At 40.8% G+C, this 72,089-nt stretch overlaps 1 protein-coding gene across 5 annotated transcripts; it reads left to right on the top strand.

Annotated features, from left to right (window-relative positions):
- The first annotated feature begins 31,891 nt into the window (after positions 1 to 31,891).
- Positions 31,892 to 61,329, top strand: pax2a (paired box 2a). 5 transcript variants are annotated; one of them, XM_063491147.1, is made up of 12 exons: positions 31,892 to 32,443; positions 33,916 to 34,081; positions 35,200 to 35,397; positions 38,857 to 38,942; positions 39,117 to 39,236; positions 40,209 to 40,253; positions 47,006 to 47,181; positions 49,098 to 49,218; positions 55,534 to 55,749; positions 56,901 to 57,002; positions 58,283 to 58,369; positions 58,571 to 61,329. In XM_063491147.1, exons 1-12 carry the CDS (start codon positions 32,401 to 32,403, stop codon positions 58,690 to 58,692), a joined length of 1,482 nt encoding a protein of 493 aa, XP_063347217.1. In that variant the 5' UTR covers positions 31,892 to 32,400; the 3' UTR covers positions 58,693 to 61,329. The 5 variants fall into 5 exon arrangements, with proteins under 5 accessions (XP_063347217.1, XP_063347218.1, XP_063347219.1 ...); XM_063491148.1 differs by lacking the exon at positions 55,534 to 55,749; XM_063491149.1 differs by lacking the exon at positions 55,534 to 55,749 and having other exon boundaries at positions 58,552 to 61,329.
- Positions 61,330 to 72,089: the final 10,760 nt, after the last annotated feature.

The raw sequence follows: 72,089 nt of genomic DNA, 5'->3' as shown, positions 1-72,089 counted from the left end.
GTGAAAGCTTCTTTTATTAATCACAAAGAGCTCAAGTCAAGGCTTTGCACTCCGTCGCTTGCATCCAATTTACAGCAGCGATAATTCATGCTATGCTAAACATTTCTTGTAAAATGTCACTTTGTGTTTGTAATTAATTTCTAAATTAATAAGCAAAATTCTGAGTTATGACATCAAACCCTTTAAAAACCTTGGTCACTAAATAATGCATCAAGGCGCCACCTGGATTGATCGAGACGATAATAAGAATGTGACTTTGGGAAGATGTGAACCCTTCAAAGACTTGGCAGGTTGTTTTGAGTAATGCAACAAAGCTGTGGGCGAATTAAAGATGATCTTTTATTCTTTGAAGAAATCTTTGACAGTAACAAATAAAAAAAAGTGTCTTCACTCCCCTCTCTTGATTATTAGTACTGTCATTCACTCCTTCTGTTCCTAATCTCATCCCTGACCAGGGTGGCCTGCACCATAGGACTGCAATCCATGCTTCCATGGAGGGAGCAATGTTTTAGGTTACCTCCTATATGGAGTATCAAGTGTCCCTCATCTAAAGCAAGTTATGGGCTCTTGATCAAAAGGAGACTAAAGAGTGGGGGGACACATGGAGTTTTCCTGCAGCACCGAGCTTCAGCCATGAGGGCAGATACACCTGTCACATACCAAACAAGTGCATGAATCTCAGCTGATAAATCACATCCGCTCCGTTACCTTAAAACTTTACTTTGAGCTTCAAAGAAAAGTTGTGCTAGTTCTGCTTTAGGTGGGGAGCATGAGGGATGATAATTAAAGTAACTATTACAATGTAATCTTTAAAAATGTTTCATTAGGAATTTTTCCTTCGGTGCAAGTGACCCATCTCCGTTTCTTTAGTGCCACTGATGGCAACATCCATAACCTGTCCTCTGATATTTTATTCCCATACGGGAGCCATGAACCTAAGATGTAATCGATACACAGACATACAGGCCTCCTGTGTTATTACAAGGGGGACAATGTCTGCTCAGCTTCCCGTGCCGTTACACAGTTCAGGCTTCCAATTAACCTGAGCGGATCCCCATGCCAATCATACAGGGCTTCTATCGACAAGCTGCATGAAAAGAATAATGTTGTTAGGATGATGTAGCTCACGGTAGGAGGGCTGCTTCTCCCCCCTCCCGCTACTGACAGGGATAAGTGTTGTAGTCATTTATCACCTCCTCTGTGGTCACTGAGGGGCCAAACAGGGCTGCAAGTCCCTTACACTCTTTTTTCGGTGGACCGCGGTCCAAATGTGCCTGATTACAATCGTAAAGCATGGAAATCGGTCTGAATTTCAGTGTCAGTAACATTCACATGAATCACTTCATACCGAATAACAGATGAAATAGTGTGATTAGCCTCTTTTTGGTCTGATTTTGTAAGCTGGTGAATTTGGCAGATTAAGTAGGATTTTACTGAATCAGTAGCAAAAACTGAGCAAATAAGAAGTAGATTTAAGGTATAATTTTTCAGCTTTTTTAGTCTCCATTTTCTCTTCATGTTTAAACCCTTCACCAGTCTTTTACCTGACGTGTTGATGTAATATATACATTTTTATAAAATGTGCATGTATTGTGTGAAAAAAATAATAATGTTCACATATTATCCAGAACATCTGGAGTTTGGCAGTTTGTTCCAAAGAGAGAACAGCATCCAAACTGTATTACACTATCAAAACAATATAGTCCATAAGTAGTGAACATACCTGCTTATTTGTCAGCAGGAACATTTTTTATAAATCTTGTCTGAAAACAGATGTGCCGTAACTGTTGAAGTGGGACGAGAGATCAATCCATTTATTTTTTCCCCCCGTCTACTGAGAGACAACATACAAATTGAGACTGTATCTAAGTTACAACAGCAGCCAAGTGTGGCCTACTAGGATTTCAGGAGTGATTGAGAGTGTGTTTCGATGCTCAGGGCCAAACTCTAAAAGCATTGTTACATTGACAAGGCCGACGCAAAGGAAGAATGTCTCTCTACATTTACTCCCCTTTTCTTGGACCACGCTGCCACTGGCGACTCTGATATTGATTATTGTGAAACAAAAATCAGCTCAAGGAGCACAATCATTAAGACAAATGCAGTTCCACTCAATGCCAAATGCACAAGGACCTGAAACTCTTACTACAGGACTTCAGAAGGTACACAAAAATCCTCTGTGCATACACGTACACACAGTGTATTGTGGTATCTTTATGGACCGGAAAACCCAATTTCCATGGATTTTTTTTTCTATTAGTTTAAGTTAAACACTAAAAATTAAAAACACACAAGCAAATGAACTGATGTAAGTACAAGTATCACAATGAAGTGAAAATATATAAGAATTTATTTTTATTGTCCTTGTTATAAAATGGATTCAATTTATTTTTCACCTCAAAATTCTACACACAATACCCCATAATGACAAAGTGAAATAAAGTGCGCTTGAAATCTTGAAAACATATTATGAAAGGCATCTGGTATGAAAATCTACCAAAACACCTTCACCACAATCAATAAGGGAGCAACTTTATTGGTGCCATAATATGCAAAGAACATCAAAAGTCAAAGTACTCTTATTTCATGCAAGTATGACTTGGATCGGAAATAAAGATAATGATATGATCTGCAGGAATTTATCAAGTGGTTCCAGTAATCAGCCACCTTTTCTTTCCTTCTTTTTTCTAAAATTGATGTAAAAAACAAAGGAGATATTTTTTCAAGAAGTCTAACACAGTTGACCTCAATCTGAAGATGACTAGAACACAGAAATCTGCATCATCCAGTGTGCTCCCATGTAGGTCCACATTATTGTGTGCCACGGTTTCATCACAGCTCCAGAAAATGTAAAAAGATGCACTATGTAGGATGTACAGTATATTATGCACATTAGTGTGAACAATGATATTCCAAAAGTTTCCTCATAACCACGATCAATTTTTCTTGCTTAGCGCAGACACAGCTCTGAGTTGAGGATGTCAGCGCAGACTTAATGTGGCCCCCGTACCTTTAAAACTTTCCATTTGTTATGTTTGGTCATCCCATTAGTTGCCATTTATTATCATTAGTGTGATAGAAGCCTCTTCCTCGCAGAAGCAGGAAAAAAACTACATTTTCACATTAGACAGAGCTCCACTGGTGCATCAGATTAATGTTCCTTTTCACAAAAACAGAAAAAGCAGGTGTAACATGAACTAGCCATATGACTATTTCATTATGCTGTCTGTTTATTTGCTTCTTCCCTTGATTGTCAGTTAGTTAGTTCCTCTTTGGTGGAAGTGCTTTTTAACAACATGTAACTGATGCTTTGATGTTCAAAAGTAGCCTCTATGTTGACTAGTGGGCCAACAACAGGTTAAATTACTTAATGCCTCATATTTGATCTAAATTTATCACTGTGCATGCAACAAAATGATTATTTAAAAGACACCTGACTGATTTGATCAGTACAGTAATATGCAATTTGCATAATAAAACAAAACATTGTTCTAAAACTTAGAGAAGTTAAAAAAGCTGAAACATCTGCGAAAGAGAAATAAATGAATGATTGTCCCCATAGATTTTAACTACATTTTAAAACAGAGAAGACTATACTGAATCCATCTTGCTGGAGTGGGCAGGTCTGGATGTGTCGGCCTTAGGTTCACGTCCCTGTCCTGCCCAGTGTGAGTGATCAGCAGCGTGGCCCCTAGCAAGCAGGACAGGTGTGTCGCTGATTCACTCTGTATTACATGGAACGTGATTAATGGTTTTCTTAATGTATTCATGGCAGTAATAGAAGTCCCTCACGACTAACCTTGCATAAAAATGCAAATGAATAGAGACAAACTGCCGAAAAAACACAACGGGCAGGGCTAAGCCCGGAAGCCTTGGGAAGTGGGTGTGCATATTTCTTTATTTCATGGAGAACAACTTAAAATTGTAGATTAACCCTTGTCATGTGGGCATAATCAAAGATCCCAAGGAGCCATAAGAAAAATCCAGGAACAGGCAATTGAAAATACTTTTTATTTTGTTTAACTAACTTAAGGACTCCTTTGTTTGTTTGGCTTTGTTACTGTGAGACGATATAGGATCCTTAATGTGCTTGTTATCTATATATTTGTAAAATGCTATGACTACTAATCATAAAAAGCATCTGTAACAAAAGAAATGTTTTAATCACTTCAGGTGTATAACATGAGTTATGTGCTCTGTTTGTATCTATAGTATGTTAAGTCTTTATGACAATAAGCCACCAAAAAAGGCCACAAAGCATGTCTGATAACTCAACTTAAGTTGATTTCTTGATAAAGATGAACTTCACAAACTTCAAAAAGTTTATAACCAAGTTCCTTCCTGTCTATAACCATATCAATATGTATTTAAATGTGATTGGAGAAACCTGTATTAATATTCATGATCTTTTAACGCCAACTGCAGGTGCTAACAAGTTAGAAGTGTATGAAAACACGTAGAAAATGTCCATACAGTTAACACAGACAAAAACAGGGATGTTGTTAAAGCATTACCCATTATGGAAGGCTTAAACGCTGAAAGTTTTGCACATTAAACATATTTTAGTCTCATGGGGAAAATAAACAAAATAAATAAATTAGTCATGTGATCATGAATCCACAGGAGTCCAGTGACAATAACAGTCTTAGTCTGATGGCAACAGCTACACTGGAACGCTAACATTGAATAATAAATATTTCTGAAGTTTTCTTGACAGAGTACATCATGATTGCTGAGGCAGTCTGTTCATCAGTAAGTCCCCCCCCCCCTCTTTTATCATCATAAATAATGTTGATTAATTAGCAAGTCAAAATCACTGAGGATAATCCATGTAGAATACATCACTGTCAGGAGAACTGTTGAATATTGCATTTAGACCAGGAGCATTTTAATTACAGAAGTCTTAACATATTAATTAGGACTCGGAAGGAGCATAACATTTAGAAAACCTGAAAAATTACTTTTGTACTGAGAGTTTGAAGTATGCCTGTTTTAGTTGTTTTTTTGTTTTTTTTTCCAATTGTCAGTTCCCTTCTTTGCTATCTCAGTAACGTCTCGAGGGACTTTCCTTAAAATTGGCACCAAGATTCACTTCTGCTTAAAGATAAACTGATTAGATAAGCGATCATGGTTACTGTAACTCCCAAAACTCTTTTTCCCTGTAACTGAAGAATTCAAATGAACAAAAATGATGTTAATAAAAAAATATAAAGTGTCTCAAGTATTTCCAAAAGCCACATTCACCGTGACATCTTAATGTTCTTGTGACAAAACAACACAGTTTACAACACTGTAAAACCTATTTTATAGTTACTGCAGTGGTTGTGTTGTGATTGTGATATTTGGGGAAATGCCTGACTTGTATTTCCTGAATGATAGATGTCGCCGGTCAGAAAAAAACATGAGTGTCAACACAGAAGTCGAAGAGTATAAATAGGAAGCAAAGAAGTTTTTTTCAGGTTTTCTCCAGAAAGTCTAATCTTTCCAGCTGTGTAGTCCGGGAATTTTTGAGCTCCTGTGCTGACAATATCATTGAAATGTGGCACCATTATAAAAAAAGGATAAAAAAAAAAAAGAAAAATGAAGAGGTACACAACAAACTGAAGCAAGCACAGCAGCATTTGTGACGTCGATTTTGGTGCACAATTTTGGATGACACTGGCAAACAAAAACTAGGTGGAGATTCTAATCATTTTTATCCTTTGTTTTTTTTTCCTGGCTGCCCACCTTAAAACTGATGTGATTGTCCCGATTTTCTGTGCAATATGTGTTTGAATCATCTGTAGCTTTACAGTTTATAGCTTCTTTAAAGAAGTCATCCATATGTGGAGAAGTTTCTACGTCCATGTATAAACTCTGCAGTAGTTTTGTTGTTTTTTTCATGCCCAGCTCATGAGCCATGACCAGCAATGGGAGAGATGCAGATTTAACCAGAACTTTCAAAAAACAAGCTATTCATGAATAGCTGGATGAGTGTTTGTATAGACAAAGTCAAGCAAACTGATAAAATGGTGATCGGTGGACAGACAGAGAGGAATGACTGAGGCAGCCATTTCTTAAATGCTCCAGGGAGACCAGGTGCTCTCAGTCATTAACTCCTCCTACTAGTAACCTGCAAGACAACACGGAGGGTCAAACACAGCAAACCCTAACAGCAGGTCCTGGGCAAGACAGAGAGCAGTCACAACACACTGATACAGTAGACATGTAACAGGACAAGAACAGCAAAGCTCAATAAAGGCACGTTCAATTAAAAAGAACATAAATGATGAGGTAATACAGTAAAGTATTGTCTTATGTTTCCATTTCTGCCAATTACTGCTTAAAAGAAAAAAATGTGCGTAAAAATTATATCTAATTTACGCTAAAATATTGACAGTGTTATTGTTTCAATTAAAAATTTGGTTTTGCAAAGTGCATTCATGCCCCATGCTTAGCAAAATATATTGTACTGTATTTGTTAAGCACTTTTAGCCCCTCGCTGCCTGAGTAATTTTCAATTATGCTCTGCATTTTCTGTCAGTATTTAAATATTTCATTTATCTGTATTCTGATGAAGCCCTGTTAACGGCACATTTTTTGGCCAGCTCCAACCTTCTGCTACTTCTACAAACAGTATATGTCTTACAGGCACTTATCTACAGCCAGTGAATTGAATAAATCATTTGAATTAGCCTTTATATGCAGCAGGCTTTCTGCTTGAATGAAAAAAATAGTTGCGCCCTTCCCAGTCTGTTTCACTCACAATGTTTGAAGGCTGACACATGTCTACACAGAAGGCCAACATGAGAAGTACTTTAACAAATCAACAGCAAAAGGTCATTTGCATTTATTTAAATACTCCAAGCTAAATTAACAATCACTGTAGCGTTGTGCAAAATGCTGGAAATTATAGGCTGGAAAAGGCTTTTCTTTGTGTTACAGCCACACGAGCCTGAGTGAGACATAAGATGATGCACTGCCTGTGGAGGCAGCTGGATTGATTTAGGTAGGAGCATATCTGCTTTGTCAGATTCACGCGAGGCAGATGACTTTAAACCACAGCTGAAACACCCTCTCTGTAGGCACAGCCTTAAAAAGTAGGGATCGCTTTGTAATAGGTCTGAATTTATTAATCTTTCCAAGCATGTCTCACTGTTTTACGACGCCATGACACATTCATATCAGCATTCATGAATCCAGGAGCCAGCATTTTAACAGTGGAGCCCATCAGAACCAATCTCATCAGATGATGTGGGGCTGAGATGAATATGGCATCATATGGTACTCTGTGTACCGTAACGTGTTAATGCAGAACAGCACCTCTCTCGTTGGCTGCTAATGTGGAATATACTGGAGGTCCAACAGAAGGGCTGTGACAGCAATAATTGTGATATACATTGAAGAGAAGAGAAGTTTCAGGTGTGATGCCATTGAGAAACATCCTGAAGTTGAAAATAAAGATTGATGTCTTCCACTGCTACCATTAATATATTGATGGTCCTGTCAAAACATTACAAATCAAATTTTTTCCTCCTTATTGATACATTAGCTCAGCTAATTGATGAAAATCCTGCAAAACCCCTTTATTTTCCCCCTACATGCTATTTGTCTACCATCTGCTCCACATCCCTTGGGGATGGTCATGATAGGTTAAAATCACTGCTGACGAGAATCTCGAATGCTCACAAGTTAAGTTTAGTACCACTAAACTTTTGTACCACTAATATTAGTATCTGGTGCAAAGCAATAACGCAACTTGAAAATAAAAGAAATGGAATAGAACTTTTTGCTGTAAGTATATTTCAAAACGTATAATAGACACTTTATTAGGTACATCTTGCTAGTACTGGATGGAGAACTATCTCAGTTCTTTCTGGCATAGAGTCAACTAGGTGCTCTAAACCCTGCTCAGAGAATTTCGTCCAAGCTGACACGATATCGTGTCAAATGTGACACGATAGTATCACATTTGTCAACTACACATTCGCCACATTCCAAAGGCGCTCCAGATTGAGATCTGAGATCATTTGAGTCCAGTGAACTAGTTTTCATGTTGAAGGAACCAGTTTGAAGTGATCTGAAATGATGATCTTCCTGACATTAAGCATCATCCTGCTGGAAGCGTCCATTAGATGATGGGTACAATGTGGTCAAAATGGTCTAGAACAACACTCAGGTAGGCTGTGGTATTTGAAAGATGCTCAGGTGGTACTAAGGGGATGTCAAAAAAAAAATACCAAGGATGGATCCATGTATTTATATTATGTACATCAAATGTTTACCCTACTGTCTGAATGTTGCAGCAGAAGTCACAGCAGAAAGGCAACATTTTTCCAACCTTCTTTTGTCCCATTTTGGTGAACCTGTGTGAATTTTAGCATCAGTTTCCTGTTCTTAGCCAGTAGAAGAGGGCCTCAGTGTGGTGGTCAGCTGCTGCAGCCCATCTGCTTCACAGTTTGATGTGTTCTGCATTTGACTTTGGATGTAATGAGTGGTGATTTGAGTTTCTGTTGCCTTCCTATCAGCTCAAAGCACTCTGACCTATTTTACCTTTTTCTGATCATTCTCTGTAAATCCTAGGGATGGTTGTATGGGAAAATCTCAGCAGATCAACAGTTTCAGAAATATTCAGCCCAGTCTGTCTGGCACCAACAACCATGACACATTCAAAGACACATAAATCACCTTCCTTCCTCATTCTGATGCCGGTTTGAACTTTAGCAGGTCGTCTTGATCATGTCTACACGCTTCATTGCACTGAATTTCAACCATGCGATTGGCTGATTAAATATTTCTGTTAACGAGAAGTTGAACAGGTATACCTATTAAAGTGGCCGTTAAGTGTATTTGTTGCCACATGCTGACATTCAAATTCTGCAATGGCTTTTAATTTTAGTAAATTAACATTGTCAAAAAAAGTCTTTACATAACTGATGGAACTATTTGTGTAACACTGGGTAAAAAGAGTTGACTTTCTGATAAAATTAATTTTAGGAAATTATGAATCGAAGGTCAACAAGAGACAATATCATATGACTGAAGATATATTTTTAAAGCCCACATTTAATCTCTCTGTAATCATGACAGGTGCTGATGTGAAATGAACTGTAGCCATTCTCCTTGACCAGTTCGTAGTGGTCAGCGGTCCACATCCAGGTGACTAGATTGGATTTATTGCTAGTGGGCCAAAGGTAACAAATACATGCAATATAAAGGTGTAGATGGATGCCATTATCACTGAATGGATTTTGTGCCCATCATGAGGTTCAATCACATGGAATAGATTGATACTGCAAGCAATACTTTCATATTAGGCTTATGTACTCTATTTTAACTGGACAGCTCAGTGACTAGAAGGCAAAACAGGAAGTGTTTGAGCCAGTCATCAAGTTAGCTAAAGGGAGATTTTAGGCAAAAAAAAAAAAACCCTCTTCAATGAATAATTTCTCTCAATGTTTACCTTAAAACACGATCAACAAAGAACGAAACAGGCCAAACTCAAAGTATTGTGATTACTCAAAAACCATTATAACCACCAGAGGTTTCACTTGGCTGGGGAGGAAATATCTTCATCTCATCAGCAGGGTCGGCTGGAGGTTCCTGGGAGTCCTCGGAGAGATGGGATGAGGTTATGAGAGGTCATGTAGAACAGCTCAGTGTGACAACAAATCAGAGGCCACCCCTCTGGTCTTGGTCACATGAAACAAAAATGAAAAAAGAAGATGAAACTCACACACAAACCTCAATGGGAAAACTCCATTACCTCGGATGTTTCTGCTGCATAAGTGACTTACGGCCTCATTCTGACATCATAAAAAGAGAAAGAATTTGACACAATTGCTCATTTTGTTTCAGCTCTATAATGTCTTACTTGCTCGATTGTTTTTAAAAATTCTCCTGCAGAAGCTCATTTTACTCTAATCTTTTATTGGGAAAGTAAAGAAAACCTACATATATATTTTAAAGTGTTTGGTAATAGATTTTTAATGTTCATTTGTCTACGCCCTGAAGGCCTGTATCTTTGACATTTGAAATAATTGTTGTTCGAAGGATCATCACCAGGGGAGGGTTGTGAATAGTGTAGGGACGATTTGAGTAAATGACTGTGTCAGACTGTTTATTTGTAACATGATTGCCTCGGGTGCTGCCGGAGGACAGCTATTAGAGGGTCTGGCCATAAAGAGATAGAAAGAAAAGCCCAGCGATCACCCAAAAGTTAGCACTTAATGTGACAACTTATCAGACAAAAGCTCCCCACAGAGAACGGGGAAATGAGAGAGAGAGAGGGAAGGCGGGAGGAAGACATCATTGCCCACGGACAGAACAATATAATATGATGATGAAGAGGAAACTGTATCATAATCATAATTATCTGAAGTGGCTGCAGTGTCAAATATCACATGAGACCCAAGCGTTCCCCATATGTTTTAACATATTGCACAAAGCTGCCCAATGCATGTTGGCCTGAGGGGAGGCAGAGAGCAGGGGACGTCCAGCCCTGTATTTAATTAAATGACTTCAATACCCCGTGCCTGCGGCAGGGCCTCAAGTGTAAGTATAAGGGTCTGTAAGAGCTGCTAAATAAACACTGCCTTTCCCAGTGGGCCTGAGATCATGAGAGGATGCATGTCATTCTCAAGATGTAAACACATCAGGAGGATACTAAATGCAATAGGAGCCAAAATAAGAGGGGGCAGACAAAGAAAGGGTGGCTGTGTGGGTGTGTGTTCCTATTGTTTTCAATATCAAGTTGCTATAATAATTAAAATACAATGATCAAACGAAGCAATATAGACAAAGAAAGCGATAAAATTGATGCCTCTCTTTTTTTTGCAGGGAATAAACAGCTAACCTTGGGTGACAAATATTAAAAAATACAAGACTTACTTCAATATTTTCTTTTTTTTTTTTCGTTCTATGGCAATCCACCAAAGTTTTTCAATCTCTTCTAGCCAAGTGCTTAGTGTTCATATATTATTGTAATGTGCTACAGCGAGATTTGACGGCATGACACATGATTTGCTACATGATCGAAACCAGAGGGAAATACTAAAAAGCACAAACATGTTGGAAAAGGCATCCTCGGGAATCTTCCGACATCTCAAGTCTCCTTGACAACTTTGGCTTGGCGGAAGAATGCTTGTAATCTCCTCTGGCGGGGACGGATCCTGGGGCTCAGGCCGGCTGTGGAGTGGACAGTCCTATTGTTGCTTAAAACCTCAAAGGGGAGAAGGAAGATAGGACAGCAAGCAGGAGGCCAAAAGAAAAGACTTGAAAGGAGAGGACCGTGGAAGCAGTTAAATATAGAGCAGGGATGGATGGATTAATGGTGGGGCACTGACGGTAAGGAGCATGTAGCAAATTCCTTTAATCCTCATCATAAAACCTGGTGTCTGTCAATTTGTACCTGCGGTAGCGTTTCTGTAATATTATAATAGTTTTATTTAACAATGAAATTAGCAGAGATTTTTGTAAAAAAAAAAACTCCTTCTTGCTGGATGTTAATGGGGTGTTTAGGCATGAAGTTTACTTTCTACTATTTCATAGGAGATGAAATGAAAGTACTGTGTGTAAGCACAGAGTTAACAAACAGAACTAAAAAGTAAAGAGTGAAAAAACATTTTAGTTATCTATAATTAAGAAATAAAAATGAAAAAGATATTGTATGCTTGCAAAACTAACAAAAATAAATAGAGTGGATGTGTTTGGTGGATATCCTTAAGGCAACAGCAGTGTCTACATTACTCTAAGTCTTTTTATTTTACTTATTCAGAAAGCCTTACATTTTACCACAAACAAACACGTCCATGCAATAATATAAAACCAAAAATTAAACTGAAAGGAGAAAGCATGAACTGGAAAATTAATTTATTAAGTAGATGTAATTAAAAACAACAATTGTAATCAAAAATATGAAAAATACATGCAATATAAAACAGTAAAAAACTGGTTTGAACAGAGCTGAGTGGGAGGGACCGAGTATTTTGGAGATTATGCTAAATCAAGGCCAGTTAGGAGAGGGGGTGGAGCCCAAGGCCAGACAAAGGCTGAAAAGGATGTGCCAGTGGCATTTAAATGGGCAACAGAGTGAGGAATAAAAAAAAAACATTAAAAAAAACAAAACAAAAAGGCAAGCGAGAGGAAAAAACAGAGTTTCTCCTCCATGGCTGACACTTTTTTTCTGGGTCCTCAAGCAGATGCTGAGGCAGATGGTGGTGAATTAACAGAAGATGGGAGAAGAAGAAATGGAAAAGCCTAAAATGGGCCCACGGAGGGCACACATTAAAATATTGTGTGAGTTTGTGCATTTGTGTGTACACGCATTAGTGTATGCATTCGTGTGTTTGTGTGCAGAGTACGCTGGTCCAGAGGAGAGGCTGTTAAACAGTATCTCAGCTGGGAGGACTAAAGAGGATGGGTGGAGGATTCCCAGTCAGAGATAGAGCTCGCGATAATAATCACAGGCGTGAAATTACAATGCTGATATTTGTTGCACCCCAGGGTGCGGTACGGTGAGGCTATCGGAGCTTGGAGAGCCCACATATCACCAGAGGCCTGGGCTGGCTGACGGTCATCAATGATCAGAAGAGCGGTCCCTCGCCCACACCTCTGCCCGCATGAAGAATAATTTCAGCAGAGTCACAATGCAAAACAGCCTCATCTGTGGTGTTTATGTGGTGCTTTCATTTTTTCTGAATTTGTGTTCACAGCAGTAGTCATGAAATCAGGCTTTCAGTGAAGAAATTAATAAAATAGGCTATACAAATTCAGATGCTGTGATTTTACTGGGCTGTAAAGCTGTGATTATCACGGCTAATCCGAGCACTTTCCAGCACTCTCTTTTAAAATTACTGCAGTAAAATTAAACTAATGCAGAAATAATACCGTGTTTAAAAGCCTAAATGGTTACTTTATCAGGTGCGCCGGAGTACATCTGTTACTGCCTTGCAGATGTTTACTGTTCTTTTGACTTGAATCAGCCCCCTGCATGGGATGAGACTGATTCTATGGCACACATTCGAGTCTGATAAGTACATCTGTGGCTGAAAAAGACAATTTGACAGTTTAACAGAATCACATTTTTAAATAAATCAGTGGGTTCTAAGTAGATCCAGACTAAGATGTTCATTTAAAAAACATGCACTTTTAACTATGATTGCTCTTAGATTAGACGCTGACCTTTTAGGAACCTAAAACAGAGAGCCTGTATGCAGAAATCTCCAGGATTTTCTTTCACTGATCCTTTTAGAAAACTATAATACAGCCACCCATGTTTGCGTCTTGGCTTATCAGGCTTATTGGCTTATTATTATATTATTTATATTATTTTTTTCTTCTTGGCTTTGTGCAGTAAATGTCACATTGCTATAGTTGCTTCTACTTTATTCTTCCCATCGTATCTCTGCCATATACCAACATTTCTGCTTTGCAACAACTCCTAAAGTAGATGCATGATGCACATGATGATTTCCCATCTACGGTGTAAAGGAATAGTATTTCAAAATATGTATGTTAAACTCTTTACCCTTATAGGAAAGTAGACATAGTGCTCTGCCTATTTGACAGATCTTTCAAATATGCATACATTTATTTCAGGGTAAAAATTAATATAAATAAAATATAAAATGTTTTTTCAGGGTTTGACGAATGAAAACTGAGTGTCATCGTTGCAGTTTTCAGCATATGTTACCATGGAGACATCTGCGTCTGTGTAAGTTTTTGCTGACTTCTGATAGTTGCTGCAAGTTTCGGCGTATTGCCTTGTAGAGTAGCGCTCCCCTGCCTGTTCAACTCGTTTAGCTCTCAAATCCGAAGCAGAAAAGTGGGTGGACGTATTTCAGCCAGAATATTCTCCTGGCCAAGAGCCAAGCTCTGACAAGATATGACACCACATTTTCTCCCATTCACTCAGTGAAGGGGGGAAAGAAGCTCATTTTCATGTCCATCATCTCCTGCTCTTGCCACTGCCTCTGTGAAAAGCCCAGCCTGCCTCCCCCATTTCTGGGGTGAAAGTGAAAAGTAGATGTGTTGTCAGGGCAAAACTGATAATGGTTGTGGGACACAGACTGATCCCAATTGCCCTGCTTTCAGCCCCTGCCACCCCCATGGTCCTTGCCACTAAAGGGTTCACTGACAGATGGGACGGGGCACTGTGGGACAGAGTGCTGATCTGGCATAAAAACACAGCAGAACAGGCTTTTTTCTTGGCACCACAGGCCTGCGCAAATAGTTTACCATTTAGACCATTACAGGCTGTGTTCGGCCTTGCGGTGTAGATACTTTGAACTTAATCAAAAGTTCACATTTTTAGAAAGACAAGATGTTTCATTTGCAACAATATATAATTGAACTTTAAAAGATCACTCCAAACTGATTACACAATTTGATAAAGGTGCTGGAAAACCACTCACTGTTGAATTAAGTTCAACGTTTGCCTATTCCCTAATTAATTTATGTTGAACTGGGGAGTCATGCCCTTTGAAGTGACTCCTTTAGTTTAAGGAGTCATTTAATGTGACATTCAATACTATATTCCAAACTTAAGGACCAAAGCCTGATGAGCACAGTACGTTTACCCCGCTGTGTTTAATTTCAGCCATTTGTAAAGTAGCCGAGTGGCTACAATGCATGGTGGTTATTACTTCGCAGGCACTATTCATTCAGATAAGTATCACCTCTCAGCAGAGGGAGAGATAACTCGAGGGGTCTCTCACCAGAAGGAGCAAAAAGTGAAGGTCATTATAATGTCATCACAAGTTATCCTGCTGACCCCGAAGTCACAGAGACTGAATAATGTCCTCTGGAGCACAAATATAGGACATGAAGGCAAGAGGAACAAAGAAAGGGACAGTTACAGAGAGGAAAAGAGACATGTTGACAGACAGGAATTGAGCAGAAGAAAAAAATGGAAATAATAACAAATTACAATAACATATTATTCTGTTTATAATGAACAATCCTGCTTTGGATCAGGTAATATATAAGCTGCCTGTTAGATTTATACCAGAGAGAATAGGTTGGTAAAGATGCACTTTATCTTCAGACATGAAAACAACCCTACCGCTCTGGCACAATCCCAGCAGGAGCTGGGGGGGAAATTGCCGTTTTTACATTTCTGTATCATTTTCCCATAAGGAATATGGATAACAAATGAAATATTCAACCCGATTGTCTGGTTTATTCCTTTTATTATCCACAAATATCTAGCTGGCAGTCAAAGAATGGCTCTCCTCGTCTAGGGGTCCCTTCCCACTTGGGGCCTGACAGCCTATCAAGTCTCCACGCATAAATAGGTCAGGATTGTGTGAGCACTTCAGTACGTTATATTTTAAGGTTTTCACCTTGCAGAATCACTAAACAGAAATTGAAAATTACAGAGAAGATGAATTGCTGTGAACAAGAAGCCAAATAAGCAAGATCAAATCCACATAAGAGCCTGTAGATCCATAAATAACAGGATGTTGCTCCTCATCGCTAACATGTCTCTCCAGCATGCGTTTTCTAAGCAGAAGTGTGCGATCCTGCTGCGGCAGAAGCCCGTGTGTCGTCTGGTCGCAAACCAGGAGAGACAGATGCCCACTTACAGCACCGTTGTAACACAATGAGTCTCATCAGATATTAGTAATTGACCATTAATGAACTCCCCGTGATAGCCCACTGAGGAATACACACAAAGGCCCTGGGGACCATGTGGCAGCGGGAGAAAGGGCTTCATGGTATTAACATACTCCCAAGGCTACAAGAGGCTTTTAAATGGCCAATCAATACAGAGCATTCGTTCATCATGCCCTCTGAGGGACCCTAGAGGTGTTTGCTGTGTGTTGAGAGAAGAAAAGGGAGAAGTGTGCTGTCAAAAGCCCTATTCTTTGTGAGTGATGAATGTGAGAAACCAAACATGAGCTTAATTTGTCGTTTGCGGGGGTAATTTCTTATAATCTATCAAAGAACAAACTCACACCGGTACTCAAGCTTTTCTCGGGTCTAAGAAGCCTTTGTCTTTTCAAAGGGAACATCAACATTTTAACCGATACTGTAAAACCAGGACAAGGACATCACAAATATCATGTGACATTTACTGTACATATCCCATTAGATAGCTATGAATAAAGCCAGACTTCCTCTGCGCCACATAGTTTTACTCTTAATTTTCTCATTTGTGTTATATGGCACAATGAAATGGATATCATTATATAGAATAGCACTATCATACAAATACCATGCTGTGTCCTTGAAGGCAGCATAATAAATGGTTCATCACTGGCAACCAAATGGCAAGACAAATTTATGGCTACTGATCTCTTCTCATCATCAGAGCAAAGTACTCAGTAAAATTTCATTGTAACTTCCAGGGAAATAAATAAATTTGGCCCTTGACCTTGAAGAAAAATCACCTCCCACACATCCAGCTTGACTTGATGGACCCCTCTGCCTCCATCACACCCCCCTTCTCTCTCTTTCAATCGCCTCCATACATCTTACCTTCTTTGTCACTGTGTCCATAGGCTAAAGATAGGTATCGCACCTTCACTAGCTGTATACCTCGACCCCCTGAGATTTGTGCAAGCGAGTGTTTCTGTCTCCTCTGTCTCTGCTGAGACTGACAGAAGAGAGAATATGTGGAGTGGGGTTGGAGGAAGAAGATGATGAGAAATGACAGGAGATTAATATGCAGAGGGTCTCAGTTTAAGTCAAGAAAAAAGGACAAAAGTAGAAAACAATAAAGGGAGCAAAGCCCTGGATGCCGGGCGTCTCTGAATTAAACACATTGCTGTGGGCTAAGGTGCTGTCAGCCTGGGTGCAGTGACATTCCTGCCTGATAATCTGCCCTGCCATAAAATTAGAATAGCAAATACCCCACTGACAGAGATGCATGTCCTCCCTCTCTTGCGCCACCATAAAAAACTCCTGCCAGTGTCTTGGAATGCCACAAACTTCAATTTAAATTTACTGCGCTGCAAAAGGAGAAGTGATATGCATTCGAAAATTTTAATAACCTATTAAGTTATGACTTCAATTTCATTTTATGAATATTTTCCTTGGGGAGCGCTGCCGTCGCAAGAGAAAGACAGAAATTTAAAAAAGATAAATAGTGCCATTAATCTATAACATTGCGCTCCCGTTATTCTTGAAAATGAGAAGTTATTTTTGCTCAGATCGTCACATAATTATCTCCTTATACTTGACTTACAAGCCAGAAAATGACCATGTTTGAAAAATTTGAGGACTGTCTTTTGTTTCAGGGGGAAAAAAATCATAATTTGTCTTAATATATTGTCTATCTGACAAGGAATATTTGAAGTTGATTAGGTTTCAATGGCTTTATTATTAACAACTACTGGTTCAGTAGGAGATAAGTACTCCACGTCTGACATGCTGTGAGATACAATTGCTCCAAAGGTCAGTAAGCCTGCTCTATTTTGAAAGATCACTAAACTATAAATTTTCCAACATCATTTATGGTCCAACATCGTGCTTTACCATTTAAACTGCTTTTAAGCTGCAAAACTATTAAACAACTCATCTCAACTCCACTTTGTGGAGGGTGAATGTGGGAGTGCAGCAGGGTATAATAGCTTTAATCTGTCTGTTGTTTGTCTCATGGGCATTAAACACCATCTTGATATGAGTGAGACTACAGTGCACACAGGAGGGGGTCCTCATAATATTTAATAGGTCATCAAAGGGAATGGGGGGTAGACTGCTGACATTTGCCTGGATAGTTAGGAGAAACCCCAGGAGTTGTCATATGACTCATTACCAGAGCACAGTCGACTTGGTTGCATCATCGTTCAAAGAGGCTGTCTGGCAGAAAAATCATAATCCAACACATATAACTATTCAAGTCACAATGGCTCCATTAAGTAGCATGAGATTTTGATTCTTGTTTCCACCCTGAAAATAGAGACTAATCAGTTAATAAAATTCTATTACTGCCACCATGAATGAGATAGTTGCTGTCATTAGTGTGGAAAAACCCTGTGAGTAAAGCGGCCTGAGCTGGTGCCATGCTGCAGCTTAAAGGAGGGCTTTCCACAGACAGATGCGGGCAGGCTGTCTCGCGGCTGTGTCTCTGTTGGCGCACCACCTCCCCTGCCAACTACCTCTGGTCAAAGTTTAAAAACTGAAGCCTACCAAGATGATGAAAGGACATCATTTGGAGCTTCAAGATTTTCCACAAGAGGGAAAAAATGTAATGTGGTGAGCGGGACAGCTGCTGACCTCCTCGGGCCTCCTGGACAGCAGGTGTCAGAGAAGCATGGTGAGAGTCAAACTTAATGAGAACCCCGCAGTCTATTTTATACTTAAATAGCCTTTGGATGTATTTAGATTGACACAAGAGAGGCCCATTTGTCAAATAATGAATCTAAACATTGCTGTTGCGAGATGAAGCTCATGATTTTAAAAATTGTGGGAAAAACTGCTTTTTTTTCTCTTTACATTCAAACACTGCATAAGCACAACAGGTCATACTTAAGGAAATTGTTGTTTCTCTTAGGCTGTCATTCAATTAAGCTTAAGCTTAACAACCTGTATTTTAAAAATAAAACTTTTTTTATGTTAGCTTCCAGCAAATTTAAAGTCGTATCAAGCTTATCCTACCTTTGGATTGAGCTAAAATATTTAGTTCTGGGACGGCAAAATGGGGAAATTTGCAAGTCCAGAAATACATATAGAGGGAAACATAAATCATGCAATTTTAATTCTCAGAGTTCTAAATACTTTCAACAGGGTGGAGTTTACTACTGATGAAAACAAGAGCCTGGCGTTGGAGGATGGTTCAGCATCCAGCAGCTTTTTAGACCCAAGTATAGATTGAGCTCTGACCCCAGTTCACAAAATCCTCGCCGTACAGAAGCAAACAGAACACGGACATTTCAAAAGAAAATTTAGCTGTCACTTCCAAGACCCCTCAAACTTTAGACAACCCCCACAACCCTGCAAAAAAACAGCAGCAGGGCACTTAAATGCCCCTCACACATTGATTCCTTTTCCCGAGGGCCCAAACCAATTTCTCTTGTTTTCAGACACTCTCCCTCCCTGAACCTGCAGTGGCCATCAAAGACATTCATCCATCCACCCAGGATGACTATGACTGATCTCGCCACCAAACGATCAATTTGTATTTGCTCTGTCTTTCTCCATTTTTTTTCTTTTCTACGTGTGCGTTGCGTTGTTCTTTCCCTCCTTCTCGTCTCTTTCCTTCTGTCTCCCTCACTTCATCCTCTTGCTATTTTGTTGATGTGAGAATATGATGAAAAAGTGAGAGTGCAGATGGCTCTGACACCGTGGCACGTGAGAGCAACAAACCAATCACTCTTTGACCTTGGAGAACAACTAATTCATATGTTCATCCATCCATTTGACACACCTAACTTTCCTTTTCATTTCCGCAAAATTCACGTGAACATTAATGCAAAATATCCAGTAATAGTTCTTAGTGCAGTTTGAATTTGCGAACTGCACACTAAGTTATTTCAAACAAGCTTCAGCATGCCTGATTTGTTCAGTAGTATATGTCTCTCCTTCATTCATTAAGTTGTAATTGGACATGATTCTCATCCAGGAATGCGGCATCCTCGGATTCCTCCAAGGCACGCAAGGTGATGATGACAGTGCTAGAAAGAGCTGTTAATCCATCTTGTAATTGCGCCGAGCAGATTGCAGGGTTGGACGTGTCTGTGAAAAGGCTGCAGAGAAGCATTTGTCACCAGACGTGAACAATAGGAGGCATTGTGTATTTGAGTGTATCTGCATGTGCAGTGAAAGCTTTTGTATGTATTTGGGAGGGTGTGGTGTGGTGTGTGTGTGTGTGTCTGGAGGTGGTAAATGAAGGTAAATGTGTTGTTTATACGTGTGATTCTGGTATATGTTATAGTAAATGGCCTTGTGTGTGTGTGTCCTGCATCTTGATGTGCATAGTGATGTGTGCGTGTGTGTGTGTCGGGGGTCCCTTTTCCTTACTATTCACAGACAATTTGTAAGGCCGGCTGTTGAAGTCAGGCTGAAGCTCGTGGAACAGCTGGAGCCCCTCAATGATTGATAAACGTGGCGGCAAGAACTTCATCTCCCCCTGAATGAAGACAAAGGCCCCACAATGCTCAGCCAGTGTGTTACGCCTGCCTATCGTTAAGTGCGGGCTGCGGACCTGCCCCGGTCCTCAGCTGGGGGAGTCGAGGTGCCAAGAGAGAGGTCAGGACCCAAACTAATTACCATTTTATGACAAAATGGTTCTTTCTTTGTGGTTATATAATTGATTTACCTTTCAGGGGGAGATCATTATTAAGTGGCCTTGGGACGGTGGGATTAAAAGGAGGCAAAAGGAGATTAGCTTCACTTTTACATGTCCTCAGTGTCATAAAAGTGCAAACCAAATATGTCTACAAATATGAATAAAGTAGTTACAGAGCCTGAAATAAAGCTATATCATATAATATTTACATGTGATTGAACATCCTGTTCAAAGAATTACCATGAAAGCAACAAATGGACTATTTAATATTGAACTGTAGAAATCACTGACCCCATGAGTGGGTATGTGTCATGAATTACGTACTTCCACCATGAAAACAGTAATCAAATAATACGTTATGAATGATTAAAAGTGTTTTTCAGGGCTGCATCGATTCTGGCAAATACCGCCACATTTTCCGGGGAGAGATTTTAACAGAGACGTGTTCAGAGGTCTGCTGCCTCGGTGTCGTAAACTTTTGCCTGTTTGTGACCCATGCAGGAGCAGGTCAGTGACTCAGAGCAGGGCCAGCTCTGTCAAAGTCACCATGGGGGCTGATAATTGTTACATTTGGCTGTGATGATTCCCACCCAAGAATCTGCTTCATGTCACTACACAGTGAACAGGCAATATGTGTGCCGGCATCTGGACTTTGCATTTTTGTCATCTTATGTCATCTTTCCAGTCAAAGATTTGAAAATAGCTATCTGCTGCTATTGCACAATGTTTGTTTTAGAAAGGCCTGACTTAGTTATGTCTTCAATACACCGTTTGCTTATGCGCATTACCTCCTATAGTTGCAAGCATTTCCTTCTGTGAAACAAATGATGTTTTGTACTCCCAACTTTCTCTCTTGGACTCAGAGAGCATTGTAGCCTGCATACATCCATCCTTGACCTATTTAATGGCTGGGTTCTGTCGAAGACCCGCTGCACAAATTGAAAAGTTTTCAGTCACTAAGTGAAATGTATGGCTCTGCCTCCGCTCCAGAAAAATTGGGGATTGTTCTATTTTAATTCCAGACTCAATTTCAGACGTCCTCCACGCTGCAACAAAGTGGATTTCAGACCCACGGTTGTTGACATTTCAGCTGCCAGGACGCACGATGAATGAGTGAATATTGATGAACACAAAAGATGTACCCAGGCCATTTTTCCCCCGCTCTCTGTTATTGTTGGTGTGGAGGTGGGGAGAAGAGGAGAGATGAAGCGCCCTTTGGCTCCCCTGGGAGCGAGGAACCCCTCTCCATATTCAGAATATTCCCTGTGAAGTTCAGAAAGAGATATCAATCTCACTTTGAGGCTCTGGGCCTTCATTTGTTTGTGAGAGATGCGGAGCGCTGCTCAGATGACTGTGCCAATTCTTCAAATCCCACTTACAGTAGGAGTTCGCACAAACACGCACACCGTACACTGCAGAGCATCTGCCACTTCCCTCAGCCTCTTAGTCTCAGGCATCAGTGTCTGTGGCAGTGGAGAGTGCACCGTGGCACTCTTAGGTCTTGATTGAGGAAGCAGTTGCAGCTTCGTCAGCATACTCTGGTTGTTTGGGCAGGAGCAACACAAGTTGTTGTTTTTTTGTTGTTGAAGAAAAATGTAAGAGAGAGAAAATGAGAGCGAACAAAAAAGACCTGACATATTGCAGGTGAATTTAGAGTTATTTTGTTGGTTTGCTGATTGATCAGTGAAGCCACTAAACTTTTAGCACTTTGATTTTTATTGCAGGCATCAGGGAAGTGGAGGTTGGGGTAAATATGGAGAAGACACTCGTCTATGTCACGTACTTCCTAATTAATGGACACCTGAGCTCCTAGCTTCACTATATTTGAATGCTGCAATTTATTTATTGATTACAAAATGTAACTTCTCCTATCACTGACTGGTTCGAGATCATTTTGCACATCGCCTCTCGTTCTGCCTTAATTTTCTGTCAGCTCCTTAATGCTTGCTCTCCAACTAAATAAATCTAAGAGAAACTGATTAAGAAGAAATATCCCGAGCTGAATATGATGGATAAATACAGAATGAAGCATGGTGTAAAATCATTAGGTGTAAATAAACACACCTAATATTTCACATGGAGAATTATTTTCTGTTCTCACAGCTTTTTGTTTGTGTGTTTGTTTTTGAGCACATGCTGTCTCGTGGCCTCTCTTTGTAAGATGAGGAGGGAACCTGCTCTTGTTTGTGCTGATAATCGTTGTCATAGGTAAGGAGGTAATTACTGCCTCCGTGGAACATTACACCCGTGGTCTTTTTCATGCAGCTGTGGGATTTTTAGCTGGAGTTTGGTACACATAAAGGAGCCAATGATTCTAAGAAGTAGAATAATTCTATACATTCCTACAAACACATTGATTGGCTCAGTGAACACCGCCCTCTCTGAGGCTCTCAGTGTCTTCGGTGTATCCTCGTGTAGCCCAGAGTAACTCTGGACCTTCACTGTCACCAGCAAATGGCATTTTAAAAAGCTGTGGTTGATTGTTTTGAGCCTATTGTGAATTTGCATCCGATTTTTCAAATCTCTTTAAAATATTATAGAAGACATTTACTCCTATTCTCTCTCTCCCTCTAGCTCTGTCTCTCTTCACACCACCTTTGCACATCTCTCCTAAAGACACCATTGTGTCAGGTGCACAGCCTGGCTATGGTTTGGTTTTAGGAAGGCAATGGGCCATGCAGGCCTTTTTTCCACAGTGGGATTCTGAGTGGAGTCTTTGCCCTCACATGCATTCAGTTGGGCCTGCTTTACCAACACTATTGATTGCAGGTGATGTTCTGGACTCAGTCCAGCTGACCTCGAGGGTGCATTAGATACATCATTGTCCGTAGAGGAGCCTCTAGAGACCAGAGAGAAGCAGCACATGTGTTAAGGATTCTGACTGACCAGAAACTGCATCTGTCGGTTTTTAGGACATAAAGCATCTGGGCTGAGTGGTGTATGTTTAAAGAGTGAAATTCGATGATCTCAGTAGTGAAGCAGGAAATAGATACTCCACAGACAAAAACGTTTTCAGCTGACCATTCATGCACCACATACAGTATTCCTCAACTTCTTCACCTTTTCCTTTTGCCCGCTAATTAGAAATCTTAATATGCAATCATGTTAACATTGGGTCTAATTTGTGCACCGTGCCTCTTTGTTTCTTACACACCTTACAGCAATTGATGGATATCCAATGAGACGCAGAGTCCCTGCCAAAGGGAGTAGCTCTGCAGCATGTGACACATCGCTGAGGCTGTGGGGAAGTACGCCTTAAATTAATTAACATCGGACCTCTTGTAGCTGTTCACTTCTGTAAACAAACATTTTAATATGCAGTGATTAATTAAATCTGCCAAGCTCCTCTGCCCCTCCCATAGATCTTCCTTCACTCTTACTTTCCCCATCTTGTTAAAGAGTTTATTATGTGCTGTGCGAGATTCACAACTTTCACAACAACTCCAGGCACGCTCCTTCAAGGCACAGATTCTCTAAACGTTCAACAGCAACCTGATGGGTGATATTTTATTTCTGCTGTCCTGTTTGCTTCTAGAATTTCCATTTCAGATGAAAACTAGGAGCGATTCTTACATGAAACTTTTAAGGAAAGGATTAACAACATTCAGTGCAAATCTGCAAGAGCCCTCATCTCTTTAGAAGCTTCTGGGTTCTCCCTGCTTTGGCTGACTTCAATGAATAATCTTTTTTCTGGCATCTATTATACTGTAGCAGTTTACTATGTGCAAGTGTCTTATTATATCCAATAAGAAAAAATGAATATTAATGTGCAGGCTTTATTTAGTCAACCATGTTCAAAGTGTCTTACTTTCAAATCATTTAAATCACGCAAGCCTGCACTATATGTATGTATACTTGCTTCCAAATAGATAAATAAAACCCTGTTAATTCTATAATGAGCAAACAAACATTAGGGGAAATCTGCATGGCAGCTACATTAGAATAGAGCCGTGCCAAATATCTATGGATTAAGGTTCATTTGGCAAGATTTAGCCATGATAAACAAATTCAAACACTTCAATAAATCCCTCAAATTATCTACAGTGGATAGTTTTGCATTTATCAAATATGAAATAATAAATCAAAATAAAAAAGATTGCACGAGTTTATGGAAATCCACATCAGCGGGGAATGGATGCCTACTCAAGGGGCATCACTGCACAGGTAAGCTGCTTTTGGAGGGTTCATGTAAATCCTAAAGTCCAAAAGTCAATTACTGGGGCATCTCAAGCGTGTGTTACTGAAAGACTCTGATGTTTTATTGAAGAGAGGCTTTAATTCATCGGGCTTCTCAGCTCCCTTTCATGCAGCTTGGAGAGGGAGAGCATGGTACCTCCTTCAGATGGCCAGTGTCATATATCACACACACACACGGGAAGAAAGAAAGAAAGAAAGAGAGAGAGCGAGAGAGAGAGAGAGAGAGAGAGAACACACACTAATGCCCAAAAACAACTCTCAGGTGGTCTGCTTCACTCCACTGACCAGACCATTACCCCCCTACACACACACACACACATGCACAGCCCTCTTAGTGCAGACCACACAGACTAAACAAGAAACTCTAACTCACTCATTCAGTATTTTCAGCTCTTTTTCTGTACAATTATAAACATTTCTAACTACTTAATGTAAAATTTCAGTTAAAATTTCAAGAAAAGCCAAATTATACCCGCACAGACACCTCACTGGCCATCTTTCTGGGCTTTTGAGATTCGACTTAAGTGCTGTATCTTAATGAAATCTACAGCACCTTGATAGATCATTTCATCACAGCTGGTTTGATAGCATTGGAAGGTGGGATGTACTGTGTTATTCTGCCGTTCCTACCTGCTGATCGCAGTGCGCCTCTGTGCTTTGTTCCCGCTGGAATATTAATAAACAAATACTGCTCATCGGCTGACACAGTGCCATCATAACAGAACGAGCACTCTGTCTGTCTCTAATGTCTCCACAGCTGGAATTAAGGCTCATGGTGGCATTGCCCACAGAAAGGCACGCAGACAGCTTATTTTTCCACTGTGATTAGCCAAACTGTGCAGCTCATATACAAATGGAAATGGGATGTGCATGAGTGTCCCCCTCTTCTTACCCTCTCTCTCCCATCTGTCAAGACAATAGATTTTAATCTTTAATCCATGAGCAGCCATTGAATACTGGGGAATTACAAATTACAGATGTTTTACTGTGCTTCTTTTTTTCTCCCACTCTCTCGCACAGACACACACAAGATCTCCTGCCCACTGTGTTTTTATCCATTCAGGCCCTTCAGCTACCTGCTACCACACAAAGGTGTTCACACTCCCGCACTTGCCACAAACAAATGAGTGCAGCGGGGAGAGGGAGAGACACACAAGTACGCACGTTTCACACACTCATTCTGTGCCATCATGGTACCATATGACACTGTCATCATTTGGTAATTAAACCCTTGCTGGCTTTAAATATGAAAAGCTGGCAAGAGTTGATGATGATGATACTGGCTGTCGCTCAGCCCAGATTTCCGACAAACCATCCAGACACCAGGCAGGAAACATATTGTCACGATGTTGTCTTAGTTTGGCCGTCCATTCCCCCCGCCCCGATGAAAAGAAACAAGATACACGTTGTGTATTTGATCCTTTTTTACTGTTTAGGTATGTAACAATAGTTAGATGAAACTGTAAGATTACAGTTTTTTTAGGTTTCCAAAAAACTAAAAAAAAACAAACAAACAAAAAAAATCAAGAAAGAAATATATGTCACTGTAACGACAGAGTGTGGTGTGATAAATGATGGGCGCAGCCTGGTGCATGGAGTTACAATGGCCTCCGAGTGAGGAGAGGGAGTTGGTGCCAGGGAGAGATGGGGGATGGGGGGGCATGAAGGGTGAAGGGGGCGAGGTTTATTTAATGTTCAGCCCATGAGCAAGTGGGACACTATTTTTAAAAACAGGAAAGGAGAGGTGGCGGGGGCAGTGGCAGTGTGGCGGTGGGGGCTTTAGGATGAAGGGTGGAAGTGCAAGTGAAAACTTTGGCTGTCCGTGGAGAGGAGACAGGAGGAGAACCTTTACATATACATGTATGCACCTACACACATGCACTCCTCACCACCAAACACACACACACACACACACACTTCTTCGCTTTCAGCCTCTTGGCAGTCTTGGACAGAGTAGATACTGTTGACCAGTCTAATGGACTCTGCCATAAGATCTCTCTCCCCCTCACACCTCCGTCTAACCAAAATCACTCCTCTCCCTCAATTTTCAATCTGCCTCTCCTGCAGACGCCGGTCATAACCCGTAAATGCGGTGTGTGGCTCTGAGAAGAGCTTAGGTTCCATTACTGACAGCCCACACAGCTTTACGGCCATTTAAGATCCTCGATTTGGGTTCCTCCCATTTGGATGTTCCTGCAGACCCTTAGTGTGTCGCCTGAACAGACAGAGAGGGGAAAAAAACACTTACTGAGATCGTTAATGTCAAGCTTACCAAGGCAGACTCAGCTCTTGCTGCTGGAAATGTATTTTTAATACTCAGCAATAAACAATAGCACTGTGAAAACAAGACAATAGTGTGCCAGTGTGTGTGTGTGTGTGCGTCAGTCTGCAGACTGTTAGGGATGATGAAATCATTATAATAACAGAAAGCTTAATACATAAATACATTTTCTAGACATTTAATTTAAAATTAGCTTCCTAAATTTGGATAGTTTTATTATTTCCTATTGAAAAACCATTAAAAAAAATTCTGATTATTTGATTAATTTGCCAATAGTTTCTGCTTCTAAATCAGTGCTTTCACTTAATTATGACACCTTATCTGATGCAATTGTTTTTTGGAAACAATATATTTTCTTTATGTAAGACATTTAAATGATGTGTCATGAAGATCTAATGTTTTCAAAAGGAGACAGCACCCAGCTGCAAAGTGTGTTCCTGTTTAAACGACATTTTAAGCGAGGAAGAGCTGCATATAAAGGCTTCCATAATATCCATTACTGGTCCTTGGTCCAGTGGCAGTCTTATTGCCATTTCTGAACTTCAAGCACTGTAAAGAGTCTTATAATACAAAATGTTTGTTAAATAGCCGATAGAGACGCCATAATCTTTTAATGTTGGATTTTATAGCTTTACCACGCTCTGTCGTTCTTGTGGATATTGTAATATTGCATTTTTACTGGTTATTCATCTGTTAATGTTCCAGTTACTAAGTTTTATACTCTCCCTTATACATTATATATTTTTTTTGTATTTCTTTCCACTGTTAAACACACAGAGAAAGTTTCCTGGGTAAAGTTTATCTGCGTGACACCTGACTGCATTAAGTATCTCATTTTAGGTTAGGTCTGACAGGCAGGTGGAAACAACTACTGAAAATGTAGAGTTTACAATTAGAGCCGCACTATCATATTTCCTGTTTGTCCCCCACTTCTGAGACACAGAGAGAGAGGGAGAGAGAGAGAGGCCTGTACCATAAACAGCCCACTTACTAACACATTCTGACATTTAACCATTATTTTTAGATAATGGCCTTTTTCCCCTTATAATTTTAAGTATTTTTCTTCTATATGATTAATACATAAATTTAACATTTTATTAATTCAACTTAGTGTTTAAGAGGGAAGACTGACAAGTCACTTCTTACATTTTTGAATAAACTGTAAAGTCTTCAGAGAAAATCATATGTAGTCCACAGTGTGTCGAGTTATAACAAAGTCTGCAACATGATGTTAATAAATCTACATCAGTGCTGCCGAATAAAACAGTGAAAGGCACAGCTGTTTGCAATTTCAAATCGATTTTTATTTATTTATTTTTATTTTTGGTGATACACATTAATGGGCAAGTTTTACACTTTCTTTTAATTCAGCACCTGCAACGCTGTTTTGTTCTTTGATTTCTTTGCTTTTTTTTTCTCGTTCCTTTATCAATTCGTAGCTCATTGGAGCAGGGTTGCTTCCTCTTTTTGTTGTCGCCTAAACCGTTTAGTTTTGGATGATCGGTCAAAGATTCTGACAACCAGCGGGGAGAAGCAGGACGCCCAGCCGGGGAGACAGCGCAGGAGGCCGGACAGATCTACTGGGCTGCATCGGAGAGACGCACCATTAGACAAGGGAGAGCCATGCCTCACAGCGCGGGTCGATCAGGTAAGGATTTCTCCCTCTGCCTCATACTAATGTCAGCGTTTGTTTGCAGGTGTGTTGGTTGCGCTGTGCGGGACAGTCTCTGGCGGATGCAGCTTTCTTCCTAATACTCATCTGGATTTGTATTCTTTATTATTTAACCAATCTGCGCTTTTCTTTCGTTATTGTGAACTGCTTTTACGCATTTATATTTCGTTTTTGTTGTCGTAAAATATCAGAAATTAAGGTAAGAACTTTGTATTTTAATGAAATTCATTATTATTATGATTATTATTATTTTTATTATTATTATTATTGCACCATTTTGCTAAATAGCCTATCAACATCACCTACATGCTCGAGGCTCTAATTGAAAACATAGATCACAATCTAATTCACCTCTCAATTTTGAGTTTAGATGGGAAGATCAATGGAAAACAGTTGTAATGATCTAATTAATTATGGAAAAATTAAAAGCAAGTACAAAATCAATCTGTGGTGGTGTCGAGAATGGAGTCAAATTGATATCCATCTGCTCCCGTTATAAAGCACATGAATAAGCAATCTAAGGACGCAGCTGATATCCTGCAGTTTGGCATAGCCGACCCATATGGCTTTGGGTGTCAGGAGACTCCAGATCATGGTGGGATGCTGCACGTGGCTCTCGATATGATGCTGATGTGTTAACAAATAAAGAGGAAATGAATTCATGGGGAAAAATTTAATTACAATTGTGAAAAGAAAAGAAAGATAAAAGATGGAAGTAAAAGTTTTAAGTGCACCGTGCGTACTGCACTTGAGCACTTGATGTTGTTTTTGTTTTTTTGTTTTGTTTTTTTCAGCGTTTACTTCACTGACTCCTGGGGTTTTTCATTGAGTTGAGAAAAAAAAGTGAAGTTGGACATTTACGCTGTGCAAACAGGGATTTGTAAGATTTTTATTGATTTATTTTGGATAAAATCTAATAAATCTCAATAAACTAGAGTTAGAGCTTGCGCAGAAGTGAAAGTGAACAAGCTTTACGCTTAAAGAGAAGCTTGCAGGGAGTTGCTGTGCAGTGGTGTCATGGGGCACATTAGAACTCCTCGAGTATATTTCAAATGCCTAATTAATGAAGATGAAAATTGTCACATTTCTATTAATCTCTGTGTTATTTCATTCTCAACTGGTAATAGATGCAAATTTACAATCAGTTATTTTTGCATTGAAATTAGACTATATAGAAACATATAACGTGGGCAATCGACGCTTACTTATTTTATTTTATTTTTTATTTTTTTTATTTGTGTGTGTGTGTGTGTGTGTGTGTGTGTGTGTGTGTGTGTGTGTGTGTGTGTGTGTGTGTGTGTGTGTGTGTGTGTTACATTGTCCCATACAGCAGCAATCTGAAAATAGTGGTGGTCATGTGCTATTAAAAGAAAGAAAGAAAGAAAGAAAGAAGAAGAAGAAGAAGAAGAAGAAGAAGAAGAAGAAGAAGAAGAGGGGTTTGTTTTGTCCTCTTTGAAACCATCAGACCCTCCCTCTGTCTCTGTCTTCTGTGTCTTTACATTTCCACGCAGTGAACGTATTAAATATAGTTATCAAGATTAGCCTGTAATTTCCGTTGTAGTACACAAGCTTGATATTTACATTCCCAATAGCGTGTAGGGCCTATTTGTTGATGACGAACCTAAAGGATGTGTAAACAGTTTAACCTCTACCAGCATCATTCAAAAACACTGCCGAAAATTAATTCTCTGAAATATATTAAAATCAAATGTTCTTATATTGTTTTCCACGAGCTCAGAGATTCTTTACTGTGTAATGCAGACAAGGGGGGAAAAAGGAAAATCGAAAACAATAGTCGTATTAGGTCCTTGGTGGCAGTGGTTTTAAAAGGGGTGAAGTCAGGACTAACAGTTTCTTAATTATCACGCCGTTTGTTTTGCTGTAGTGCTGTGACACGGGGACGTCATCGTGGCACTACAGAGAAGTATGGGGGCAAATAGGGGTGTTGTGGGCGAAATAGCAGCAGCTTTAGGGCAAAAGTGCATTGATGTGTGAAATTACAGCCCATGGTGCTACATATTGTACCAGAAGCTCCCTCCCCAAAAAATGCACAAACAAAAAAAAAACGTGGAGGGAAAAAAGGTGGAAAAAAGAGGAATAGTCCTCAAACGTGTCCAGAGGGCAGCTGGACGCAACACAAACTGCCGCCATGAAGTCCACAAAACTTCTAAATAACAGCCAAAGATTGCGGTTGTTGTGCTGACTGTGCCAGTCAAAAACAAACGTACAAAAATTCAGCTGAATGCAAGGTGACTGCTCAGGCACACCATTCACTGGAAAACACCGCTTACAGTTCACTATCATCCAGCCTATTTATAGAAAACAAAGTGACACCATTCTGATGGATAACCTGAAAAATGCATTAACACATAGAAGTTAATGTTAACCTCACGCTGCAGCTCATGCAGGTGAGTACGCTTTAAATCTCCTTTGATTTCATGTTTTTTCCTCCTCCTTTTCTGACGGATTGAGTTCCTCCAAAGAAAAGATTACGAGTGCGTAATTGGCAGCACTCTTACCACACCAACCTTTGACCCGACCAGCCTCAGCAGCGTCAGCCCTCCTTCCTATACCTGTCTGCCTCCAAGAGCGTGGTGGGCTGTGTAACCTACTGTATGAGCGCCATCTACAGAGCGGTGCTGCACACAGGCCCAGAAGTAGATGATGATGATGGTGATGATGATGGCCTGCTGACTGACGCTCCCCTGCACACCTCACACACCACTTCTCTGACCACACACACGCACACACACACACACACACACACACACACACACACACACACACACACACACACACACACACACACATATGGGTAAATAAGGTTTGGCAGTTTCTGAATGTGAAAACTTTATTTGTATTTAACCAGCTCCAACATATTTTTATCGTGTATTTAGGAGCAGAAAAAATTAAAGCAAGGAAATGCTTTCATATAGATTTTGGTGCAAAAGTTCACGAAATTCCTTTTTAGCCATTCTCCCAAGCTTACAAAGTTGGTTGAATAAAACGCGGAGGGTTTCGTCTTATCTTTGTTTAATTTACAAGAAAATTGTACGATCTGTAATTATGTAATAATGATTCTTTGAGGTGTCTGTGTGTTTTTTAGGCTCTGCTATAACAAAAATCTTCACTGTGTTTGTGTTGGTAGTCCTCTCACTGAAAGCGTCCGAGCAGCATGGCTTTAAAGTAGCCTGACAGTGCTTTACCTCTTTTCTACCTCCTGCCTTTAATTTCCTTGATTCTTTACCCCAAAGTCTCATCATTTCCCATTTCGTCTCCCTCCCCTTCCTGGCTGTCGGATGCAGGGACCTCCTCATTTGAGCTGCAGGTTTTTACGTGGGCGAATCACAAAGTGTTGGAATCTATTGCCTTTGTCTGACAAGTCATCCATCTCTATGCAAGGGGATCTGTGGGATGGAGGTAGGAGGGGGGTGAACTGTGGGACTGCAGCTTTTAGAAACAGACACACAAGGAGAGGGGTTTCATTTTCTGCCCAAAGCTTCGTTCAGGCACAGCCCATTCTGGAGGAGAGGGGGATACGCTGCTCTGTACTTCGCCGTGTCCATGTTGTTGTCATCTCCGCCCCTATCTGATTAAACCACAGAGCCTGCCGGTCCACCACGCCGTCAGAGGAGAGGGATTTTTTTTCCGGTCGCAGATTCCTGAGAGGAGCAGTGGAGACTCGGTTTTACGCTTCTGTTTTCCTCATGATGTCCCTTAAAAACAAACAGTGACCCGCTTCGAGCCAATGTTTCCGCGACTGGTGCGCTCTGTACACGCGTGGGTCATGCACTGCACCTGACAGCCCCTTCTGCAGACTTTTGAGTTTAGACTTTTTTTTTTTCTTCCAGGAGGAAAACTTAGCATCGCGCCCAAGAAGTTGTTCACTGCTTGTTCACCGCGGACTCTTCCCACACGGACTGTGTTACACCAACATCTAAATCCTTGATTGTTTTTTTTTTCTTTTTGTCATTTAAGCTGCATCACCGAGGCGAAACGGCGACCTCAGTCGATTACCTTTCTTTCCTTTGCTATCCCATGGATATTCACTGCAAAGCAGACCCCTTCTCGGCGATGCACCGTGAGTATGCTAAATTAGTTTAGAAACCAAAAACATGTCTGTCATCTGACTTTATTTTTTAGCGCACAAAAAGAAAGAAAGAAAATGATCCTGTGCACTTGCAATGATTGCGCTCTAATTTAAATAGAAATGAAACAGTTACGATAGCGAAATGCAAGGTGATTGATATTTTTATTGGGCCTCGTTGTTTTTCCCCCTATTGTCCAATGAAGTGTACACGATTCTCACATCTAAAATCTTACTACCTTTACTTTTTTTTCAAAATTGATTTTTTTCCCACTGGTTGACTTAAAAGGCTAATTGTAAAAATATAGTTTTAGCAGTTTTTGACGTTAATTTTATGATAATATAATGCAGAGTAAATAATAACAGATGGCCGATGAATTAAAATGAAATAATAAAAAAGCAGAACATTTCTGACTTATTTTTAAACCCACGTGGGATCCTGGAGAAATCCGCTTTTATTTGTGTGTTTTTAGTTTATTATCTTTAAACTTTATTAACCCTGAGGTTGGTTGTGGGAAATATGTAGGTCTGTATTTAAGACACAGGTGTGGTGGTGGTGGTGGGGGGGGATTTAAAAAGAAAAGAGTTAATTTAAATACAAAGCTTTTATTACCTGGGAAATCACCTGCCACATTCAGGCTACTTTTAGGGAGGCAGGGAGCACGCTGTGTGCAAATAGATGTAGCCTTAACGTTTCACTTTATTAACAATCTCTCACTTTGGATTCGGATGGTAAAGAATTAAAGTGACGACAGAGTTTAGAAAGCGTCTGCTTTTTTTTCTGCTTATTTTTTCCTCGCGTATTCCTCCATATGATATGCGTAAAAGAAGACCCGGACTCTGTGTGAATTATTTATCCCCACCTCCTTCGCACAATCCGCGTTGGTAATATGAGTTATCAAAGCTTGTTTTAATTATTTACAATAATTGTGCAAGGAAAATTAAACAGGTTGAAACGTAATATCTGCGACATGTGTTAGGCTGCAGGGGGGGAGATCCTTTTGGAAAATATTGCCTAACCAAGCCAGTGAGCAGGGACAGAGGAGATCCTGGAAATGAAAAAGAAAAAGTAGATAGATTTTATTTTTAAATTGTGATATATTTAATTTTTTTTCTTTTATATTTCACTGTTACATTTGCTGGGCAAAAATCCTCTAAAAATTTAATGTTTTAAAATTAGTTTAAAATTGTGGCAGCTTTAATTCATTTATTATTATTATTATTATTATTATTATTATTATTATTATTATTATTATTATTATTATTGAAGAGCATCAGAGTTCGCTTATGTTCAGATTTGCGTCACATTGTGTGTGTTAGCGCTACTTTGATTTCATTTAGACTGAAAATTCAACACACACACACACGCACACAGTAGAGGGCTGATGAGCACACACAGCAGATGTGTGTTCTGCAGGTATGTAATGTTATGTCCCCTCCTCGTGTTGCTGTTGTATCCCACGCAGGGCACGGCGGTGTGAACCAGCTCGGCGGGGTGTTTGTGAACGGCAGACCCCTTCCCGACGTGGTGAGGCAGCGGATCGTGGAGCTGGCCCACCAGGGCGTCCGGCCCTGCGACATCTCCAGACAGCTACGGGTCAGTCACGGCTGTGTCAGCAAAATCCTCGGCAGGTAAAAGGGGGGATACACTACCAAACAGAGCCCTGTGTGTGTCAAACATCAATCTTCTATAGCTGCTATATGCGCACCCAGCTCTATTTCAGCCTCAGTCATCGGTTATATAGGCAGGTCATTTTTTTCTCTCCCTTTCTTTCTTTCTCTCTCTCTCTCTCCCTCTCTCTTTTTTCTTGAACGCAGCAGTTCTGTGTCCCAGATTTTCAATCCATCACCTGCAGCCCCACAAGAGAAAAGCATCATAATCATGAAATAAATGTTAAGAGGGGAGTTTACAGCTAAATATTAATGAGAAAAAATATCCCAGAGAAATATGAGGCTGGCTGTCGGTGACGAAGAAATGGTGCTATCACTTCTCTAAAAAAAAAAAAAAAAAAAAAGCAAGAAAGAAAGAAAGAAAGAAAGAAAGAAAGAACCTCGAATTGGAATAAAAGCGGCAAAATCCAGAAAACTACCACAATCTACCCAAACTCGCCTTTGAGCATCAGATGTTACTGTGAAAAATAAACGCCAAATATATACTTTCCGTTCCTATATTTGTCCATCGGTGTAAAAAAATAAATAAATATGAGCAATTAGGTCATTTTACTTCAGAGCACAAATGCTGTGAGATAATATTCTGACATATATTTTTTTCAGCTATCAGAAGGCATTTCAGAGGTATTTCATTTCACACACACTGTATGTTTGTCACCAACATTTACCAGTAGGTCATGGTGGCATGTAGTGCATGCTACTGTAAGCTTATGCAGACTGGAAATGAGGTCCAGACTGCGCTCTTACAGCTAAACTATCCTTTGTTCTGTCCTTCTCACTGCTCATATTGTTTAATTTTAATTATACTGCTTTTTTCGTTGAAAATCCGCTTTGTGCGCCTTCCAGCTGACACTTAATTAGGCCCATATAACAGCACACTTGCAGGCCAATTAATAGATTAATGCCGCCATAATGTTCGTAGGTATTTTTTTTTCTTTAGCCTATATGTAACTGCAGAAGATCGATGGAGATTGTTTCCACACAAACGATTTTGTTAAAGCCACCTTTCTCACTGATCACACGACTGATTTAAATAAAGGAGGGATCCATTCAGGAACACTCGCTCTGTCCCCATGCAGGTACTATGAAACCGGCAGTATTAAACCCGGGGTTATTGGTGGCTCCAAACCAAAGGTTGCAACTCCAAAAGTGGTGGACAAAATTGCAGAATATAAACGGCAGAATCCAACCATGTTCGCTTGGGAAATAAGGGACCGACTACTGGCTGAGGGCGTCTGCGACAATGACACGGTTCCCAGCGTTTCATCCATCAACAGGTAGGTGGCACGGCTTTATTTCATTTCTTAGAAGGCGCGCTAAACTGCGCCAAAGCGCGCAAACTCTTCCAGGAACAAAGCTGTGAACTTATTTCTTTTTAAACGTCTGCGTGCAAGTGATGGAAAAAACAGGGGGGAACGGATTTAAAAAAAAAAACAAAAACAAAAAAAAACCAGAAAGGAACTTTTTGTCGTTTACCAAACTTAAAAAAATAAAAGTGTAGCTTTTTTATCCCCACATGCAAGGCTAAAACGAGCCTGTTAGGGGTGGTCTCATAAGTGCAATTCAATCCCCTGTGCGGCCCTGCGCAACACAGCCAGCACGGGCGCTGAGGCTGGAGCCGCGAAGAATCACATCTGTCTCGATAAAAACCGATCAATACAGCGTAACCAGATCCAGAGGCAGAAGGAAATACCCAACAAAGTCGTTCAATACGCGGACCACAGAGGCGGCAGCACCATCTTTATTGCCAGCCAAATGGAGGAAGATAGTGACAACAGACCATATAGGCTTTTACAGGACAGTTTGTAAAATTATTATTAGTAGTAGTACTATTATTATTATTATGTGGTGGTGGTGGTAGGAGCTGATTTAATTACAGAATTACAGTGTAAATCAACTAATGTAGAAACTGCAAGAAAAAAAAATAACATCCGTCCAGAACAGAGGTGATCTGCGGGTATTTGTGGGATAAGGGAGTTTCTGTTCCACAAAAACAGCGTAAGCAGTAGACACCCTACACCTTCACCTTTCCACATGAAGCAGGACAGCAGCAGACAAAGTGTCTTTAGACAGAGGACTCTGGTGAAAAAAACCCCTCTGCATGTGTGCAAAGTGAAAAAGCCCGCAGTGCCTGCCAGTGATGAACTTTGGTTAGGAGGCACTGTTCCAGAGAGCTGGTCATCAGCATTACATTTTAATGAGCTGAAGAGAGTCTCATAACACAAGCAGCTAAATGCAGGAGATGGATGAATCTTTGCTAAATTTAAATTTAAAAAAACAACAACAACAACAGAAAGATAGGGAGAGGGAAATAGTAGAAAATCACATGGCTTTGGAAATTATATCTTCAATAGGTTTTTAGCACTATTGTGTGTTTGCACCTGTTGTTTCTAAAACCACAGCAGTTTGTTTATAATCCATTTTATGTCTAGTTTTTTTTAACAAAAATAAAAAAACTATTTTTGATAATCTGCTCAGTTTGAACTTTGTGGAACAGCAGGACTGGAAGGAACATGTCCTTTGAAACCGCATTAATAATTAACTCTTAGACTTTGTTGCACTGCACAAATCTGCATTTTTTCATTCCTTAAACATGGCATCACAAATCAAAACATAGCAATCAGTGAGCCTTACTCCACTTTTATTCCCTAAAGTCTTTCTTGGCATCGAAAAGAAGTTAACTGGCATTGCTTTTCTGCATAAAATGCACTTTTAGCAAAATCTTCTCTTTACTCAAGTGATCACTCTATATAATTTTCAAAGTACTGGCTTTTTAAAATATTAGTTTAATTTCTTGCTTGCTGATGTTAAAGGGAGGAATGGGAATGGTGTGGAGGAGGAAGAAAGGAACGAATAGAAGTATTAGAGCCAGTCAAGAGGACTGAAAGGGAGAGCGGACCCCTGGTGGTCTTTGTGGTTAAGGATCTGACCTCTGCTCTGTTGACTAAAGAGGATGTCCTGGCTTTAAACACATTTTTCCTGCATTAATTATTAAAGATTACACAGAGACTGGGTTGCACTTTGTTTTGTTGTCGCAGAGAGAGGAGTTTCCATCCGCTGCACCATGCCCAGTGGACAAAGGCATACCCATGAGCGGCTTTCAATCATATTGATCCACATTTTAATACTTCTTTGGGGATTACAATTTTTTTTACAACTGCGAAACACCAAAGTCGTTAATTCATCCATCCAAATTGCTTATTCAATATCAACAACATAGACTCGAAACAAAGTCCTTGAATTTATGAGACTCCCTCGAGTCATGAGGTCAGATAACTGTTGTGGTGAGATGTTAGAAATTCAAATATGATATTGATGTGTGTTTTCTGGAGGAGACTACCTGCCTTTGTTGCCCCGCCTGAAGGAGAGAGCACGGAGGACACATGAGATAGTGAGGGGAATGAAAAGAGTCTGATGTACATTTTTGCCCCTGAGGACGTTAACCCCATAGATGCCTGATTCAGAACTGATAGCTTATTGCCGGATGCCACGTGTGAGCGCCATTCGCCTCATTTGCAGTCTGTAAAAGTCCGTTTTTGTCACATACCTCTAAAGTGAGAGGGCACACAATACTGCCTGTTATTCAATGATCTCAAGTTGAGCTGTCAATCAGAACATTACCATAGTCACAGTTTAATGTAATGCGATCATGCCCCATAAGAGCTGAGCTTGTGTAAATCCCACTGTGCTCGTCTTCCTAAAAGAAATACAGCAATCATCAGATTTACTGTAAAATAAATTTTGCCTTCATTTGTTTTAATTACAGCCTGCTTTAGTTTATTTAAATTTTTATTTATTTATTTATTAAGTGTACAACAGATTAATCGGCACCAGAGGTGACAGAAGTCTCAGCTTCAGCAAATAAGATGCTATTGGTTTCCTTTCACAAATAATGTATGGTTCACAATTTGCATTTGCTGTTCCTCTCTGCCATTCGTTGTCTGTTTTTCTATCTGGGAGTTCCAATCAATAGGGTCTGATCCTCGGTGAGCCCGGGGGATTCCTGCGTGCTACACTCGGCGAGTGAAAAAAGGGCAAAAAAAAGTGAGAAATACAGAAATGAATCGGCGACGAGTAAAGAAAGAAAGAAAGAAAAGTAAGAGATGGAGGTGGGGTGGGCCTTGAAAGGCAGCTATTGCAAAGTACAGTAAAGCTGATAGCACACTGGACAGTAAAGAGAGTTGAAATGAGAAAAGAGGATGAGAGTGGGAGTGAAAGATCAGCTTTGAGAGATGGAGAGAGAGAGAGAGGAGAGCAAGGAGAAAAGAGGGAGTGGGGAGCAGGAGAGGCAGATTATTAGAGTTGGCCAGGTAGAGCCAGTGAAGCTGATCATTGAGGTGAATTGATGTGATTTCATGCTTTGTTTGCAAGATCATTCAGACCAAAGTGCAATGAAGACTTTCCCGCCACATCACATCTTACTGCTATAGGGACTTTATCATATTTCTAACCTCAGAATCCAGCTAGATTGAATCCAGAGTCTCAGGGGGCAGCCTCCATTCAGTCTTGCACAGGAGACGAGAGATTGCTCCTAAAGCCCCGAGATTGGCTATTGGTGACAGGGGCCTGAATATGAGGATACAAGTGCCCCAAACGATGGAGCACTTGTACATGCACAGACGTAAGTGGACGTGATGTGTCATGTTTAAGTGTCCTGTGGCGGACCGGTACGGTGTGAAATCTCAATGCTCTGAAAGCACTATTGATTGATCCGTGTGTGTTGTTCCCCTTGCCAGGATTATCCGCACCAAAGTCCAGCAGCAATTCCACCCATCCCCTGACGGATCTGTTACACCACTCTCCACACCCGGCCATACCATAGGTGAGCATCAATACGGCTACACAGGCCAATCAAACGAGCAAATCAGAGCTGCAGAAAGAATAAGAAACGGGAAAAAAAACTACGCATGAACACATATTAACCCACGTTAACCTGAAGAGACACACAAACACACACAGTACTGCATGCGCACTCTAACTCTGCTTTCTCCGTCAGTGCCCAGCACAGCCTCCCCTCCTGTGACCAGTGCCTCCAACAATCCCGTAGGATCCTACTCCATCAACGGCATTCTGGGTATCCCCCGCTCCAATGGCGAGAAGAGGAAACGAGACGATGGTAAGGGAGACATAAGATCCCTTTGTTTGCCATCCTTTTAATTCTTTTCATCACTCATCTCCTACTTTTTTCCTGTGTGTGAAGAAGATGGCATTTATGACAGCGCTGCAGCCAAGTGTGTTTCTGTGTGCTGTCTCCAGTGACTTGTTATGCTGTATATCAGGCGGGATGAGAGTTGCGAGAGTGCTGTGATTCAATCAGCTTTTCGATGCCCTACGTTTTACCATACGCCTACAGAGCTGTATCTCAATTTTATACCACGCTCAGATGTATTGTAGATATCCCATACAGCTGTCATACAACTCTAAAGCCCTTCGGAAAAGGCATCAACGCTGCTGCTCGGTGCTTTTATTCCAGTAAAGTAACAAACAGCAGAAAAAGTAGCTCTTTTGAAATTTCCTGCTTTGATCCTGTCAGATAAGTCATGATTTATCATTATGCACAATTTTTTTAAAAGATAAGGATTGATTGATTTGATTATGATTTTAATTCTATTTTTTCCATGATGATTCATTAAAATAATTTTAAGTATATTAAAACATCCCAAAATAAAGTATTTTTTACTAGCAGGGGGCTGGCAGCGAATAGATCTATATACACCCAAAGATTAAGTGAAAGCCTATCCAGTCCAAGCCAGAATTTCTCATTCCGAGGTAAAGCTAGAGAGTGGACACACACACACACAGCCTGAGGGCTAATAGATTATCGGTTGTGCAAACAATTGGCTTTTTTAATGCCTATGAATTAACATGTCCCTGGTGGAGGCTTGAACAGGTGTAGGAACAGACCGGTGGAGGCAGGGAAGGGGCTGTGTGTGTTTGTGAGTGTGTGTGTGTGTGTGTGTTTGTGCCTGTGTGTATGTGTACAAGTGTGATTCTGTGCTTTGAGGTGGCTGATGGGATGTTGAAAATGATCTCAAAGAGCACTTATCAAAACAGGCCACTTCCTTCTTTTATGTTTCTGTCTCTTTAGTTCTCTGGAGTGGCAACCACTTGGATGGGAGGAAAATAGGACATTGTAAGTTTAAGTTAGACAACCTTCTCTTTTGCTTTGGTCAAACAGATCACAATACTCTCACGCACTCTATTTGCTCTTCCAGGGTAATGAGCTTATGAGGTGTGGTGTGGCGGGGAAGACTTTTTCACACAGATTATCTCCCTAGTAATGAAAACGAATAAAGCTAAATAGACTAGAAAATCACGTTTTCCATAGATTGTCATAAACACAATGCAGTTTATTGCAAAAACAAATGTATATTTGCTAATGATTCTATTTTTGTCATTTCTATTCAAACTGGCTTGTGATATAAAAGTTCCAGTGCAGTTTTTTTTGTATTTGAATATTTAATTAAGTAATTTCATTTAATTATTAACCCCTCATATTTTAGAATTATAGCGTCTTTTTTTTATTACCAAAAATAAATAGGCACACCTGTACAGCAGAAAATATCCATTTTGTTAAAGCTAAAATGTTAACATGCTTCTTTGTCTCTTGTAAAAATATAATTAATTTGGGGAAAAAAGTTAAGCAAGATTAGAAACAAAAGGAGATCAGTGCAGGAAAGTGTTTGATTTTTAAATCTACAAATAACTGACTGGACTTTGCACGTCTGTATACCAGTAATTCCTTTAATGCTTGTGCCTACGTTGTGATAATCTGACCATGCTAAACGAAAAAGCATTGCACACTTTTTGTGCTGATGGTGGTTGCTGGTGATCCTGCTGTGGCTGAAGTCAGTGGTTGCCCTTTTAGGAAGAAAAAGGTCCCCATTACTACAGGGCTGTAGAGATAATGTAGTGTGACACGCGTTATGTACACCAGGTCCCCGTAAGACGAGCTTCAGGGACATAGGTGCCATAAGAGCTATTAATCTGTCCTTGTCATGTGTTATTGCAAATTAAAAGTAGCATGTTACACTGGACGGCTTTGAGTGAAGATGGGAGGAGGAGAGACAAGAGGAGCAGGGGAATTTGTGAAAAAAAAGTGGGTTTATGAGGGAAGGAGGGAACAAGGAGGTCCAGGCAGCCTCAATGAGAATTGAGCAAGGATTAATTTTAGGATCTGTGCATGCCTGCGAACACACCTATGCACGGAAATGTGTCTTTTATGTGTTTGTGCGTAACTTCGTGGCTTCCGATGCTCTTCACATAGTGACATTTAAAAAGAATTTGCAATTCTGCAGAGAAAAGCTATTAATTCACAAATTAACATCTCTCCCTCCCTCCCTTCCTTCCTCCCTCTATCTTGGATGTGCATGCTATCGAAAAGACAAAAGAAATAGCCTTAAGGGGGGAAAAGAGAGAGTCTCAGTCCTATCTGTGGAGAGATTGGTTTGCATGTCTGCAAGCAGCGATACCAATTATGCCAGTGCTGGGAGAATGCGTCTCAATGCGCCCCTCTCCTTTGCCCCACCGCTCCCCCCACTCCCTCCTCCTACCACCACTACTACCACCACCCCACCCCGAATCTATCCATAGCCAGATTTATTTGTGTATCTCATTACAGGAAATGGAATGTTGTTCCTGCCAAATGCATTAATAGTGAAGTGGGGAAATTAGCCTGTTGTACAGCCTGCTCTCACCAAGTCATTTAAACCTATGGTGGAGTTGGAAGCCAAGAAAAGACAGAGAGGATTGGGTGACAACTTCTGTGTGATTGTAAAATGTGTATTACAGCGCTATAAGTCCATGCAGTCGTTTGCAAGGTTTGAGCCCTGCGGTAATTTCTCGCAGACTATTTTGAGCTAATTAATATGTCACATACTTGCATGCTATAACTTGTTCTCTTTGTACATCGAAACATGTTTTTATTAGAGCTGCAGCTTAGTGTTTTCTTAGTCTTAGCATATACTGACAGGTTACTGCTGACCTTGTTGCTTGTTTGCAGTCAGGTTGATGTGACCTAACTATATGTTTTTCTCATCGCTGGCTCTCCAAGTCCTGTGCAGAGCCCGGTGGAGCTCTGGGGAGGACAGGCAGTAGGGAGCCACGGTGATAAATTAGATAGAGAAAGCAAAGGTCATAACTTGTGATTGTAGCGTGGGTGTGGGATAAGTGTAGAAGGAGCTGATGAGTGTGTGAGTGGGGGGGAAAAAAAATACGGCCTAGCAGGTTGCTCATTCATGACATAAAACCATGATCATCGGCAGCAGCCGGAATCATATCAACCTTGCTCAATAGCTTGAGCGAAAAAAAATGAATACAGTCACTGTTTTGATTTGTTCACATTTGATATTTGGCCCTTTTGGAGATTGTCCACAATGTATCTTTTAACACACGTGACCCATTTGTGGAGTTTATATCAGTTACTGTATGGATTTAAACCTGGGCCTACACTGGTTGACTAGTCAAGCCACTCCATGACAATGAGTCAATAGAGGATCACTTTAGAAAATAAATGCATCCAGAGCAAGACAGAAAAATGGAATCATGAGCACCATGATGGCCCTGATGGGGTGTGTGTGAGAGAGAGAAAAGCCCAGGTTTGAGAGGGGCCACAGAGCGTAACATAGAGACAAGAGGCTGTTAGGGCCCTGACAGTAGAAGAGGCACAAAAGGGTCCACATTGCATTCCTCCCCCTCCTCCTTCTCTGATCTATCGCTGTCTTTCTCTTCAAGATTTCTTTCCTCCTCTCGTCGTCCCCTTCTTCTTCTTCTTCTTCCTGAGTCTTGTGGTTTAGTAACGTGGCTGTGCGAGCTCCAGCGTACAGTTGTAAACAACATACAATGAGAGCCGTCACAAAAAAATATAAAGAGAGGAAATTCACTCAGTGGAGAGGAATCATGTCAGAGAAAAGTCAATTATGGGCAGCAATGCAGAGAATTAATGGAGCGATGCATTACTCAGCTTGAGGAGGGAGAAACGGCACGAGAAAAGTAGGGATATGTTAATTGCATTTCTACAAATACTCACCACACAGGGCGGCTGTGTTAAACGGCAGACTGAAAGCAGAGGAGGACAAAGAAAAATAAAGATGGGCATAAAACAGTGAGAGAGACTCTGTGGCAAATAGCAAAAAGAATTTCACATATTTTGACGTATGAATATTCCTTTGAATTTCTTTTGCAGTTTTTGACAGATTTGTCCAAATCAAATATTTTCCCCTCAAATCTGACCAATACAGTGTCTTGCTCAAAGAACCACTAACCCTGCATTCAAAGGCTAAATAACTCTGCCACCAGATCTTATTAATATTCCAGAATATACATTTAAGTGGTTTTATTTATTTATTATAAACTTTCTGCGAAATCTAGTAAATAAAACAAATAAAATAAAATAAGTGGAGATCTGCAAAATCCTGTCGATGCAGCCGCGGTGGAAGCAGTGAGAGCAAATATCAAATAAGCATCACTGTGCCTGCTGACAGTCAGTACACTGGTTGGCGGTGCTAAATCGAATTAATAAAGCTCTTAAACATGCCACAACATAACAGGATCTTAACAGCCATGGCAGTGTTGCTGCTTCTCTCCCTCTTTCTCCCCCACCCCACCCACCTCTCTCCTTTCCGCTTCAGAGCTTTCATAAATATAGCTAGCTTACAGGGAAGGAGTGTTCACCCTCTGGGTATACCAGTTTGTTTGCTCTCTCTCTCTCTCTCTCTCTCTTTTCCCAAGCTCAACAGCATTTTTTTTTTTTCAAAAAAAAAAAAAAACCATCAACAAATGATCCACAATTTGCGATAGCATCATTCCACCTATCAACAGAGGCCGAGTAAGTAAAGCAGCCTCTGATCTGAGGGACTGCATGTCATTGATTTACGGAGAGAGCCAGGCAGTGCGTAGGAATTCATTTGCCTTTCAAACAAGCCTCCACCTCTACTTTTCTCTGAGTTATCTTATCATATAAACAGGAGAGATGAAAGAGGGACATTAGTGCCACCACACCATCACAGGACCTTAACATCCCCCTCGGAGTCAAAGCAAAACACGACAGATACAGCTGAGGTCTTTTTCACAATAGCTACTGTTACTGGGAAACTGTGTGTGTGTATGTGTGTGTGTGTGTGTGTGTGTGTGTGTGTGTGTGTGTGTGTGTGTGTGTGTGTGTGTGTGTGTGTGTGTGTGTGTGTGGTACAAAAGGCTGAAAGTGCAAACATGTGAGTGGTCTGATGAAAGCCTACAACAACTTTTAGATTTTTAGACTAATTGTCTCTGGTGCTTTGAGTCAATACAAAGCTGCAATCCACTTAAAAAAAATCTCTGAATACATAATGATTAAAAAATGCACATTTTTCAACCCAACAAGGTCAAACAGCACCTGTTTAAGCTGATCAAAACAAAACAAAAAATGAATGTGGGAATGTCACCTTTGCAGATTCTTGTTTTTATCTCTGTTTGTCTCCTCGCACTTTTGTGTTAAAACAAAGAGACGCAGTCAGACGCTGCTGTGGGAGTGATAAGAGAATACCTGCTGAGACACCCAAAGGGGTTGAAGAAACACTAAGAAAAAGAAACAAACCAGTCAATGAGACACACACAAACACACACACACACACATGCGTGCAGTCTGACAGTCGTGCTTCACACTCCACTTGACACACTGACTGTCAAAAGGATGAATCTGATTTAATGCAGCTATCTTATGATATATAGCAGACGTGAATCTCTAATGCCGAATACTGAAAATAAATGATTTGCTGCTTTTAAAAGGCCAAATCAGTCAATTTTTTAACACATAAATTTGAAAGATACTCGCATATTTTCACAATTACAAAACTGAGAAAGTCTCTATCATTAGAAATTTTACAAGGTTACTTGTATAAGAAAAGCTTTAACTCTTTCCCCCATAAAGATGACCTCACCTGTACCCTTAATGATGAGTTTCGGCACCTCAGTATTAGAATAGGTACATGCAGATATCACCCTCACTGACCTTAAAAATGACAGAAACTGCTCAGTTCAGAAAAGAGGAATAAGCGTTACTCATAGCAAGCATCCATGGAGGAAAGTGTTGACATCCTGCATTTTAGTTGCTAATTATCAGTCTTGTGTTAAGTAAGTTTCCAGAGGACACAAAAAAGTATCTTATGAGGGGAATTTATGTCCTTTTGCTGCCCGTTCAGAGGACCTGATTAAGTGTATAAGGTGATGCTGAGTATAAACAGGCTCCACATAGTGAATGACAAGCACTTGCTATTGATCAAGCCTCTTTTCTCAGACCAGCTGATGTGAGGTAATTAATGACTCCATTTTCTTCTGTACCACAGACAGCAATTGGGTTTCATACAGCAAAACTACTGCTCCTCCAACGCTCCACCCAAGGGAGCTGTTTGAAAAAAAAAAGAAAGAAAGAAAAAGCCAGGGCTAAAATATTCTGTTAACTCATGGTAAGAAAACACATGTGGCAGGAGAAAAATCAGATTCCTTCATAAATGTTACACAAAGCAAAAGTCAATATATTTTAGCAGTGAAACACACACACACACACACACACATGCTCTCTCCCATCTACACATAACACACACTCATACCCAATTGCAGTCCTCTATTCCATTCTCTCCATGGATCTATTTCTTGGTGCGAATCGGGTTCATCCTCTGGCCTCAGCCATTGAGAAAAGGTCAAGCAGCCGAGCAGAATGGCAATAACGCCCCTGAAATGGTACCATCAGTGGAACATGATTGATCAATTGAATTCCATAGCACAGAAAAATGTGGGATTAAGTAGAGTATTATACGCACAATGAGTTGAGGCATGATGTTCATTCCAAGTTCATTTCGCCTCCCTCCTCTGCTAGCGGATCAGGCAATCAATAGCGGCCTTGCATATCATATATCACTGCTGGCTCGCCCAGGAGAGAACATAATCTGCTGCAAATTTAGAATGACAGATTTGTACGGGAGCTAAAGCCCTCATCCGCTGTTGGTGGCGCAGTATAGGGAGGAAGGGGAGGGTGGTGGGAGGCAGCCAGGAGAGTGGAGGGGAATGCTGGCTGGAGGTTTTAGCTTTAGATCTTTTTTTTTTTCATTCAGTGCTCAGGACATGATGAGTGAGCAGAGGGAGAGCTGCAGCCGCAGCAGTGGACTCCCTGGCCGAGTTGATAGGGTCAGAGATCAGAAGAACGAGGGAAGCACAGGCTCATTTGTTTATATAGAGTGTGACCAAGTGAGGAAATGCATATGATTGCCCCCGGACACCCCGTCCTCATTCGGCCCTGAGTCCCATCCCCACTCCATTCTGTTTTCCACAGGACAGGCAATATGTGGGGGATGGAAAGAGAAGGAAGAGAGACAGAGAGAGGGAAGGGTAATATGTTCAGGAAGAAATAGTACAGTTAAATAATGGCTCTCCATTTCCCGCCGGCAGAATGAGAGGCTCTGGATGTAATCGCCAGCCCTACTTTCTCTTCCTGAAGCACACGGTCTGCCTTACAAGTATATATTTGCACTGAAGGTAATCCATCAATTACCATAGACCTATCACATGATGACCATGCTGATGGTGGCTGCAAGGAGTGGCAGGGGGGAGGTAGAGGATTGCTTGAGTGAGTGTATGTGTCAGAGAAGGAAAGAGCGAGAGAGTAAGAGAGAGACAGGAAAAAACAGGGGGAGATAAAAGTCAGACATGATGGTGGGTTTCCCTGAATTTACTATTGCGCCTCATGCCATCACTATCACACCCGCTGAGCTCTAATATTTTTTTGTTTGTTTTTTTCCTCGTAATGCTAGCCTGATAGAAGTAAAGTATGAAGTAAAAAGACTGGATCCACATCCTCATACCAGTATTGCCCCCCTCGTCCCTTCCCTTTTTTTCATCTTTTCCTTTCTCTAGATGGCTCTGATGGTTCGGGCCCCGGCAGCGACTCTCAGGGCAGTGTGGAAAGTTTAAGAAAGCACCTGCGGGCGGATGCCTTCACCCAGCAGCAGCTGGAGGCCCTCGACCGTGTGTTTGAAAGGCCTTCTTATCCTGATGTCTTCCCCACCTCAGAACACATTAAACCCGAGCAGGTTCGACACACACACACACATTTCTCCCTACACAATAAGATTTACAGCATTTACACTGATTTCTAACAAGCTGTAGTGAACCCGTGAACGCTCTGACACAGGTGACAAAAAGCTCAGTGCAAATTCTTGCTTGAAGCAACCTGCAAACCCACAGCGTATAACAGCGGATAACCTTTATTTACATTCATTAGACTGTTAAACAACAAGAGACTATTAATTTTTCCATTGGAGCTCTATGTGGGTGCCCATGCAGCCTTAGCAGTGCCCTAATTGAGTTCATTTTCATCTCTCCGCGATCGTGGGGAATTACAGCGGCGATAAATCAGAGGGACAGCCCCTCAGCCGGCTATACAGCCCCTAATGCAGCTAATTACCAAAGTGATTTCTACGGCAAGATCAATACCAAAACGAATTGGAAATGACTTGCAATCACAAAGAGTGGAGGAGAAGGTATTAAAAAGGCGAGAGGGGGGTAGCGGAGGGGGGAGAAAAACGGCGTCAGAATGGTCCAGAAAAATCAGTTTTAATTTAATGTAATATTAATCAGATGGCTTTCCACTCTTTCTTTTTTCTCCCTGTTTCCAGAACCCCCTCCTTTTCTTAAACTGGTGAAAAGGTGGGATATTAGGCTATTAGGGGCTTGTCTGGTGTCTGCGTCAGGGCATTAAAAAGCCATTTTGAAGAGGCCAGGCTGAATAGGCCTCATCCCTCCCACACTTCTGGCAGCCATGTGGTCAGGTCATTCAGGCCCCTCTGCGCTTGCCACTCGCCCTCCGCCCAGCTCTGCCCGGCCCTACCCGCATCCCATCTGCATGACAAAATGACTCTTGTGCTGCTGAGGCCCAGTGGAATAGAGAGGAACATCCAGCCTAGTGCCAGGGAACAGTTGTAAGCACACAATTAGAGTTTATCTGGGATAGAGGCAGACAAGACTGGGGTCACCAGCTTGCCCCTGTGGGACCCCAACCCATTGAGACAAACAGATGCACGCACACACACACTCTCTCTCAAATAAACACTCACAGACACTCACACACACACTTATCCTTTCAAAGAAAAGTTGTGTCAGGAAGTGTCATCTCATTAACAAACAGGATTCATCACAACTGCTAGCAGAGTCTTAACACGAGATTAAGGTTAATAAATATTTAAGACACTGGATGGTGGTTGAAGTTTTCTTCTGCAGTAAACTGTGAATGTGAATCTGTTAAAATAAAATAAATAAATAAATAAAAAAGAAAGACGGCCAGAGTGGCACAGAATATTTTATAAGAGTGGAACAGGAATGTGACGAAAGCCTCCAATGTGACGTTTAAAAAAATACAAGTAAAAGTATAAAAACTCATAAAGTGAAAATTCACAATTTTAACATTTTATTAACCCAGTTTTATGTGTTCATCCTGGAGGCAAAGCACAAAGGGCTGTTTTTGAGGTTGTACTCCCCTTTAAAAAAACACACCACATGTCTCTCCTGTAACAAAGCCCTGAATGTCTCCTCCCTTGACTGGTCACAGGGATGACTGCAGTGGAGCACAAAGAGCCAGCTGACACCCCGTCCTTTCACTCCTCTCCCAATCCCTCTCTCATCCCTCTCTCCCTTTCTGCCTTGCCCTCAGACAAGCTCTAATGCATGCATACATCATCATAGGTCTTGGTAAAGCACAAGGAGCAGGGGCAGGGTGATGTTCGCAGAATTCACAGGAAATGTACAGCAGGAAACACGAGAGGGGCATTCATCGTGACACTGTTTTTTATATCTCGTCACCTAAACTAGGAAATCTGATCTAAATCCAAGAGCGATTTTAACCAGATCATGACCTGATCTGGTGGAATGTAAAATTTAATTAAAGCAGTGTGAATTGCTGTCTTCGATTCCCACCTGCTCACACATGGGTTGTTTTTTTTTTCGTCTACAGGCGAATGAGTATACTCTCCCGTCCCTGAACACTGGCCTGGAAGATGTGAAGCCGAGTCTCTCCACCAGTGCCAGCTCTGACCTCGCCTCTAGTGTCTCCCAGAGCTACTCTGTTGTGACAGGTACAATCTGACTCATGCTACACTGACACCTAAAAGAATACACACAGTGCAGCAACAAAATACACCGGCACCAAGATGGTCGAACTGTGCGTTCTTTATGATGCCAAACTTTTGAAAAAGTTTCCCAGGTTAACCAGTTCCAATTGTTTTTTTCAGTCCAGCAGATAAAAGAAAAAGCTCAGACAAGTACATTATTTTTCAGCAGTTATCAGATCTCTCTTTCTGATAAATACCACCAAACTGTCATTTTACCATCAGTTTACTGATCACTTTTTTAGGGTTCCTATTTTAAAAAGATATCTCCCTCGTATCTAAACTTCTACATCATCACTGAATCATTAAGATTTTGATTGCCACTCCCTGATGGCATGCACATTTTTCCAGCCATATAAAGTTATCACCAATGTCTTTTTTTTTTTTTTTTACATAAAGCTCTTTCAAGGCACTTTTTGGGGTGCTCTGTGTATTTCTAAGGGATGGGGTGAGGTAATATACCATCTGAGTCCATTAAATCCCACAGGTCTTTCACGCAACGCTCCTAACTGGCCATTGTGTTAGCCTGGATTGGCCCGCTAACAGATTGACTGGGAGCACTTCTCATAAGAGACAGCTGCTGTTCTCGCCACGACATGACGTTGTCATCAAACGCTATCATAGCCTGTTGATTGACAGCGGCTGGAATAGCACTGTGACTGGCTGGCTGCCTTATGCTGTGGAGAGAGAGAAAGAGAGAGAGAAAGAGAGAGAGAAACATATAGAGAGAAAGGGGCAGTTTTTGCCAAATCGTTTGCACTGAGAGTCAACAGGTAATTGCAGGTGCAATGTGTTAACTATCTTGCAGTGTCTGTATCAAACATCCCCTGTGTTGGACCGAGTCTGTGGTTGCTTTGCTGTCCAGGTTGATGGACATCTGGTTAATTGAAATATTGTGTCGTTGTTGCTGTTTAGAGTGTTTCCCAAGGGAGGTTAGGTTTACTGATGGCCACACTGGCTCGAGAATAATTATGAGCCTTTTAATAAAAGGCTCATAATTATGCAGTGGGAATCAGAGTCAAGGGGTGTACTTTGTGTGTCTGTGCGTGTGTGTGTGTGTGTGTGTGAGAGAGAGAGAGAGAGAGAGAGAGTCTAAGTAAAGAAGAGGAAGTTTGAAAACTACAGCAGCCTTTTCATATGATCCCCATAGTTCAGCCACACACTCAGGCACAGAGCTATGGGAAAAGAAAGAACCCCTTTTTATTCCTGAACATGTGGGAGGTAGCTTTGCCCCAGAAAGTCGGGCCTCAGGAGAAGAAAGGTGTGTTTTTCCCTTTTATGGCGGGCTCCTCCTATGAAAGTGGTTTCGCTCTGGGGAGCACACTCATAGCAGGTGGCCTCCAAGCCACCTGGGGGCCTGGGGGGCCTCCTAAAGCGATACACGCGAGGGTTTCGCCCAGAGTAAAGAGGGAATGAACTAGCAAAACTTTTCTGAAAGTGAAATATGACAACATGTTTTGGTAGAGCCATTTTAAAGATGTATTTTGAATATATTGAGCACCAAATTAAACTCAGAAGTAATATCCTGTAAACTTTTATTACCCAATTTTCACGACTATGCAAAGTAATGCATGAGGCATTTGATTGTGTGTAGGTTGTTAGTGCATAATATTATTTTTCCTTCCATTAGCAAACCCTGTAAATAGGAATGTATGCCAAGGCTGAAAAAATGCTAAATTACCTTCCTCACTTAGGCTGGGATCCAATTATCAATAAATTATGCTCTCATACTGGATGGAGCTATGAGATTATATTCATTCTTTAAATGTTTTCTGCTCCCAATTAAAATTCATACAGTTATTGATCTTGTTGATTTTTATGTCCTGAAATTTGCATAATCTATTAAAGATGAATGATTAATGAAGTGCTCAGCTTTGCATTACAGGAGCGCTATAACGAAAGCACGGTCGGCCATCTTTTGTGTCCCGAATGTGTGAAAGAGAAGGTTACCTTGGAGGCAACAAAAATAGGGAGAGATTGATCGCACTTTTTTGCACCACTTACTGAGATGCAACAAATATTACTTAAAAAAATATTATTTTACATATATCTATATATCGTTTTATATATGTAGATAAAAAATCATAAAAAAATATTCTTAAAAGTCTTTTGGATTGCTTTAAAAATGCATTGAATGTAGCTACTGCTAAGATTACAAAAGATATCACATTTAAATGAATGATTTCATACACACTATATAGAAAGAAGTACTGGGCCACCTACACATTGCACCTGTAGGAGCTGCTTGGCCATGAAACTCCTGGAGAACAGTTTTTGTACTGATGTTAATGCCACAGGAGGCTCGGAGATCTGCAGTCACTGAGTCAGCAGATCTTTGGCAAAACTTTCACACACTAGTCAGCTCAGAACTCATGGACCCCGACCTGTAAGTTCACGTGGTCTACTCTAGCAGTTTGTAGCTAAGTTTCTGTGTTTCTCAATGCTTCCAATTTGCAATAATACCACTTACAGCTAATAATCGGATCCCATTACAGTACCATGCTCAAATTGAGCGAGCTATTTAGGACCCAGTCAACTCTGCATAGCTAGGTTCTTAGTTTTATACAACTGTGGCTACACTGCATATTCGCTATTTTTGAACATGTACTGTATTTCCTTATCACCTTATTTATGATGGGAGTGTATGTGTCCAGTTTATTTTCACTGTGAACTGTTCATTGCATTCCTGAAAACAACATATCATGATTCAGCTCTAGTCTTTGGCTCCAATCCATCGTTTGTGTGCCTGCAGTTTTCTATTGATGCTCAAAGAAAGTAAGAAACTTACATTCAGACACGTGCAGTGGTCTCTGTGCAGGCTGGGCCAACAGAGCCTGTGGGATAGGCAGGTGTAAAGTGGCTCCACTCTGACTACAGCAAATCTAGCAGGTGTGAAACGCTGTTGCTTTTTCAATTTCTTTTTTACTTATTTATCTATATATTTCTCACCTTATGCACAAAAACATATAAAGTGCCGAGTGCCTTCTTTCAGGTTAATTTCTGCTGAAATACAAATCAGAATCTGAAGCTGTTTTTATGAGTTGGCAGTACCAGCTTTTCTCTGCTGGGTGGCAAACAACAAGCAGCCACCTAACTTGCAATGCCTGCTGTGTGGCCTGGTGACAAATGGCTCTTCTCAGCTCAGTTAACGCCTGCAGCCCCAAGACTGGAAATTAATGTTTATATCACCCCGTTGCTAGCAAGCTAACCTTTGAGTACACATTTGATAATGAATCACTTTAAACCTCTAAATGGGGAATTGAAGCTATTTTTGCCTGCATTTGTTTTTCCACAGTTTCCACCTTTTACAAATGTTCTTCTGTTTTTTTTGGTATAAGTAGTTGTAAATTACCAAAGCTATAATGGAAGAAAGCAAATCCAGAGGTTGAAATGCTGTGATACAAACATGACTGTGTCCCTGTCTGGGTAAAATTAGAATTGTATTATCTGTCAGCACAGAAAGGAAGTTTTGCGTGCATGAAAAAGTTCTCTGTAGATTGAATGTCAGCCTTTCTAAACAAGAGTTCTCCCAGTAAATGGTTTGTGCAGCAAAGTTCCTCGGTGTACGTTTAAAAATGAAATGCTCACTTGAGAGAAGCCTTTTGTAGCTATATCTGGAAGCATCACTCGAAGGATTGCTGTAGGTTCTTAACAGTCCATTTCTATGGTTGATGGGGTCTCGATGTAGTATCAGTGGTGGAGCAGAGACAGCTATTGGAGAACTCTATACCATCTCCGCTCATTCAAAGATGTGTTTGCTGAGGAGAAAAGTCCCCAAGGACCCTGAGTTTATCTTCCATCTCCATCATCAAGGCCTTCGATTTGACAGGCTCCCTTTACCCAGGCGCTGCCTTGTCTCCAGGACAATAAGCAACACCATGTCTGATTAGTTTCAGAGTTCAGTGGTCTTGAACGCAGCATTTGTATCGGTTGTTGTTGCGTTGTAACCCCTGTCTGTTTGACAACGGTTGCTCGGGCGCTGAGAAAACAGAAGCCTACAGTAGTATGGAGGAAGTCTCAGATTCAGTGTAAACAGGCTTGACCTTGACTTCATGTTAGACATCCTCATTCGCAAAATTAAAGTCCCAGCATGCATAGAGTAAGAGTGCAAACCATACTTAACTAATGTTAGTCCCTTGATGATTTCACGCTTGAATTAATACAGGATATATCATGAATTCACAGTTAGACTTTTCAGAAATTTTTACTATTTGGAGAGATCATCTTGGAAAAAGCAATTTTGTTTGGTACAACATCACATTCAGATTCCAAAAGCTGCCAGACAGGGCAGGGTTTAGTCTCGGTTTTTGACGCCTTGTGGCACTTAAGTCCTAAATGAAGGTAAATAAAGCCAAATGTACCTGAAATCGATACAGTTTGGTGGATAATTTTGAGTAACAATCCCTTGATTGGTGATCTATTAAAGATTAACTGATGCCGTAGTCGGTGAACAGCAGGAATTTACGGTACATCCAGATGTATTAACTCGTCATTAGAGTTTCATTAGCGTAACGTACTTTCTACCCCAATTATAAACTGTTACCAGTGAAGAAAATAACCTGGCAACGGGGTGTTCCTAATAATAGCAAGGTGCACATAAAAAAGCCTTCTGAATCCACCGCTGAACAGTTGGTTCATTTTTTTAAAACCGCAACGCACAATAAAGACAAAGAGAATCACTTTTCTTTTTAAAAAATCTGACTGTCATAAAGCTGTTTTACACTGCAGGCTCTCTTTAGTGGAGATTTGTGTTCGGTTCATGGGTTTACACTTGATGTCATCGTGATTTCAAGGCTCAGGTGCAGGTGGAATATGATGCTTTGCTGTGTTTCTGAAACAAACTAGCTGCTAGCATTGTCCTCTGCAGTATTTTTTCTTGTAACCGGACTTTTGAGAGCTGTTTGAACTTCAAAGGCTTTAACAGACTACATGTTGGCTATAATTAACTGAAGAGCAGAACTAAGCACAAGGGATTTGCCGTCATTCCTAAATGTAGACCCAGTTTTCCAATATAACTTATGACATACTTGGGCAGTACATGTGACAACATTTTGGTCCATCCAATTAAATGGAAAGTCCACTCATTAGAATACTTCTGTTCATGCCAAAGATTCAGGGCAAACGTTCCTTTTAATGATCTGATCATATGTTAGAAAAGATTGTACATTGTTCACACTGTGTCTTTCCCCATAGTGTTGTCATTTTTCTAAGAAAAGATTCACTCTAATTGCAGTACTTCTGTCTAAATCCACATTTTTAGCTATCACCAAGACAAAGAAGGAGAATAACATTAGGAGAACCTGCAATTTTATTTTTCTGCTCCTACAGAAAATAGTGAGCAACATTGCCTGTTTCTCTGGAATTAGGTTCTTATAGTTGACATTGTTGCACTCCCCTTCCATTGAGCAGCCCTTATCTTAATGAGGAATCGCAACACACAGTCCTGTTGTAAAACAACAATGATGGGAGAAGCAGCTAATGAGGCTATCATGGTGTCGGGAAAGAGCCATCTCTCCCTGCAGGCCCCCGCAAAAACACAACAGGCTTGCAGTGGGCACGGAGAGGCCAGAAACAGAGCTCACATTGATTGCACAGGTTCGAGAGGCAGAGACGCTGAAATGAAAGATGCCAAGACTCATCAGCCAAATTAGATCAAAGTGCAGAGTTTTGAACTGTCTACAAGCCGGCTGCTTGGTTATTTGTGGGAGTGATTTTGTTGTGAGAAAGCAGCCGTGAGATTATGTTGTTTGTTTTCCCAAAACCTTGGGGAAATTTTTTACGCATTTGAGCTTGATTGATCAGGCGCGATGTGTTGTTGCAACATTTCACTGGTGTACGTTTCCACTTAGTTGAATGAATTACCGCTAGGTGCATATGAGATTATTATTATAAGCCATGTAAATGAACAAATCAAGTGGTAAAGACTGCTTATCTATTCAGTATTCATATAAAATGTCTGCTTGTGAGTTCTTAAAAGATAGCAAGTTAATGTATTGCTCCTAATTCTTTGGGCTCCCTTTAATTAATACGTTAAATCGGATAGGGATTTGTAGTCCCCTCTTTCTTTAATTACAAGCGTCTATGTCAGAGACAGATCTATTTTTTTTGTTTTTTGCTGTTACCCGTCTACGCTTGAGTTTGGACATCTACACAGCTATAAATCCATCTCACCATACTTGTGAGTGACTGACATAAACGTATGTACAGATTGTGTGGAGTTGTATGTCTGCATTGTATCAATTTTTTTCTTTTTCTTTTTCTTTTTTTCCCCCCACCTGCCAGACTCTCACCCGTCATATCCACCTTCCATGTGTGTAAAGCGAGAGCCCCATGAGGCATCCTTTGCCCCCTTCACCCCCTCCTCTGTTGGGGATTCTGCTCTAGCTGACATCTTGCCCCACCAGTCCAGCCTCTCAGTAGATGCATCTACTCCCAGCTACCTTGCCCATGCTCACAGCTCCTGCTACAGCCAGTATGCCAGCCAGCCCTTTATAGCAGGTACAACTTTTCCCACAAGGCCCCATAGCCGGATAATAATTCAAATAATTTCTTTATTCACTCTGTGCTTACTTTTAGTCTCAGTTCTCAGTTATGTACAAATTAAAGTGGATGCCTCCCCTGTTGCTCTTCTTGGGCCCTGCAGTTGTGTACACAGGAGCAAAGTTGAACGTTTGGCTCTCATTAAGAGCAGACGATCTCTACCCTTTCCCTCCAAGCTTTGCTCTGCATTTGACCCCCTGCTCGTCTCTCACTGTCACAGTAGACTTTCTGGTCCTTACAGCCTCATGACAGGGCCAAAGTGTAGGGGGCCACAGGAGGCCAAAACAGGGGGTTTCAAAGGCGCAGATATAGGGCTGATACTGGGGCCCGCCTTAAACCCATAGCTGCCAGTCATGTGTGCCCCTTCATCTAGCTGGGTTGCTGTCAGGGTTAATTAAAGGGCTGAATATAAAGCAGAGGCCAGCGTGATGCTGTCATTGGCCTGATGCTCCTATCACTGCTTTTGACACTAGTATGCTATGTTTTGTTGTAGTGCCATGATATTGATATGTGACCCCAGGAGATATACATATATATAATTGGACAGCAGACATTTTTGCATATTTCTGAACATTTTTGGAAAATCTCTGGTTTTGCTTTTACAAAGTGAGCGTGCCTAAGAAACAGGATGAGTCGATGCATTGTGACAGACAGGGGCACTGCTTGTTATTCTCAGTGGCTATATGCATCACTTCACTTTGGTGATTTTTGTGTTTATGTACAAGACGTTTCCAAAAGCAATATGCTTCGAAGGAAGGTTTTCGTTTCCATCTTTTTTCATCAATTTAATGACAAAACTCTTTCATGTTGCTCAATGTAGAAACTTATCCATAATGTTCACTGGTAGCACTTTTTTTTTCTTCTTCCAGAACAATTTTAGTTTGCATCAGCTCGGTTATGACATAGAACACGCCTTTTTTTGTGGGTTTTTATTCTTGTGATTAGGCACTCGCTACAGGAAAAAACCTCAAATCCAGGACAGAGCAAGCTGAGTGCTACACACCCTGGACTGGTTTCAGCTTAAACCCACCCTCTCAAGTAGAATACACATTTAACTCTTCTCCTCATGACCATCTTGTGATACAGATCCTCCTTCTGTGTGTCTGCAGGTCGAGATATGGCTAGTACCACCTTACCTGGCTACCCACCTCATGTCCCCCCCACAGGACAAGGCAGCTACCCCACATCCACACTTGCTGGAATGGTTCCCGGTAGGTGATATAATTAATTCTAACATATTTGCAACACATAGTACCTGTCAGGTTGATACTTAACCCTACAAAAAAAAACAACCAAAAACATCAAACATAAATTCACTGTTGAGACAGCAAGGACACTTTAAATCATTGCTTTTGACTCAAAGGATTGAAGCAAGCTTGTTATAGCTTTGTTAGACTGCGGTTAGCGTGTGGTTAGCGTCTGTGGATGAGGACATTAGATGAACTCGATAGGCGATCACCACAATCAGTGGCCGTGAGATAGGACAGTTCCTCTCAGTTACACTCCAGCTCCCAGCGCTCATTACCCTCGCCGTGTCCACACAGCGCACTCTCACCAGCCCCATCGATAAACACTGCTTTTGCTCCTCTCCTCGCCTCCCCGGACACCCAGGGCTGCAGAGCGTATCTCTTTCCCCTCTACTTAACCTGCAGTTCAGGTTCACAGCAAACAGTTAAGGGTCAAAACACAGAGGCGTGGAGGGCCTGTAAATATTTAAATCACTATCTCTCTCAGGGATGAGCTTAAGTTACACAACCAGCGGTGAAGATGCTGCCAGCATGTGTAGATCTGTGCTCCAAACAACTCAAAACACAATTCTCTTTATTGCGGCGTGACACACTGACAAACAATCAAAGCAGCCGTGTAGCCTTGGCACGTGATTTTAGCCTATAGATAGAGGTCAAAACACATATCTCAAATCAAATAAAAAAATATGTGTGTTTTATACAACTGGAAAGTGTGTATAGACACCCCCCAAAAAGTAGAAAAACACAGCAAAACCTTCTTAATCCAGGGGTTGTGGGGTTTTTTGTTTTTTTTCACCCAGTGGCGAATAACTAAGATTTAGTGACCGGCCCCAAACACCGTTAAAGCAAAGGCCATTCTTCAGCAGGTTCATATAAAACCCAGCCTTTATAGTGCCATAAAAGAAAGAAACCTGTGGGCCTGCAGCATCGCTCTGTGATATCCCCTCACCCTCCCATGCTTCTCACTACAACCTGCAGGGAGAGGACAATGAGATAGGGTCTGAAGCAAAGTGTGACTGCCTACAAGCAGGACAAAAGTCCAAACTTACACACATAACAGAGCAGGCAATAAAACAATTAACTCACCTGAAGGGACTCTGGGGAAGCTGTACAGACGTCCAGAGAACTGATGTGTCAGTAATATTGTTGTGGGAAAAAATCTAATGTAACTGTAGTGTATGCTTTTTAATTTTTCTGTTTATTAGCTTCTTATGAATATGTATTTTTACCATTTTGTTCCCTAGGAGGGGATTTTTCTGGTAACCCCTACTCTCATCCACAATACACAACTTACAATGAAGCCTGGCGGTTCAGCAATCCAGCGTTATTAAGTAAGTGTCTGACATCATTAAAAAAACTGTCATGCTGAACATGCTCTAAAATTTAAATCCTATTTAAAACCTAAAAAGTCAGTCTCTGAATATTCAGTGCATCCTCAGAGCTTTTACACACGTGTCTTACATCATGTTTGACCTCGTGGTTTCCAACGGTTCGTTCTTCTGTTAACTTTCAGGTTCCCCTTATTATTATAGTGCCGCATCCCGTGGCTCCGCACCTCCCACTGCTGCCACTGCCTACGACCGCCACTAGTTACACCAGAGACCAGCTCAAACTGCAGGGCCAGAGCTTCGGCCTCCATATTGTCCCTGTCTGAGAAACACTGAGGTCAAAGGGAAGCGAGGTGGAATCCTAAATGAAACCCCCGTCAGCAAGTGCGTTGTGAAGGAAGGATGGCCGAGGTCGACGCAGATGCACCCAGCTTCAGCGTCTCACACACACTTTGGGTCAAAAGGGCCCGTGGGCATTCAGAACTCACCTGTTATGCCCTTATTCTCTCACAGGCCTGAGCGTTTCCAGAATGACTTTAAGAGATTATATAAATATATATATTATAACATATAAATTGAAGAAAAACAGTGTGAAGAAAACCATGTGGAAAAAATGTTGTGGGTTTTTAATTTTTGTTTCTTTGCTGTTGTTGTTGTTGTTGTTGTTATTTTATTCATGGATCGTCACATTCCTTTATGTAATGAACTGCAGTATTTTTCTGCTCTGAAGACAGACGTCCAGGGGGAGATGACAGTGGTCCTATAGCTTAACAATGTAGCGAATTAAACCAGTGTTGTGGGCCCCTCTGACCATTAACGAGATCCTGGCTCCATAATGTAGAGCGGGCTTTACTCTGGTGCTTTGATGAACTTTTCTGCTCCCATTTCTCCGATAACACTTAAATTATAAGACGAACACAGCATGCCCTGCAGCGTTTACTGACCCTGGCGACATCGCGCTCCCCGTGGCAAACAATCAGATGTAAAAATGTAAATCATTTTGCAAAGTATTAAAAATGTGGTGACCGTGAACTTAAAATGGTCTTGCCAGAATTTTAAATACTTTAAATTATATTTTCTGTTACATTTTTTTTAATATAAACAACGATTTTTCAGAATGGCTGTCACATTTCCCTCATGTCCATGTACGTGCGCAGTGTCATCCTTTGCTCTCTTTTTTTTGCACTATAACCTCAGCTTTTTTCTCCTTTTTTTGTGGTACATTCACCTACAATTAACCATTTTATAAGCATAAGTTGAAAATATATATGTTGCATTCTTAGAAAAACACAAAGCTAACAAGCTAACAGACCCGTTTGCGTATGAACATCTTTTTTCCAAGTAAAAGTGAAGCCATAACTCTTTGGCTACATGAGCAAATCCTTTCAGTTCAACTGTATCTCATTCAGCTACTTAGTCATGCCAATAGATGCCTACACAGTTTAGAAAGCTGCGTGCAGTTGTGCAAACCGACTGCAAATTAGCTTCAACAATTGCCTTACAGACCTGTTTTTTTTAAAACATAAATTCATGCCTGTTAATTGAAATTAATTGCCTTTAAAAACACAGACTCACCACCCTCCACGAAGTTAGGTTCCACTCTCCGTAGGGGCTGAAAGGAAATACTGACATTTTAAGTTTTGGAAAATATTTTGTGAATGTACTCTTAACTACATTTGCCAAAGACTTAGTTTGATATTTAATATTTTATTTACAGTATATGTATGCATAAATAAAGCAGTATTATCTTTTAAATAAGTCAACACTGAACATGTATGTCATGGCATTTCAGCTGGTGAACATCATGCTGCATTTGAGTGTAGTGCGAAAGGAGAACTTCAATGATCTAATATTCCACTAACTGCAATGAAATGCTGCTTTATAGAAGGATTTGTGAATAATGTGAAGACAATTTTCTGTAAATATATTGTCACTCACACACACACACACACATGCACACACATACACACACACACACACAGACACAAACACACCATCGCAGTATCATACTAATGTACTGGTTCCCTTTGTAGATATACAGACTGAAAAAAAACATGCATTACATTTGTGTCTTAATGTAATGTTGTGCTCTGAGGAATGGCACAACAGCTGTTTAACCTATGGCTACATCAATAGCAGGTTCCAGATGCTAACATCACATAGGTTGTCTTTGTCATTTTATTTTATTTTCATGATATTGTCATGATGATGTTTTATGTCACTATGCAATGAGTTCAATGGCTTTCTGTATCATCTTTTGTTGTATAGAATAAGTTATCCCCATTGAGAACAGCATAAAAGCTGCAAAAGTACAACAGACCTCCAGTGTGACATAATTATTCTCTAGTTTTTACGTTTCCTCCGCAAATTCCCTGAAATTAAGATGCGATCAAACTGATGTCCTTGGCAACAATCAAAGATATTGTCCTGTTTGCTATTTGTAGATGTCGTGCTCATTATGTTACTCCAAATTACAGTGATCTGTGCCTCGATGTAAAGAAACACGTCCATACTTCTTCCCCTCCACTCTCTCAACTCTGCTGAGACAGTTTAGCAGAAGGCATCAAAAAATAACTTTTATTTTATTTAATTCCATACAAGCTAATGCATCTTCTGGTACCAGGGTTAAGTGTCATTGCTGAGGGCACCAGATAACAGAGAAATAGACTGCAGTTCTGCTCTTCAAGAGAAGCTATCCTCTACAAATTGCACTTGGGATTTTAACTATTTCTGTCTACTTGCATCTGAGAGTGAAACACTGGTGCAGAGTGCATGCCACCATCATTCAAGCAAAATCTTTGCTTTAGGAAGTGGAGCACCTTTGCAGGAATGGGCCCTGTGCCGTTGTAAAGATGATACAGGAGATGTGTCATGGACATAAAAAGGATTTCTGATGAAAATCTATATGGAAAGCCTTGTGGCCTCAATCATTGTTCTGTTTCAGTTCTGTTCCAATTCTTTTTGTGCACATGAGAAATAAATTCTTTTATATGTCTGTCGTTGACTCGGTGTCCCCTCATTATTAACCCCATAAGAAAATGATTCAGAGTTCAAGGTTCCCGGCGAGCGTTCCTGCTGCTGGTGTATTGACGTTTGACTTTATGAACAGTCAGTAATCCACGAGGCGCTCTCTAAGAGGAAATACACAAAGGTTGCACAACGTAGCACAGTTTGTGCGTGTTTGTGTTTTCTATTTCTGAAGAAATCTTTTAAATCGTGACTGCTGTTTAAAATTTCCTATTCCCGTGTTTAAGAGAAGAATTGCCTTTGCTGGAGGAAAGAAAAGTGTTAAACAAAGAAGCAGGACAGTTGGGAAGGCAGGCGAGCAATGTCCCAGCTTCTGACTCCAGTATATTTAATGATGCATTGGTTTCATTCTGCTATACCACACTGGTGCTGCCTCACTTCCACTTTCTACTCTGAAACACACAAGCCCAGCCAGTTGTAATTCAATTTCTTTGCCTCCTCTGCCTATTGTTTATTTCATGGATCCCCTGTGAAGCATCAAAAGCTTCTGTTTCTGTCAGCCCATAACTGTCCTATGTGTTTGTCATTCAGGCCTTGTTAAAAGATAAAATACACACCCGCATACACACACGCGCACGCTAACACTCCCTCTTCTCCCAGCTGAGTATTCCCAGTGGTAAAATTATTCCATTTAGATGGGAACTTTTTTGTCACTACCCTGTCTAAATTGGCATATCTGGCTCTCTCGTAGAAACCAATAAACTGTGAACCCGGATGCATCTGTCAGTCAAGCTCATCTTTACTTTAGAGGGCCAGATGACAACAACAGGAGAAGAGACACACACCAGCAGAATGGAGCCCACTGATTGGCTCTCATCAGTTAGGCATTACGAAAAGCACCTGTCATCCTCAGGGCTTCTCAAACCCACACAGAGAGGCCCTGCCACGGGGGCCAGCGGGCCTCGTGCAAGATTTACTCAAACACTTCACCCTTATTGTCAGCTTGGCTTGGTGATGCCCTATAGCTAGGTCTATTTGGCATGATTCATGCCTGTCACTGATAATATGAACAGCAAAATAAGACACTGGTAGGTGGACACAGTCTGAAGCAACTGCATTACATTTCACATATGTGAAAGTTTATATATTAGATGCAAAATATGAAAAAGTACCATTCGGACCCACAATATAACAGTGAGATTTTAACATTACAGATTATTCATCACATCAGATCTAAAAATGGAAATCATACATAAGCTTATAACATGCAAAGTGTGCCCTTATTTGAAAAAATAAGGTCCCTTACTCAAAAGTTTCAAACATTCTCATTTAAATAACTGCTCAAATTTCATGTGCTGCAAAACTTTTTTTCTCCCTTGTATTTATATAATATTTCACAGGCTAGGAACAACCTGATAAAATGGCATAATGCACACATACATAGTTATCAAGACCTGCAGCAAGACCTGCTACAGTAACAAGCTGTTCTGAAAAATTACAATTTTTGAATGTAAAACTGTACATGATCATTTAAAAGCATATTTGCAAAGTATATTTATCTGAAGTATTTTGAAATGTTTGTATTAGCACTAAGATTTTTCCACCAGAGCTAACAAGGTGTTTCCTTTGAAAGCAACAAGCAAACAGCTAAGTACAGCACAAAGCCAGGGAAAACTATCTTTAATGTTTTTATCCTTTGGATAAACATCTACAATCTGAGACTCGATGAATTTTGCGGTGTCAAACGAGTGCAGCATTGTTCGGGGAAGAGGAGCGGTGGTGGTCTAGCAGTGACGTCCTGTCATCTGCCTGCATGGGAGCCTGTCATCAGCCTCATCATGTGGCTGTCATAGTTGATGCTAGTGAGGGGAGAGGCCAACCCTGCTGTGTCAATCAACGGGCCCTCATTAGAAGCAACTTTAATTAGTGGCTGCACGGGTGCAGTATTGTTCACAATGCTGCCTTCGTTAACTCTGTTAATCCCAAATGGATTTGTGTTGGGAAGAGGAAGCGCCACAGTGGTCCAGTGTTTTATCGCTGAGTTGCTATGCGGTGGGGGTTAAAAAGATTTCTATGTTGTGTTGAATATGCGTACAATATGTAGATGTAAAAGTGTTTAAGTGTCCCCGAGCAAGTAGATGTGTGATGTGTAGTAATTTGCTCAAGGATGAAAAGTATTAAGAGTTTCATCTCACGTTACTGTTATATCCACATTTAAACAATTTCTGTCCAGTTTCTTAAATAACCTTTGTCTATACTAATAACTGTATACCAATATATCATACACATTCATTCAGTGTGAACGTGCAAATGAGAAACAAATGCTGCTTGAAGAAAATAGTTTGGAGAATGGGCAGAAATTGCAAAAAATAAGACCTGAAATTTCTGCTACTGACGGTTTTTGAGGCTAGCTATTGTGGCTTAATTTTTGTAGTTGATCAGACCCACTCAGGAAGCTTACTTGGTGTCTGTTTTGCTGTTTCAAAGCCCTTCTCTTCTGCTCATCCAAACTAAAAGACAATCCCAAAACAGAATCGTCAGTGTTTCCAATTTTCTCTTTTTTATGTGCCTTAAAATGCTCTGGGAGCTTGGACACTGGGCTTAAATTTAGCAAAAGTTACACAAAAACATGTAATTGTTCATGTACTTTAGTGTGTCACGGGAGCCAAAGAGTTCAAGCCTGTTCGCTGATGATCTCAATCCTGACAGAACAATGATTATGAGGTTATTTTCACTGTCAGCGGGTGAGACCATCCAGGCGACAAGAACATGACTTTGTGATGTTTGTAATGAGTGAGCATTGATTGACTCAACGCAGCCTAAAGAGGTCTCCTCCATGTTCAAGCTCAAAGGATGCTGAGGCTCTTTGTGCATCCTCGCACTGTCGCATAGTTCGCAATTAGAATAATGAGGAGCCAAAGAGCTGTCTGGAGAAATGCAATTGCTGCCTTTCTCAACCCAGGCCTCATCTGCCAACTATATGCTATTATACCATTCCCATCCCTGTTAGATCAGTCAGCAGTGCACAGCAATTTCCCTTCAGGAGCTAAATTATTGCTTTGAATGGCCATTGTGCGACACATTGTGTAATTAAGCACTAAATATGCCTTGCTACCTGATTATGTCACTCTCCAAAAGAGCCGAGGAGCTGTGGGGCGAGAAATGGTGGTCTTGTGTTTGTGCGTGCATATCAAGCAATGGGGAGGGATTTGTAGCTGGAGAGGAAGTGTGTAGGGGCGTAACAAAAGGCCAAAATGTATAAAATAGGGTAGCACTGACCTGCGTGCCCCCTTCAAGCTGAGAGAGCGTCTTCTGTCTGACAGAAGCCCAGCCGGATGGGGAGGGGCGGCTGATTTGTTTGAGTCCCAACTGTTTTGGTAAAACAGTTCAACAAGAGCACCAAAGCTTCTGCAGCGCAAGAAGAAGAAGAAGAAGAGACGAGGGGGAGAAAGAGGAGTGGGAGGCCACAAACACCAACCCCCACCACCTCTGACTGGCTCCCCACACCACTTCACAACGCCCCACATGAACTCACTCACACACACACACAGACACACACTCCCCAACACCTCCACCCACCCCCCAGCCCCCCTCCCCTACCCAACACCCAGTCACTGTCAGGCCAAACACATGATGAATTGCCCTGTCAACAGAATTCATTCAGGGACCAATTAATTCAGCAGAAATGAACTAGAGCCATCAGTCGCTGAAAAACTCAGCGCAAAGAGAGCAAAGTAGCCCCACTTCAGAAAACGAGGAAGCGAGGGAGGGAACGGCGGAGAGAGGGGTGAGGGTGTAGTGGAGACGAGAGGGCACGCAAAAAGAGAGAGGGAGAGAGAAAGGGAGAGAGAGAGCATGGTGGAAGTTAGTCTGACAGAAATTGGTCATTTAATGCTTTAGCGCACTGGAGACAGCCCCTGTCATAGACGAAGGCATGGCAGGGGCTCCCCTGGTATTTTATTTATTAATTATCCTATGCAGCAAGGGGCCTTTAACTGTCTCAGTCCAGCCCCGTCAGCCCGACTCCCTGTCATTTTCTCTCCACAAACAGATCCTTTAACACCGTGCTCCAGGTTAATGGAGACAAAGCCAATATCCAACCAACCTTGCCTTCTCTCCCAAATACAGTATTCATCTGTACCTTATCCAGGTAATTATGTCTCAGGCGATCTCCTGAATATGTCGTTGGGATGCTAATAAACCACTTTAGAGCTGGCGTGCTGAACACGTCTGACCTTTTCAACTCACTGCTTCATGGTGGCTACACCTCCTGAGGAGGGCAGCAATTATTTACACCTTATTGGGAACTGCATGTCATTAGAAGTAAACACAGTCCCAAATATTTTAATGATGGCGGGATATATCAGGATATAACCGAGACAAACTTGTGCTTATGTCCTCATAATTGACTGCTGATATGTTTTATCCCTTTTAACTATGCTCTCGTCTTCTTTTCTCTTCTCGAGGAGGGGGTGTGGATGGCCGCCCCTCCCCGAGCCTGGTTCTACCAGAGCTTTCTTCCTGTTAAAAGGGAGTTTTTCCTTCCCACTGTCGCAAAGTGCTTGCTCAGGGTCTTTCAGTTGTTGGGCTTTTACCCTGTAGTGTAGGGTCTTTACCTTACACTGCAAAGCACCTTGAGTCAATTGTTGTTGTAAATTGGATCTTTATAAATAAAACTGGATTGAATATGTAACATGATTCAGCGTAAAATGTCGCTTTGCCATGTAGAGCTACCTGTAAAGGGAGATTTCCTCACAGATTTCAAATGCTTGTGGTCGTATATGTGTCGTTGTAGTTCAGGAGGTAGAGCAGGCCATTCATTTGTTTTGTGAACTCCAAACTTTACCCAGTGCTACACATGCATGCAATGTGTGGCTGCATATGTGAATATAGCACTTCAAGAGGTCATAAAGCATTATAAGCACTATATATAAATGCTGGTTCATCATTTAAATGCTCCCTCTGTTTTTCCTTAACACTTTTGACAAATTTCAACAGAAAGGTACTTGCCAGAAGCTATTTTGCTGCTGGTGACAAATTAGTGCTGTGAAGGGCGATATCAGCACCAGCTAATTAAGGTGTCGTGTGATTTTGGGCTTCAGATCAAGAATCTGCTGATTCATCCCATGGGTGATTATCATGTCCATATGGTCAACGTACAACGAGTTACACTCGGAAACACTATCAGCCCGCTGCGGCAGTGGCTCTGCCAAAAGTTTGATCTTGTCTTTTGTGGCTGTGTTACGTGGTGTTCATCACGGCTCTGAATTATTAAAGGCATCTTTTCTTTAAGCCCAGGATCCTCTAGTGGAAAACGTGGGATGAGGGGCAGCTGGGAGGCTGCCTGCGACTGGCTGCCGCTCTTCTCTGACATCAGGAAGTGAAATTCAACGCTGTTTCCACTGTCGTTCATTGATGGGCTTGTGCACCTTGGATGCCCCCGCGTTAAAGTCACCCGTTTTATCATATAGAAGCATTTGTACACAAACAACAGCAACGTACAACAAACTCATGACCAAAGCAAACCACAAATATTCTTAACCATTATTTAAATTAATATGACAAAAGGATTCAGTTTCTCATAAGACACTGTGGAACAGTAAACTCTTTCTTTCCCTCTCTTTTCCAGTCCTCTCCATTAAGTATTGTACTGTAGTGCTAAGCACAGTGAAAATACACCTAATAGACAACAGTGGCATACAGACCAAGTGAACCTGACAAATGGAACAGAAAAGCTAACAGAGAAGAAAGAGGTGCTTAGACCAACTGTCACAGGTAAAGTGCTTTCCTGATTTCTGTTTACTCACCATGTGAGTGAGACTTGACCTGTTTTTCCTGCAGCTTGCTGAAGAGATTCTGCTTGTGAGTCAGCTGGTTGTCAGCTCGACTCGCAAGCAAAAGAAGAAAACAGTAATTTAACATCAAAGTTGAGTGAGGAAAAAGTTGTGAAGTGCAGCTTTTTTGAGAGTACGATAACGTGAATCATTAATGTGGGTATTTCTCTGTATTTCAAAACATATTTACGCCCAGAAAACACGTCTGACTTCCATATGTTACTAATACACAACATGTAAAGACTCCCTGTTCTCTGCATATGACGTGTAAGGAAGTAGAAGAGCGGGATGGGAGTAAAACCTACGGAAAGAAATCGCCTATGAACAGAGAGGAGATGTGCTGTAGAATATAATTAATTAAATGAGACTAATTAGGAACATGAGAGCAGGTGCCAAGCTATGAGCTGACAGGGAAGACAGCAAGACAACATGCCAGCACGAAAAAAGCACAGTCACAAACACACAAGTGCAAGTGCACAACCACACACACACACCCGCACACACACACACAGACATAGGCACAAACACACAGCTGCGGTTATGAGGGTGGATCGTGACAGGCACGGGGACAAAACAACTTTCTGCGTTTTGTCATGTGAAACCCCACAGGAATACTCATGACAGGAAGCAGAGACCCAGGCACCATGGGGGTCTCTTGCCTTTGTCTCACACACATTCTCTTTATTATTTTGTTCTGCAGTGGTGGAAGGAAGTTTGCACAAGCCAAAGATTTCTCTCTCCTAATTATTTCAGCACTTACTCAAGACTGCAAGCTGTGTAATTCACAGACTGCTTTTCCTCTCAGACCTCTTCAAATGCTCCTGATTGTGGAGCTGCTTCAGCAGAGGAGATCTGAAGAGAAATTTGATCTGCAAAAAAAGAAATTGAATTTGTTGATGTTTGTTTTCTCTTCTGTATTTAAACCCAGCACTAAGCCAGAGGCAAATACATGCATATCATTCCATTCATCTGTTTTCTTAACTGATAATCCACTTAAGGCCCGTGGATGTGAGGCAGGATCACAGACAGGTCACACAAAAACATGTGATTTTTATTATTGTGAATTCAGTTGCTAAAAGAATTGTGATCAAATCAATCAGCTGATTGACGTAATTCTTCTGCAGCTATTTAGAAGATGTAAAATAATCTTTATATATACATATATAGTATATTTTACACAAAACACCAAAATTAGGTTTTTTTCTTTAAAAAGCAAAAAGAAGACACTGAAGACTTTCACTGTTATTTGAGATTTCAAAGACTAAACAGTGAAATATAAAACAAAATATGCCCAATATATTGTTAAATCACAATTTTAATTAGAAATAGTATTTGTAGGATTAATAATAATAATAATACATTTTATTTATAGGTGCTTTTAAAGACCCTCAAGTTTGTACATTAGTACAAACAAAATAGTACTAATGGCATTATTTTTTAAAGGATATCAACAAGCACCACAAATGTAACTGTTACTACCTCACACTGCCAAACTCCACCTCAGTGTCTTTCTAATGTCAGGTTCAGGTTCAGGTTTCTTTATTTGTTCCTCTAGGGGGACTTGGTCTGCAGTAGGTGAATAATAAAGAAATAAATAAAATAATCATCATCATTATTTATACTAATATTATATTTTTGTATGAGTGACAGCTATTAGAACAAAGCTGGGTATTTATACCTTGTTGCTCTGTGCTTTGGGACTAGAAGGAAGAAAATGAAACGGTTCCAAAGGGTGTGAGTCATCGAGTAAAAATGAATCAGCCAACCACTGTAACTGTCTGGAATACGAGGTGGCTGGGTTCAGCTGTGGCTCACCAATCAGCCTCTTAGAGCACTTAATGATTTGATCGAGCGAATTTTTCTTCTTTGCACATAAATATCTAAACCAGGACAAAACAGGCTCAATAAAAACATGTTAAATAAACATCAACGCCATTGGTGCCTTTTATGTACGCTGCAAAACACTCCACAGTTACATATTTGACCCAGTAATGCAGGCATATCTGATTTCTTCAAATTGTACTCAGGTACAGCCAGTCTGAGATGCACTGGCTGTACAGAACATTCTCACTACACTAAGAAGATTTCATAAGAAACATAAAGAGTGAGTCCTGAAAGTTAACAAAGGTACGGTTGTTTTCTTTTCCTTTTGATGTTAGTGTTAATAATAGCACAAAGTCAGTTGTTTTTGCTTGAGTGAGACAAAGTGGGCAACCATTTTAAGGCAAAGAACTTGATGAAACCACTCTGCTGTCAATCACAGTCAGATACCAAAGATCTATACCTAGCTTTCTTTCTAGAAAACACACAATATAACAGCATTTAGAGGGCTACGTGGTCCTGCAGCGAAGACTCTGCGAAGCAGACAGCTCAATATCTGGCCTTAGTGCAGCTTGTCAATGCAACACCAAACTCAAGACAGAGAGAGATGGGGGTGGGTGCAGGGAAGGCTTTTTTAATTATCTGTGGTTGGGTCCGACTGTGCATCATCATTAGAGAGACTAAATAGCAGTGGTCACTGACTCAGGTAGTGGTAAACGGCACAATTAACAAGCTGAGGAGGGAGAACTGTATTCAATTTGAAAGCCTTCTCTCCTAATCCATCTCCAGTGATCAGCAGTGCTGCTGAGCTACGCCCTTTTACATTCAATTACATTAATCAGGTTATTACCCAGCAAAAAGTCAACATTTTAATCAAGATCTGGCAAAGTAGGGCAGGGCATTATTCCTAAACAGGAAAGTGGCAAAACATAGAAAGCTTTTTAAGCACTGCGTGCATGTTTTTGCTATTCTGATTTCAAAATGGCTCAAATTCTGTTGCAGTTAAAACATTAGACTGAATGAATTTCATCTTTAGGTGGGAATGTTAGCAACAATTGAGATGCTTGTTTTTCTACTCCTCTGGGCAGAAAATACCCTTGGAAATAGCCCCCTGATGGGGTGTGAAATACAGGTGCTGGCTTCACAGGCCAATAAATATCCTGATAATCCCAAATTCCTTTTACATCCTTTTTATGGAAGCGCTAGAAAAACATACTGTAACACATGGTGTGGTTGCAAGCATGTTGTCTAAATGTATGCAGAATACCAAGGTCAGTAAAAGTGTTATTTCATTCATAGCAGAGGGAAAAAAAACAATTATTATGAATATGTGCTTAGTTCACAACCAGTTTCAAGTTGACTTTGCTGACTGATTGCTGACTGAACACACAAAGTGAATCTAATTTACTAGAACCTCTGGCTAAGCAGTAGTTTCTCACCCATTTTCTCCCACTAACAGGGAAGAAATCAATTCTCTGGCATCTATGACATTCAGGAGATGCTTGTTTTGTTTTTGTGCTTTTTTTTTCCACACTTCTTTATGCATTTTGGCTTGTTAGGGGTTCTGTGATGGCTGACCCAGGGATTGGGTTCTGATTAATGGAGGGAAATTCTTGTTGTCCATCCCATAATGAGAGAAGACAGAGGTGAGAACAGCTCAATAGGAGAGATAACCACTCTTTGATCCAAACGGTCATGCAGAACCTATACTCGCTGCATCGTCAGAAAGTGTACTGTCAGGCTTCTCGCCTTTAAATCCCTCCTCAAAAACTTTGTAAGTGAAGAAACTGATTGGAGTTAGATTCGTTTCTGTTAAAAATAATCATGTAAATCTAGACCAATTTGCATTTGTCTGTTGTCGCTAATACAGCTTGCAAAGTGATAGCAAACTGTCTGGCCTTTGATCACATTGTTTCCAGATCACAGCCTGCAGACTATTGCAATATAATAATTGACTTCTTACACTCAGTTACACACAAACAGCAGCCCGGCGATACGGCATCTTCACACATTTTCAAAATATTAAACTGTCTAAGTGCCATTTCTGAATACACACTAACAAGACCCATCTCAACTTAAGATGTCTTGTTAAATTGAGACCTCGTTCCCCAGTGGACTTAAATGTAAAACATATCTCTACCCTTGACAAGCAATGTTAATCCATTTAGTGTAACGAACTAACATGTCCCTAATTAAAATATGCCTTTTAATGATACATACTGACATCCTAGAAAACACTGTCACGCTTCCCTCCTTTAATACAGGAATATGCTAATTGGTTCAGTAACACTGGTGTTCAAATCCCAAGGCTACTGCAGCCATCCTGAGGGAGTTCATGTGCTGGGGTTTTGGAACCTCTGTTCACAAAAGAGACCCTTCATTATGACCATTTTGGCCAGAGTAAAAATATTAGATAGCTTCAGAGGGTGTATTCATTTACAGATATTCAGTTTACCATTTGTAAGGTTTCCACCGTCACTCTTCACCTTTTTAGCCCGCTGTTTCACCTGTACTCACCGGAGGGCAGACAGAAAGAGAGCACAGAGCTTCTACCCCATCCCGCGGCAGCTCATTTAAAACAAATCAGGTTGATTGCAGCACTCACAAGCCCAGGTGATAAAGCAATTAAAACTCTCTAATTCTGCAGTTCCAAAGAGGCCAGTAGGTAATTAACTATATAATGTAATCCTTCAGTTACCTCTTTGTTTTCTCCACATTTGATTTTTTTTTTTCTCTTGTGATGTGTGAGGAGGTTTGATGGGCAGTGACAGACAGGTCCGCGTGGGTGGGGTTTGCAAACCTCTGTGGCAAGGACCTTGGATGCGAGCAGGGTGTTAGTTAATAGGCTCTCTCTGGACAGATGAGGTCCATTTAGAGGTTAATTTAAAAATGAGTAGAAGATATACAGAGAAAAAGTGATAGGAAAAAAATAGAGCAGGCAGTTCTTTAAAACAGCGAAACATAGCGCCAAGTCATCTATTTGCTATGTGTTTAATTAAACATGTGATTGTTAGGTAGTCACAGAGCCAGAGGAACCATTTAGCCACATTCTCACAAATGAAAACAAGGAAGCCTGCTCCAGACCAACCACAAGTGAACCC

The sequence above is a fragment of the Pelmatolapia mariae genome, linkage group LG13 (assembly GCF_036321145.2).
Source record: "Pelmatolapia mariae isolate MD_Pm_ZW linkage group LG13, Pm_UMD_F_2, whole genome shotgun sequence".
Taxonomy (NCBI): domain Eukaryota; kingdom Metazoa; phylum Chordata; class Actinopteri; order Cichliformes; family Cichlidae; genus Pelmatolapia; species Pelmatolapia mariae.
The sequence above is the reverse complement of the archived record's forward strand: the minus strand, read 5'-3'. Positions and strand labels throughout refer to the sequence as shown.

Bases quoted from the DNA above. Each gene is read 5' to 3' on its own strand.
- pax2a (XM_063491147.1), top strand. From the start codon at position 32,401: ATGGATATTCACTGCAAAGCAGACCCCTTCTCGGCGATGCACC. The intron at 35,398-38,856 runs GTAGGTGGCACG...TCCCCTTGCCAG, and splicing joins AGCGTTTCATCCATCAACAG to GATTATCCGCACCAAAGTCC. The intron at 39,237-40,208 runs GTAAGGGAGACA...CTGTCTCTTTAG, and splicing joins GAAGAGGAAACGAGACGATG to TTCTCTGGAGTGGCAACCAC.